Raw genomic sequence first — 60,948 nt, forward strand, 5'->3', positions numbered from 1 at the left:
CATCTCAAAAAGTTAAAAACCAGTAGTTTAACAGTTAGGACTTGGAAAGGACAAAAATATTAGAACAAAATGAGAAGAAATCACACACAATTAAGGACTTAGTGATAGTGATTTCACTTAAAATGAGGAGCATTTGTGGATCTTGGCTGCAAACAGGCGCCTCTTCAAATTTTTTGGATTAGATCTAATAATGGCTTCTTTTCGATTTTTCCTCTCTCAATTCTTTCTAGTTTTGAAAATGGAGGATTAATAATTATCAGAAAAAAATGAAAAACGTATTAGTTTATCTAAGCTCTAACACAAAACCTGAGCTAGGATAATGTAGGTGTATAGAGCCATAGGGTTATTTTGGTATTAAATAGAAGTATACAGTTTATGTAATAGTGATCGGGTAGTTTGCAAATTATGGTCGAAATGATGTATATGCACTCTAATTTCTCTTTCTTAAAACTACAAAAATTCCAACCGAAAATATCTAAGTAGAATTTTTGTCTTGTACTTGTACTTGATCCGATCAAGTACTTGCCTATATTTTTAATACTTGCAAATTACTTGGTAATACTTGATACTTATTTATTTAGGTTTAAAACTTTAAAACTAAATGTACCAGAACTGATAAGTACAACTAAACATGGAATAAGTACTTTTATTTTTCCATATGCTTGTTACTTTATTCAATCAATTCAAGTAATTTGATTTAGTGTGTATATACCCATTCAAAATAAGTAATAATATAAAATACCTAAAGAATAATAAATATAATTTTATTACAATTTCAGAAGTAAAAAGTATTTTAATAGGTCATAAATATTTTTAGAACCAATAACAAATAATAAAATAAGTAACGGATCGAGTATTTGAAAAAAATTGTAATACTTGATACTTGACTTGTACTTACAAGTAGTAAAATTTACGGACTTGCCACTTGACTCGACAATGTCAAGTGCTTGCTTTTTCAAGCCGAGTACAAGTCAAGTAGCAAGTATTGACCGAGTAACAAGTATGGATGCCCAGCCCTACAGGCTTAAACTAGCAAACTGTATTTAAATAATTCATTAACCCTTGACTGAATTCTGACCAAACCGGTTCATGATTAATAATGGAGACAATTTATCATGTTCTTTGTGTTAAAAAAGTATATTCATATAAACCAAGTTTTGAACGTTACAAACATGTATTACCATACTCTAACTTTTTGAGCAAAATAACATATTCTTATGAGATCCAACCAGATTATATTCGTCTTTACTAATACTTACATAACCATACTTATAAAATTCAAATAGGTTTAGATATAAAACCATAACGGTACATATGACAATACATATACCCAATATCACATACTAAATGTTTACTTTATGACTAATACACATGACAATATCAACTTATTTGATCTGTATATATCATGAATATTTTATATTCAAGAAACTTACCTACTCGATATATTGTACACATTGTATATATGCATGTCTAAAATGAGAAGTTTATAGAAAATAAAACCAAACCAAACTAATCCAATTAAATGAATAAACCAGATAAATAAAAACATTTAAAATATGGTACTATTAACATATTCAACCAATTCTTACCATGGAAAGAAGATTAACTAATTAAATGAGAGATCGCTATCTTAACATACAATAAATCCTCATTTTGTTGCCATATTTTTAATTTAAAAAACTCCAAAATACAAAATCAATGATGATTTTCCATAAGAATTCCAGAATTTTATCTATTTACTTAATTATAGGAATTGATATAAGATTTACAATATTCTATGAACAAAAAAATTAATTGCAATCATTGAAATGAATATTCTGTGAATAAATCCTACAATTAATCAACCTCCTATAAATATAACCTCATTTAAATGAACATGTGAGTAAAGTCTTCAATTAACCCTACAATTAATCGGCCACTTATTCTGTTACATTTTTAGTCTTGGCTTAAGATAATTGGAAGATTAGAGTTTAACTCACTTGAGTTATAAATTTTAAATATAGTGGCCCATTTATATGATCTATATAATTTTTTTAATAGGTAAGATTTTTTTTTATATTTATGTAAAGCCCAATTCAATAAGATAATATGTTTGATTTAAACTAGGCATGCGGGTTCGGGTAGTACGGAATTAGGATAGTTTGATTCGACCAAAATCTGGCCAAATTAAACTGAAATTTTTTTGGTTTGGTTTGGTATTCAGGTAGTTTGGTTTTTAAAATTTTTACCGAAACTAACCGAAGTTTTTTAGTTTCGATTATATTTCAGTTAAAATTTGGTTAACTTCAGGTAATTTTACTGAAACAAAGCAATTACTGAACCGAGAACCAAATGTTTTTTTAAACCTCTTGAATGGAACCAAGCTTCTCACCAAAATTTCAGTTTGCTTCGGTTCAGCGGGTTTGGTTCGGTTCAACATCTCAGGCCTCATTTAAATAGTAATTAAACTTATGTTTTAATTATATAAATAACTAATACCTTCAAATTAGTGTCATAAAATGCCAATTTACTAAATTTATTATTTTTATTACTTATAATTTTTGATAAGATATTTAAATAATATATGAGTTACATACAAAACAATTTTCAAGTTAATTGATCTTTCAAAATCATCTAATAATTAAACGCAAATCCAAATAAGTACTACTAAATATATAATAAGAACCTACAAATACATATTGTGACATTTTTTGAAGCGATTAATTAAATGACAAAAATCTAAACTATAATATTATCGTGTTTAAAAAGTCATGTAAACATTTTAAGAGATGGTTGATGTACATATATTTGCACTAATGATATAAAAATAAGAATATATATATATGAAAATGAATATCCACGCGGTTGCGCGTGTTAAAATCTAGTTTTAAATTACAAAACAAATTTTACGAACAGTATGTCTATGTATTTTATGGAGTAGTAGTGGGATTATGGGCTTTAATATATCTATCCCTAATTCTAGTATTTAAATATAATAGATTTTAACAGAACAAGAATATGTAATATAATTTTATCCATCACAACCTAAAAGCTTAGATTTGGTTATTTATAATTTTGCATAAGCTTTTTATTAAATATATTTCAAATAATACTATCATAAAATTTATAAAATGTTGTATGACACAACATCTACTAAAATTTAAAATAAAAACCAAAAATACTATAATTTAAAGTATTTTGAAAAATAAATACAAATACATCGAGGAAATTGGACACATATACATAACAGAAAAAATAAGTTTATACACATAATAATAAATATGCTAGAATATTATGTATATTTTATATAAAATTACATTTCTTACTCTTAATCAACTTCAGCTGTTTGATCATCCATGCATCTTTTTTTTTTGGTGTAAAAAAAGTGTTTTTACCTCTTTGCCGGGAACCTAAGCATTGTAAATAGTCTGGCGGAAGTTACAGCCGCAACCCCTTTACCACTAGGCCAACTCAACGTTGGTATCATCCATGCATCTTTCATCTTTTTCTTGCTTTTTTTCTTCTTTTCCCCTTCTCAATTTATTTGATATATATCTTTTGGATCAAATATATGTCAACCAAATATTTATCTCGGTAAAAACAAACAATATTTTTTACATATTTCATAATTTGAAAAAAATTTAATCGGATTTTTTAAAACGTAAATTTCCAGGATGTACATATTGGAAATCAAAATTCACTGAATACCCATGTAACAATACCGAAAAGCGATATGACATTTTGTCATCAGATTTGACCACTTTCACTTTTGTTGCACAATAAATCATAGTTACACTAATATGTGTTATAGTATAGATTCAAAAGTTTCAAATTTAAAATTCTCTCTCTCACGTGGGAAAAGTGTTGTGATTTTGGAGAGACTGTTAGCCACAGTGTATTACGTAAGGTTTTTTTTTTTTTTTTTTTTTTGGTAAAAGTATTACGTAAGGTTTAGAAAAGTTGTTACTAGTAATCACAAAAATAATTCAACAACCATGTCAATGTCACTTATGTTATTTTGTTATTTTGTCTGCAACTCTTTCAATCTAATCTTCTTGTATAAATATATTAGATGATAAACTGCAGTTATGCATGGAGTAATTTATATACTAATGTTTTCATTAAATAGTTTTAACATTTTGCAACATTACAATTTTTATCGATTGTAAAATGACGAATACAAATGTTGGTATCTTAAATACATCATTGTTGTTGAAGAGTTAACGTTAATACAACTCATTTAATTATTTTTAAGACTTCATATGCACTAAACAAAATTAAGTTTTACGGCTGACACAAATCACAAAAACCAGATAGGCAACATCGATTGTAAAATGACGAAAGAGATTAGGTTTTGTACTCTCGATTTGTTTACTATTGATTCTCCATAAGTGATTTAATTTGCTACATTTATAAAATTGTGCTTTCGTATTGTTTCACTAATATGAGTTTTGTTTTTTTCTTAACTTCTTCTTTGAATTCCGTGAATTACATAAGTTTTAATTTAACAAGATGGACATCTGTAAAAATTATTTTTACTCCATATACATATCTAAGAATCAAAAGTGTATTTCTGGGATTGTCATAATCAAATAATTTAAAAAATAATTTATATACATAAAAGTATATACATTAGAATACACACATAAATCAAAACAAATACCTTTTTATTTATTTTCAATCATGTTTTTGGTAAATAAATAAAACAATCATTTTACTTACTTTATATGATATATAATTATTTTTTAGTGATATTGACATAGATATATATAGTATTTTCAATATAAATAATTAACATTGGCACTTCCTACTCATATGATTTTATTAATATTTGTATATTTGTTGTAACAAAAATGAAAACCGTTAATCAAACAAAAATTTATCTGAGATTTATCAATACAAATTTCAAAATTAAAATATTAAGATCTCAATAATTTTTCAATGCAAAATTTTAAATTAACATATTTTTATATAGTATATAATTTAATTTAAATGATATTAATATATATATATATATATATGTATATATATATTAATGAGACTTCATATTCATACGATTTATGATCATTTTTATCTTGCTTGAATAGAAAAAAAATTAAACCATTGATCAAAAAATTTCCAGTGTGATATTTTTACCATTTTTAGTAATTTATAGTCGTTTTATAAAACTTAAAATATAACATATAAGAAAAAAATCTAATTTTTTAATTATATAGTTAATGTGATTGTTTATTTCCTTTTAATAGTATAAAATTAAACAAAAAAATAGAGAAGATACAAAATTGTCATCAAATATGTTTTATTTATAATCATTAATTATCACATATATGTTAATCATATTAAGTAATTCTGTAGCTTTTATTTAAGAAATGAATTAAGAATATTTTTTTGTACACTAACCAATTTGATAATTAGTTTAATAAAAAAATATAATATTTATTTATTTAAACCAACTTATTTTTCTAAAGATTTGAAGAATCAGTGATGACATTTACCCGATTCTTCTCTGATATATTAATAAAAAGTATAGTATATATATATTTACATGAACCAATCTTCCATCAAAATTCTTCTCTGATACAGGATCTCTAGTTTCTAAATTTTGACCCTATACGTGTAGTGTCGTACTCATATCTCTCTAGCTCTCTCTCTTCTACGTTTATGGCAGCGTTAGAGACTGTAGGGCAGTGACAATTCCACCACTTGCGTGTGTAAGCGGAGATAGAATCTTAAAGGGATCTTAAAAGTATCTCCCTTTCTTCTTACCCATCTCTCTCTCTATTAATGTTTGGGACTCTCGCTTCCGGAGAACTCGAAACCGCCAGATTGAGGCGTGATTTAGGGTTTTCATGCGGTGGTATAAGAATGGAAGGCGAGCAGACGCAGAAACTCGTTGTGGGGTATGCTCTGACTCCCAAGAAGAAAAAGAGTTTCTTGCAGCCCAAGCTTGAAGTCCTGGCTAGGTAACCAAACATAACACAAATGTTACATACATAGTTTTCAAAATTGTGTTACAATCTTCGATGTGTTTCTTGTCCCGAGACGAATGTTCGTTTGATTGGCGTATAATACTGAACCGACAATGTGTTTTCCACTTTTAAAAGGATATTTAGGACTTTGACATTTTCACTAGATTTGGTTCTTGTTTCCTTACTCCTGGTATAGCTATATTGTTTGTTTGCATGATTCTATTGTGGAGGACCATAGCCACTAGCAATTGTCTTGTCATGTGCCATGTTTTTGTCTTTAGCTTGCTTAGACTTACACTAGTATACTTGTGGTATCAGGAACCTTGTTTCTATGGGAATATTCCTTCTTTTTATCCTTTTGGATTAGTCTCTGTTGGAGTTTGACTTTACCCTCCTTTAAAAAAATGCATTTGATATTTTTCCTTTTCTATCGCTTGGAAATCTTCTTCACCCACATGGGTTGTTTTAGTTAGAACTTAGAACAATGACTAACTCTTACTTAAAATTATCTCAAACAAGGATTCTATAGTTCAACCACATCCCACATGGGTGTTTTTAGTTAAAACAATGACTGGTTCTACTTAAAAAATATCATGTTACAGAATCTCTCAAACAAGGATTTTATACTTCAGGGATAAATCTTTCTTAGTGAGTCGGTTTGACGTCTGGTCTAGTACTTTTGCTTCTTTCTAATCACCCCATAGCTTTCAGGCTTTTTTCTTTTTACAGCAGAGTGTTTGAACAAGTGTTAACAGTACTACGTTTGTATGTCTATTTTAGGAGAAAAGGCATTTGCTTTGTCCCCATTGATTTGAACCGTCCACTCTCTGAACAAGGGCCATTTGATGTCGTTTTGCATAAGGTTTGTGAGAATTATAAGAATGCTTTCAACTGAACCTTTTTAAATATGTATTTCTGCTAAAAATCTTATGATTTATGATTCTGCATTTGCAGTTGCTAGGAAAAGAGTGGCAAGATGTTATTGAGGTTAGCGGCTGCCTTTTGGTGTGAGAGTATTTTCCATGTAATGAGAGTAGTGTGGCAAACACAATATCTTGTTTGACAATCTCATGTTAGCCTCTCTATGTTTGTAGGATTACCAGCAAAAACACCCGGAAGTGACTGTGCTTGATCCTCCAGGTGCAATACAACGTATACATAATCGACAATCGATGCTTGAGGGTTTGGCAGATTTGAACCTGTCTGATTGCAGTGGTAATAATTCACATTTGTTATTTATACATTAAGATCAACCACTTTTTTAAATTTCTCTATAAGTGATTTTGGTAAATCTTTGTAGGCAGCATTTTTGTTCCAAAGCAAATGGTTGTCTTGAAAGATTCAGCATCTAGTGCTGATAGAGCCGTAGAAGCTGGTCTTAAATTTCCATTAGGTAGAAAAAATTTCAACATATATATTATTTCCAATAAACTTGGTCCAAACTTGATTCTTGTAACTTTGTTCCAGTTGCAAAGCCACTCTGGATCGACGGAACTGCAAAGTCACATCAGTTGTTCTTAGCTTATGACAGGCGCTCGCTTGCAGAACTTGATCCACCTTTGGTCCTGCAAGAGTTTGTTAATCATGGTACTATTGTGTTTTACGTTACACTTTAGTATGCAATTGTCTCAAACTATAGTATGCATCCTAAATTCACTTTTTGGTGTCTCAAGGTGGAGTTATGTTCAAGGTTTTTGTGGTGGGTGATACTATAAAAGTTGTGAGACGATTCTCTCTACCGAATATTAGTAATTGTGAAAAAGGCAAAGTTGATGGCGTCTTCCAGTTCCCAAGGGTTTCATCTGCTGCTGCTTCAGCCGATAACGCTGACTTGGACCCTAGTGTTGCTGAGCTACCTCCAAAGCCTTTCCTAGAGGCCCTTGCAAAAGAGCTACGAATCTTATTGGTATATAAACTTGCTGCTTCTTCACATTTTTTTGCCAATCAAGTCTGTTTTGTTTTAAGTTGTTGATGCTTTGTTTTGAATAGAGACTTCGGCTTTTCAACATAGACATGATCAGGGAACATGGGAGCAAGAACGTGTTTTATGTTATTGACATCAATTATTTTCCTGGTTTGTATTTGAAGCTTTTCTGTACGTAGTGTGAATATGATTTTGTCAGATAGATGAACTTATTGTCTTTGAAATTACATTTACAGGTTATGCAAAGATGCCAGATTATGAGCAAGTTTTTGTAGATTTCTTCCACGATATGGCGCAAGCCAAACAGAAGAAGAGACATTGTAAATGAAGAGCCTCTGAACTCATGCAAGGAGCTGTGAGAAAAGTATAATGACTAAACTAATGATGGATTTGTACAGAATTAGCTCTCATCCCTTTTGGAAGCTTTATGAGATGACAAGTTTTGATTAGTGATTCTGAGTATTTTTTCAACAACTCAAAACGTTTTAGAGAAGTTGCTAAGGATTCGAAAAAAAAAAAAGAAAAAAAAATTGCTATAGGATTCATTTTACCACAAAAAGTCATCATCAATATTAGGCCTTACTCCTTCGCAATTGTCATTGAACCCGAAATCTGAACCAAACACTAGCAAGGAAACTTAAAGATTCAATCTGCAAAATATATATTATGTAAAATGGTATTTTGAATTACGAATATTATCCAAACTGGAAATGAATCCAAAAGATACTCAAAAAATTTGAAAAACCAAAAAAAAAAACTTGATCTAAAAATTGAAATTAGTATCCAAATAAATAGTGAAAACATAAATAAATATTTCAAATATTTAGTTTTATTTTTATTTTGACATGATCGAAATATTATTGACTGGAATCGAATGAGTTCAGATCCAGAATAGATATCTGGCATAGATAAATTTAGTTGAATCCAAATTATTATTAACCAAACATGATTCATACTTGAATGGGATGGGACATGACATACGAGGCAAAATCAGTATGGCCAACAGAATTTCGGTTAGTTACATAAACCAAACCAAACCAAATAAACCGGTTCAATCAAATTTGATTTCGTCAACTCTTTGTTTCTAAAACGCAATCCTTAAACCTTTTCATCTCTTAGCTACTCTTCTCCTCCCAACAATGTCTCTGCTCCTCCGAACTCTCCCTCTCCGACCTTCCCTTTTCCTCTCCGCCACCGCCAACGCCGCCGTTCTCTTCCTCTTACCCAAGCTAAGAAACCCACTTCCCCGAACCCGAAGAACCTTCTCCAATTCCACCGCCGCAGCCACCTCCATCGACTCCGTAGTGAAACCGCCTCCTCCTCCTCTTCCTCCGTCTCTTCTCAGGTGGGTTTCTCGCACAGAGCTTTGCGGTGAGTTATCAGTCGAAGACGTTGGAAAAAGAGTCCACCTTTGCGGGTGGGTCGCCCTCCACCGAGTCCACGGAGGTCTCACTTTCCTTAACCTTAGAGATCATACAGGCATTGTCCAGGTCTTCCATCTCAACTAAAGTCTCCCACTTTGTAATTAGTATTTAGAAAGTTTCTTACCAATGCACTTAAGTTGTGTTCGGTTCAATTCATTTTGGGACTTTATGTTTTGTTAATGTTTCGGGAGTTTTATAATTATTAGGTTAGGACGCTTCCTGATGAGTTTCCTGAGGCGCACGGCTTGATCAATGACATGAGACTTGAGTACGTTGTTTCAGTGGAAGGTACTGTTCGTGCTAGACCAAATGAGTCCATCAACAAGAAAATGAAAACAGGAGTTGTTGAGGTATATGCTTTCTCTTCTTTCATTCAGCTCACTATATGTTTTGGTCTTTCTGAAAGTTAGTAGGTTGTTGCATTAGGTAGTTGCAGAGCATGTTGAAATATTGAATCCTGTGAGGTCAAAGCTTCCCTTCCTCGTTACTACTTCTGACGAGACAAAAGATTCGATTAAAGAAGATATTCGCTTAAGGTGAAATATTAGCTATCTTTCATGGTTGGTCTTTTTTTTTTGCTTTGAAGCTCCAAGTGCTTAAATGATGCTTTTGGATTTTGTTTGTTTATTGGTAGGTTTCGATGTCTTGATCTACGCCGTCAGCAGATGACGAATAATATTGTTCTTCGCCATAATGTGGTAAAACTGATTAGGAGGTATCTAGAAGACTTGCATGGGTTTATTGAGGTACTTCCTTCTCCATTTGAAAGAGGGTCTGCACAGTTCTTTTGGTCTTACCTAGTTTTTGTTTTTCATCTTGGTTTGTTGTTTGTGTTAGATTGAAACTCCAATACTCTCTAGATCAACTCCAGAAGGCGCTCGAGATTATTTGGTTCCCTCAAGAATTCAGGTGCATTTGTACTTCTTTTTATCTTGATTTATTCGCTTTAGAGAATGAAGAAGCTTTAATCATAGTTTATAGACTGATTCTATCAAATGTCTCTTTCGAAGTCAGGAACATTTTATGCTTTGCCCCAAAGTCCTCAGCTCTTCAAACAAATGTTAATGGTCTCTGGGTTTGACAAGTATTACCAGATAGCAAGGTATGTATGAATATGATCTTTGGCTCTAAAGCATGGTCTAGAATAAGACTCCCTAGCATACGTGGCGCATCATGCAAATGATTTTTCTTTGGTACTTATCAGATGTTTTAGAGATGAAGATCTAAGAGCTGATAGGCAACCTGAATTCACTCAGCTTGATATGGAAATGGCTTTCATGCCTATGGAGGACATGCTCAAGCTGAATGAGGATCTTATTCGTAAGGTAAGGGCTCCATTGAGCTATGTTGATGATGTTTTAATCTTGTTACTTCGTAATGTGTTTTACGTCCTGTAATTCTGTTCCTCATTTTCTTCGTGAATCTCTTCACTTTAGTGATATTTTGGTGAACTCCAGCACTTTTTTATTATTTGAAACTTCTTGTGCAGGTCTTTGCAGAGATCAAAGGTATACAGCTACCTGATCCATTCCCAAGACTGACGTATGCTGATGCAATGGATCGATATGGTTCAGATAGACCAGATACAAGATTTGATCTTGAGTTGAAAGACGTAATATTATCTCTGCATCTTGGTTATTTAGCTAACTGTTACAAAGAAGTATATAAATATCTCTTTGCCTGCTTTTGTTTCCTGCAAGGACATAATTGCTTATGCTGGTTTTTAGCTTGACTTAGGTAGTGCGTTAGAGAGCTATTTTCCATATTTTGTACAGAAGCTGTGAAGTCTATTTTAATGTTTAAACTCCCAAGTTTTTGAAATTGCAGGTGTCAAATGCTTTCACAGGATCGTCCTTCAGGGTTTTCACGGAGACCCTTGAAAGCGGTGGAATCATTAAAGTACTATGTGTGCCTTTGGGTGCTAAAAAATATTCAAACTCAGCTCTCAAAAAAGGAGATGTTTACAATGAAGCAATGAAATCTGGAGCAAAGGGTCTACCGTTCTTGAAGGTCCTGGATAATGGTAAATAGATATATCATGCCTACTGCTATATCTCTGTCATTCTTTTATAGTAACATTCAGCGCTGATTAGGTCCAAACTTCTGATGCAGGCGAGGTGGAGGGAATTGCAGCATTAGTGTCTAGTTTAGACTCTGAGGGTAAAGCAAACATTGTGAGACAATGTGGAGCAAAGCCTGGTGATCTTATTTTATTTGGAGTGGGTCCTGTTACTTCTGTTAATAAGACCCTAGACAGGTTAAGACTTTTTGTTGCCCATGACATGGATTTGATTGACCATGTAAGTTCCTCAGTTGGCTAGTCACTTCTTTTTTTTCTTCTTAATGACAGTTTATCAGATTAATGCGTTATCATGTTTATTATATTTTAGTCCAAGCACTCCATTCTGTGGGTAACAGACTTCCCAATGTTCGAGTGGAATGAACCAGAGCAGAGGCTTGAGGTCTGTGAGTTCTTAATCTGATTTCTTCCATGAGATGAGATTAATGGCCAAATATGTTGTTTGCTAATATGAAATTACCTTTTCTCTTCAGGCATTACATCATCCATTCACAGCTCCTAGGCCTGAAGATATAGATGACTTACCTTCTGCAAGAGCTCTCGCTTATGACATGGTCTACAATGGGGTCGAGGTAAACAAAACAGCTTGGCCATTTACTTTTTTATGAAACAATGGTTTGGGAGATTTCTTTGATACGCTGTCTTAATTTATAATAGATTGGTGGAGGAAGTTTAAGGATATATAAGCGGGATGTCCAAGAAAAGGTTTTGGAGATCATTGGCATCTCAGCTGAAGAAGTGAGACTCATTTTCTAAATTGACATCTACAGATTGTAAGCCTTGTCTCATGTTTTCTTTTCCCTGCAAACAGGCTGAAGCGAAGTTTGGCTATCTTCTGGAGGCTCTTGACATGGGTGCTCCTCCTCATGGTATGTAAATTTACACAGGCTTCATTGATTCAACGTGTCCTTTCATGTGTCGGGATATTTAACGTACACCATAATCAACCCGTCGACAACTTTCTGCCTTGGATCTTTAAGGAAAAATGGGATTAAATTTGTCTGACACTTTGTTCAATAACTTGATGGCACTCTTGTGATGATGCTGTTGCTGAAGAAGATTGTTCAAGCATGGTTGATGAAGCATTAGTATTTGATATGTTATTTCAGGTGGAATTGCTTATGGATTGGATAGGATGGTGATGATGCTGGGAGGTGCGAGTTCCATAAGGGATGTAATAGCTTTCCCAAAGACAACCACAGCGCAATGTGCCTTAACCAGAACTCCCTCTGAAGTCGATCCAAAGCAGCTCCAAGATCTCTCCATCCGCACCAAATAATAGCTCTGAGAAGATGATCAAGTAGAGATGTGGTAATAATAGTATATCGGAGGCAAACCTCTTGTCCACATCTTCTATATATCCTTAACACCATTGGTTATTGATTTTACAGAAATTTGTATGGATATTAGTATATTACTTTTTGAAACGATATTTGAAGAGTTCCCACTTGAACATAAAAGATAAAAAAATTACCCACAATAAATTTTTTGAGTTGCTGATTATTGATGTATCTTATCTATACTACAACACGTGGATCTTGTTCAGATATTCATGTCTTCCTACGGGTGGAGAGAGAGGGAAAACAGACTGAGCTTCGATAAATCTACAGAGAGAGTTTATAATAAGGGAACAAAGAGGGCAAACTTTGGAGAAAAGAAAGAGTGCAAAGGACATTGGCAAGGCCCAGACAGAAGAGGGTCAAGTAGGAGTGGGCGTTCGGGTACCCGTTCGGGTTCGGATCGGGTATTTCGGTATAGAGGTGTAGAACCCGTTCGGGTATTTCTGTATTTCGGGTCGGGTTCGGGTATTTTTAGTTCGGATTCGGTTATTTCGGATCGGCTTCGGATATTTAGATTTTGAAAAAAAAATTAAAATTTTTATTTCTCAAGTTTTTTGTATTTAAAAATTTAACTTTCAGTTAACTAAGTTTTTATTTATAATAGATTGAAGGATTAATAGATTTGGACATAACATTTTAAAACTAAAAAGGCATTAATTTAGTTATTTTTTTTTAATTTTGGATGTAATTTTTTGTTAATTTTTGAAATAAAAAACTTGACATGCATTTTTTAAGTGAGTAGCAAATCATTTTTTCCGTAATTGTATGTACATCATATGAACTTAAAGTATGTGTAGTATCAATATAAATATTTTATATAAAATGAGAGATATAAACTAGAAATATAAGGTTAATTATACATGTGTTCGGTTATCTTCGGATATCCATTCGGGTTCGGGTATTACCCGTTCGGATTCGGGTATCCAATCTCTCCTTATTCAATACTCGTTCGGGTATTTTGCTATTTCGGTTCGGATTTCGGTTCGGACTTTTCGGATCGGGTTCAGGTGCCACTTCGGATATCGGGTAAAGTGCCCACCCCTAAGGTCAAGCGAAGACTACTCCCTCATTTTATTATTTATTTATTGGGGAATTAATTTACAATTATTGACAAAATTTTATAAAAATATTTGCTGTGATAATTATGTAATCTTTTGAAATATCCTCAATTATCAGAACTCATTCTAAATTTGTAATCGTGAAACTGAAAATAATTTTGGAAAAAAAAACATGTCATTTTTTTGTTTGGAATGGTGAATCCTCTATGTAGATGTAGTACGTAGATATTGTTCCTGGTTATAATAGCACAACCTTGTATGTCTTGAAAAAGGATTTATAACAAAAATATACATTTCCAAACAAAAAAAATCTTTAGATGACAAAACCTAAAATTAAATAGAACTATAAAGGCATGATCACTGATAAAAGAAATATTTTAATATAATATAATATTAATAAATAATAACGAATAATTATATTAAAATAAGTAGGTTAATTTTAAACTAAAAGAAAATTTGTACAATTACAGAATGGAAGTTTCTAGCAAAATTTTAAAGTATCTAAATTAAAACCCGTTTTTCATATTTCTCTTACTTTTTTTTCAGAAAGTAATTCCACGAAATACAATGAGAAACTTCCGTTATTAGTATCCTTAGATATTCAATTAATCTGATTAAGATGCTTTGTAAGAGAATGATTTCAGCATTGAAAACTTAATATGTGTATGAGTCATTCTTGAAGTGGTCAAAGTGGACTAGACAATGGATCAAGACCACAACAGTCTAAGAAATATATTTGTTGATTGAGCAGGTAGTAGTACACATTTGATATATCGTCTTATTTTTGCTCTTTTTTTTTAGGGTCAACCTGCTCTCTTTTTTTAATAAAACATATGTATTTTCTAATTCCAATTAATGAGACCAAACTTTTATTTTTGGTTCAAAGATAGGAGAATTTTCTATAACTTACACAAAATCAAAACATAGGAAAATTAGTTGATGTCCCACACCATGTGCAGACTAATATATTTATATATCTAATAATTTTTAATTCTAATATTTATTTTTAATAATTTCGATACAAATTTAGATTAATATTAAAATTATAAAACTTCAATATTCATACTGGTAATCAATGTGTTAAATTACCTTCTTTTGTTTCATATTTTTATTTATGGGATGTGGATTTTGGATCAAAAATATTTTCTATAGTAATAATCAAATTAGGAAACTTGGATTTGAAATTAAATACTTATTGTATTTGGACTGAATGTATTATAATTAATTATAACCTATAAAATGTTAACAAAATAACAATAGCCTAGAAGTATTCAATCCGGTAAAACTGAACCATTTAAAACCGAACCAAAATGAAGTAAATAGTTTTGATTTGGTAGTATCAAATAAACCAAATGCGTGTTATTTTGAAAACTCTAGTATATGGACATGGTTTAGGATATTAACCCATCCAACCGAATAAACCGATTAATTAAAATATATTAGTATATTTATATATAAATTTATAATAATCTGTATTTTGAACAATATTTTCAATAAAAAACAGAAAATTGGCTATAATAATAGTCATTAAAACCATAAACTAAATATAAGATTAACATAATTATGATACTATATGTAGATATTATTAATATCAATTGTTAATATATATTTAATTAAATGTTTTAAATATCATAATAATTATATATTAGAATTTTAAAAATAATAGTATATATATAGGTAGAATAGGTTAATATTTATTAATTATCTTAAAATATTATGATAAATTTATATATTAAAATAAAAAAATTAAATAATATTATAAGTTAAACTAATGACTTATCCTAAAATCACGGAGAATATGACAACTAAACAAATTCACTAAGATCATGGAAAATATGACAAGGAAGTAAATTCACTTATCAAATAATAGTATAGATTACTCATTGTGTCACGTTTTCAATTGACTATAACTTACACAATTTCAAAACTTCGGAGAATTTTAACTTTATCCTAAGTTAGCTGCCAATTTTCAAATTTACTTTTGTTTGAAAGATAGCTATTTTCATATATACCTTAAATCTGTGATAATATTAAAATAACTTTCCTAAAACATTTATAAATATTAAATAATAATTTATAAAAGTTAATAAACCCAATCACACCTTTAAATACTAAAAATCCTAAACACAAATGTTAGAGTATTTGATTAAAAATTTTTTTTGAGAAGTGGTAATCGGCATATTTTAATCAATTTCTCTCAAAACATTGTGAAATGTACGCACGTTATCTATGCTTTTAGACAGGTCCGGCTCTGGCCCAGTGCTGGAGGTGCATTTGCACAGGGTCCATTTTTTTTTAACTTTTTTCAGCTTAGTTTAGGATCCTGTTAAAAAAAAATTTGTATAAAGAAATAGGTGTCAAAATTTGTGTAGTACATGACCCATTTTATGTTTGAGACGGGCTCGGTTTTAGATGTGCAAAAGGTGATATATATGTTTTTTTTTTTTAACTGAGGTGATATATATGTTCGTAGAGCTGACAGTGATGACTATCTAGGACAGCTAGGGGGGATGGAACAATATTTCTAAAATTATTAGTTTTGGCTGTGGATTATATATTTTAGAGTAAAAAACTTGTATTTTTGGTTCAAAGATCGATTTCTTCCATCAATCGCCTAGTTCTCGATAACCAAGGTGATGAAATAATAGCTAGTTCAGAATTATGTATTTCTAGAAAAAAAAACAGCAAAATGAAAACGGTACATCGATCTATGTTAGAAAACATATTATAGAGAAAATAAAAATTAAGCTAAACGTTTGGAAACTCTTTAAAAAGGATTCAACTAATGGTTTGGAAACGCTTTCATCAAAATGCAGCTAACGATTTTGAAATTCTTGGCATATTATCACAACTGAAAAAAAGGAGACTTGTACATACTACATAGCAAACAAAGCAAGTGCATGCCGTAGCATTGCAGTTTTCTTATTCCATTATAGAAACACACGCATAAATATGGTACAAAAGACGACCGGACCAAACAAACCAATCATTATTAGCTTATATATGAACAGCATAGAAACAAACAATAAACACATAGACTTGGAAACATATTCAAAGGAGGGGGGATCATAGGTTATCTCCTTTTAGTAAGGCCACTGGCCAACAATGTTACCGGGAGGATCATAGTTGCAAGTAATATAGGTTCCACCACTGATGCAGCTCACTTTTGCACATCCCAACTTAACCGAGTTTCTCCAAACAACCTGAGTATAGCTTAAGCACTTTGTTAACGGATCAGCACATGTGTTGGAATTATAATCGTAGTCAGATTTCTGGTTAACCCACGCTTCAACTGCTTCAGCGGCTGACATGCTAGCACTATTCCAAGCGAGATTCTCGCCATAGGGCCCTGGCTCGCCATTGGGCCCCTCCGAGTTTTTCAAAGCGCAGTCGCCTCTACGCTGGTTCGCATAGGTAGTGGCATAAAGAGCCACCCGAACGTCCCACGTTAAAGGACCTACCCCAACCGCAGCTCGTGCATCGTTGTGAGCTGCCAAAAAGTCTTCTGGTCTGTCTTGTGATTTTATGGGAGCAATAAAAACGAGGAAAATGGTCGTGGCCAAGATTAGGTTTCGAGATTGGATAAAGATTTTCATCTTTTTTTGTTTTGAACGTTTAGAGTTTTTAAGTTTTGGTGCTTCTTAAAAGTGAGGATTATAACCAAGTTATATAGTAGGTGGCAGGGAAACTTGTGAAATGTTCTTTTACTTTCCGAAGCTATCACTTGTGAAATTTATATTGTTAAATAGTTAGAAAAACAAAAAAAAAATAGTTAGAACTTAGAAAAGAATGCGTCTTCGGTCATATAGTTGGCCAGTTCATTAAGAATTATATTCCTAGAATTTAAATTTCTCTTAAATTTGTTGTCTTAATTATTTGAAGTACGAGGATGACCTTATGAAACATTTTAATGACTTGTTTGTCGTATAAACAATATGTATGGAACAATATATATGTATATATATGGAACAAGTATAACTTGAGATGATTTTCTTGTGTGTTTGTGATTAATGCTTTTAGAAAGTTTACAATTTTATTTTAGCAAAAAAAAAAAAGTTTACAATTTTACATGTATATAAATGATAGTTTATGGTTTGCGTCAACTTTTCAATTGACTAGAAGTTTTTCCAAACACTATGAACTGATGTACGCAAGATATTTAGGGTTTTAGACAATTTCTAATGTATTCCCTTAATTTTTTTTCTTTTAAAATAGAGTAATTATAAAATAGAGATGTGTTTCTTTTAACGTATTTTTATCTCTTAAAATAAATATTTTTAAAAGTTTTTTTTATTTTATAATAAGTTCCTTTTATTTAGTGAAATTTGAAAATTAACCTTATGTACTTTAACTTTTGCAATTCTTTTATAAAATTTTGATTTTGTTTAAACTAAATTGTAAAGACTATTATATAAACAAAAGTGTGATTTTATTTTACAAAAAAAAAAACTGCATTTCTCTACAAAATATTTGTTTTAGCTAAAACTATGAAAGTTTGAAAGTTGAGGAACAACTGTGAAAATGAAATAGTATGATTCTATAATAAAAGAATGTTATTTTTGTCTTTATATTTATAGAAAATAGCAATTTTAAAACAAAGATGAGTTAAAACATATTATTATAATATATAAAAGTAAAAGTAGCAATGAGTTGAAAATATTTTTAGATGCGCAAAAAAAAAAGAATATTTTATAGAGATGACCCTTAAATTTTAGGGACTATAAAAATTAATTTGGCCACCTTTTAAGAAAAACGCAAAAAAGATTAATCTAAAGTGGACTCATGTGGAAGCACCGTGGCCTAGTGATCAAGGTTTAAAGGCTTCTACACCCAGGTCTGAGGTTCAAATCCCAGGCAACGTAATTTCTACAGAAAGAGTTCTGGGTTTCAATTCCCGGAGAAGGCGAATTATGCAGAAAATTAGAGAAATTGCTTACAAGAGATTTTCAGCATGGTGCAAGGAGTACCGTCAGGAATGGATCTCATAGGGCTACTCAGGGTAATGCAGTCAGGCGTGAATCCTCATAAGGCAGGTAAAATTGTCGACTGTAATATCGTCTATGTAATATTTCTCATAATTTGTAATAGTATAATTAACCAGACAAAAAAAAAAGTGGACTCATGAAGAATCGAAACTGAACAAGGGTTTAAAAGACAATTTTAGGTTTCGAATGGTAATTGCGGTTTGAGCGGTGCGGGATAAGCAGTTTAACTGCGGTGCGGTTTTAATAGGTATAAAAATATATAAATATATGGTATATGTAAAGATTTTTGTTATTATTAACTGCGGTGCGAAGCGGGACGGTTCGTAGCATTCGAAGTATTAGTACTGTGCGAACAAAAACTAAACTTATTAGAGTGCCAGACATGTGCTTCCTTGGTTTGGTCAAAAGGCCGGCTTCGTGTAGAGCTGATAGTGAGGACTATATCGGACAGCTAAAGGTGATGGAACACAATCTATAAAATTATTAGTTTCAACTGTGGATTACATATTTTAAGAAAAAAGACTGACTTGTATTTTTGGTTCAACGACCATTTCTTTCATTAATCGCCTAATTTTCTGATAGCTAAGGTGTGATGAAATAATATTCGAACAAATTTCATTAACAACACTAAAAAGGTTTTATGACAAAATATCACATAATGAAAAATAATAGCAATCATTTAACAATAAAAGATTAAATTGCCCTAAACTTTAAATCAATACTCTTAAGTTCTTAACCCTTACTCCCTAAACACTAAATCCTTTTTTTTTTATAAACAAACACTAAATCCTAAATCATAACCACTAAACCATAAACTCAAATATATATATTATAATTTATTATTTATATATGCCAAGGGTTTCTAAACCTTTAGCCTAAACCTCAAGACAAGTGATTCAAAGATGGAATCATCTAATATACGCACCTTTCAATCCCATTCGAACCGGATTGGGAGGAGTATGTCGGTTTATTTTGGTTTGGTAGAGAGAATTGTTGGAGTAAACCGGTTGGTGCTTTCCCTTCGGACCAAACCGAAGAAAGCCCTAGTTTTTATTTGTCTGAACCCAAAACACGTTCCTTTTAGCCTCATCTCCTCTTGCAAATTTGTTCCTCTACTGTACTGAGCCAAGTGTGAAAGATGTCGTCGACTCATCAACTAACTTCCTCGATGATCTCTTCGTCCTCCTCCACTTTCTTAGCCCCTTCACTTCTCAATCTCAGGTGCGTCAACTTGTGTTTCTTTCCTCTCTGTTTACCGCTTATGAACTCTCAGGACGATAAAGATGAGTTTTTTTTTATTTGTGCGTGTGCGCTTTGTGGTGTAATGAATGAAGATGAGTTTGAACTAAATCTTATAGAAACCAATTGTTGGATTGTTTGGGCATTGAACAGTGTATAACATTGTGATCATTTCTCTCGTGTTTTTCTCTAGTTTTCTGTTTTTTTTTAATGTTTTGTGATCTCTTTTTCTTGTTGCTTTTTTGCTTCAGAGCTCGAAATGCTTGCTTACCAATGTCAAAACGGGTCAATACGTGCAAATGCGTTGCTACCCCACAAGATAAGATTGGTAACTCTTCTTGTTCTTGCTCTTTTGAAAACATAACTCCATTTTCTTTCCTCTAGTTATTTATATAATGGTTTATTGACTCTTTATCTGTTGCTTCAAAATACTGTGTCTTACTTGATTTTGTTTTGATTTTTGGTAGAGTATAAGACAAATGTGTCACGGAATCAAAACATGTCAAAACTTCAGGCTGGATACTTATTCCCGGAGGTTTGTATCTGTTTCTGTCTTTGTTTACTTAAGATCTTCTGATACTTGTTTTATTAAATGAATGTTTTTCATTCAGTATAACTTTTTCTTCATCTAAAACAAGCATTGCTAGCTCTTGTGACAAATAAAATGTTGATACCAAGTAGGCAAGTACACATAAGTTTGCAGTGATCTAAAAAAAATATCAATGTCATATTCATTGGGTTACATGTGCAATAAGTTAAACTATCTTCTCTGTTCTTTCTTTATTTCTTTCTTTCTTTGTATATGACGCTCTTTTCTTTTGGAAAATGCAAACAGATTGCAAGAAGAAGGTCCGCACACTTGCTAAAATACCCAGATGCGCAAATTATAAGTCTTGGAATAGGCGACACAACTGAGCCTATTCCAGAAGTCATCACTTCTGCTATGGCAAAGGTACAGTACCTTTAACTGATTTTACTAATACTGCCCTAGTATATGCATTGTGTAGTTCATCTTTTGACAAAAGATAACACATTTTCTATATTTTTGTTTGATGGAGAACTTTTCTGCCATCTAACAATGAAAACTTAATATTACTATCCTAGAGATTGATTCTGTCTTTTTCCTCTGTGACAGAAAGCTCATGAGTTGTCCACAATAGAGGGATACAGCGGTTATGGTGCTGAACAAGGTGCAAAGGTCAGTGCGCACCCTTAATTGCCACCTTATGCATTGTTTTATTATCATGTCATTTGCAACTTCAGTTTCACTATGTATATCTTTTACTTCTTTTAAATGCAAGATAAAATTAATTTAGACCTCTTATAGCTTCATTTGTTAATTTTTTTTATTCAAACTAAACCTTAATCTCACACATTTGAACAGCCACTGAGAGCTGCTCTTGCGAAAACTTACTACAGTGGCCTTGGCATAGGGGAAGATGACATTTTCGTTTCTGATGGTGCCAAATGTGACATCTCACGTCTTCAGGTTTGCTTAACTCATAACTGTTCATTCTTACCTAAGATACAAGATCAGGAGAACTGAGCATCTGTTTCCTTATCCCACTTGTTGCAGGTTATGTTTGGTTCCAATGTTACAGTTGCTGTTCAGGATCCTTCTTATCCGGTAATTGCGCAGATCTGAAACCAAACTGCAGTTGTAGTCTTGTCTATTTTTTGCTTCAGTATATAACATTTTAACTTTTGCTTTTCTCATCTTCTCTAGGCTTATGTAGACTCCAGTGTTATTATGGGTCAGACAGGACAATATAACACAGATGTGCAAAAGTATGGGAACATAGAGTACATGAGATGCACTCCAGAGAATGGCTTCTTCCCAGACCTTTCCACTGTTGGCAGGACGGACATAATATTCTTCTGTTCCCCAAATAACCCTACCGGTGCAGCTGCCACTAGGGAGCAGCTGACTCAGTTAGTACAGTTTGCAAAGAAGAACGGATCAATCATTGTGTATGATTCAGCTTATGCAATGTACATGTCTGATGATAACCCACGCTCCATTTTCGAAATCCCTGGAGCAGAGGAGGTAAACAGAATGATTGATTACAACTTTCAAAAGGTCCATTTTCTTAACAACCTTCTTCATTGTCCTTTACAGGTGGCTATGGAGACAGCTTCCTTCAGTAAGTATGCTGGTTTCACTGGAGTTAGACTTGGTTGGACCGTGATCCCGAAACAGCTTCTCTATTCAGACGGCTTCCCTGTCGCAAAAGACTTCAATCGAATCGTCTGCACTTGTTTCAATGGTGCATCTAACATCTCTCAAGCTGGTGCTCTCGCTTGCCTCACACCAGAAGGACTTGAGGTTAGCTTTTAGCTAAAGATAGACTTCAAAACTTAACCATTTTCCCACAAGTAATATAGTTTTTCTTGTCTTTCTTAAACATTGCAGGCAATGCAGAAGGTGGTTGGGTTCTACAAAGAAAACACAAACATAATCATCGACACGTTTACTTCTCTTGGCTATGATGTATATGGAGGGAAGAACGCGCCTTATGTCTGGGTCCACTTCCCGAACCAAAGCTCATGGGATGTGTTTGCTGAGATTCTGGAGAAGACTCATGTGGTTACAACTCCAGGGAGTGGGTTTGGACCAGGAGGTGAAGGGTTTGTTCGTGTTAGCGCCTTTGGTCACAGAGAGAACATCTTGGAGGCGTGTCGAAGATTCAAGCAGCTTTACAAATGAAGATTCTTGTAATCATTCATCAGCGTTATCCTCCTTAATGAACCAGGATTGAAATAATAATATCGTCTCCTTTGTTTTCTTGAATTGTAGCAACTAAAAACAAGTGTTTCAATCATTTGAAGAACAAATCTAGTTAAGTTTGGTCTGAAAAGCGTATTTTCGTAAATATCGTTAGTTGAGAAACGAATGTGTCTGAACTAAAGCAGTTGTCTTCTTGCATTCTTAGAAGCTTCGTTGACTCTAACAATGGAGCTTCGGCCTCTCGGGAATACAGGGCTTAAGGTAAGCGCAGTTGGCTTTGGCGCATCTCCGCTCGGAAGTCATTACAGTCCAGTCGCTCAAGTTGATGCCATCGCCGCCGTGCGTGAGACTTTCCGACACGGTGTCAACTTCTTCGACACCTCCCCGTAATCACTTCTTCTATTCTTTCACCTCTTCAAGACATTTATAATCATCTTTCCATACAGTTTGCTTCTTCTGTTTGATGATGAGAGAACGTTCAGATGAGATTACATCAAAGTATTTAAGGAAACTTTCAACTGAGTGATTCTCCATGTATGTCTGAAGGTATTATGGAGGAACAGTTTCTGAGAAAGTGCTTGGTAAGGCACTCAAGGCTCTACAAGTTCCTAGAAGTGACTACATTGTGGCGACCAAGTGTGGACGATATAAAGAAGGTTTTGACTTCAGCGCTGAGAGAGTAATAAAGAGCGTCGAGGAGAGCTTGAAGAATCTTCAGCTAGATTATGTTGACATACTTCGTTGCCATGACATTGAGTTCTGGTCTCTTGATCAGGTTTACTTCTTTCTCTCTTGGTTTATTACTGTCTGTGTCAACATTTGATAATTGTTGTTTCATGGCTGACAGATTGTGAGTGAAACGATCCCCACCCTCCAGAAACTGAAAGAGGAAGGGGAGATACGGTTTATTGGTATCACCGGTCTTCCGTTTAATATATTCACTTATGTTCTTGATAGAGTGCCTCCACGGACGATCGATGTGATATTATCATACTGCCATTACAGTATAAATGATTCGACGTTGCTTGATATGTTACCTTACTTTAAGAGCAAAGGAGTGGGTGTGATAACTGCCTCTCCATTGTCAATGGGTCTCTTTACGGAACAAGGTCCTCCTGAATGGCACCCTGCCTCTCCTGAGATCAAGGTTTGACATTTTTTGAAAAGAATGCAATTCTTGTTAACATTTTTTGTAGCATTTGTATTGAAACATACCGTATAAGAAAGAGTTCAGTGATAGTGTTCGAACACTGTTATGCAGCATGTATAGAAAGGTTATTTTTATGTAGAGTGAACGCATGATGGTTAGGCTGACAATTCCTCAGTTTCTTAATTGGAACTAACACTGTGATATAGAGAGAACAGTGATTGCCTAGGAAACCTTCAGCTTAGCTAACGGTACAATCAACATATCGATTGGTCTTTGATGAGTACTAAGTAGAGGCTTGAACAGATTCTAGAATCCTTGCTTGATTTGAGGTTTGGTAGAGTAGGGGATGCTCTTGAGTTAATCTCTAGGTGTTCGTTTTGTTCTTCTAATTTTTACTTTGGTTTTTTTCCTTTGCAAATTGTTCTTACATATGATACTCAAAAAAACCTTTTGTTGCTTTTAATGTCTCTTGTAGTCTGCGTGCAAATTCGCAGTTGCTCACTGTAAATCAAAGGGTAAGAAGATCACAAAGTTAGCATTGCAATACAGCTTAGCAAACAAGGCGATTTCATCTGTTCTGGTTGGGATGGGCTCTGTCTCAGAGGTACATAACTTTCCTATCAAAGTCCCAAAAATGTTCCATATATCATGCAGGAATTAGATTTAAGAAAATAAACAATGTGTGTGTGTTTTTTTTTTTAAATCAGGTAGAAGAAAATGTTACAGCATTTACAGAACTTGAAGGTTTGGGTATGGATCAGGAAACTCTATCCGAGGTTGAAGCTATTCTCGAGCCTATAAAGAATCTGACATGGCCAAGCGGAGTCGATCACAAGTAAAAGCTCTTGCTTTTGTTTTTTTGTTCACACTAAACTCTGTTTTTGCTTCTTGGAATGCTTAATGTGTCGGTAACAATGTAAGTTCTGGTTGATATGTTTTAAACAAATCACAGCATAATCGCATTCATTATTGATGTGTTCAATTCTTCTGAACCAAAGAGTAAGCAAATCGGCTATCGGTTGTTACCCAACGTATATGATTTCTACCGTCTGAAACAAATACAAACTGTATCCACCCTTTGTCCACTCCCTTTCACAACTCTAAACACCAAAATGTATACCAATTTTCTATAAAAAATTATTCATTTTGCCAACACATAGTTTAATAATACCAAAACATAGAGAGCCATTAAATGAATAAAATGCGTTCATCAGTTATCACGAGTCAAGATATAATTATATTTGGATCATGTTAGAAACCGTATCCGTTTTGGTGTTGATCTACTGCTCTTCTAGATCTTCTTCCTGTACCCGGAGATGCAGTGTATGAACTACTGCTCGTGGTATACTTCGAAGAAGAAGTTGGCAAGTCCAGATATTTTGACACACCTGTTTTATCCGTACCATGATTGTGCACGGACTCTGCTTCTAAAGGCAACTCGTCTAGTGTCTGTTTAACACACAAACCCAAACCCATATGGTTATATAAATATATGATTTTTCTTTTGCTGAACGGAACCAGATACACAATAAAGTCTGGCTGAGAACATACCCTGTAAGCTTGCTGAAGAACGTGGAGAGTCGCTTGAGTGCGTTTCCTCTTAACTGCTATCTCATCTGTCTCTTGAAGCATTTCCTCAAACAAGTTCTCCCTGCACCAGATGATATTAACTACCCAGTAATAAGAGTCTACTATCCAAACACAGATGTGAAGCATTTTAAACAAAAACGCAGGCAGCACCTGTAAAGCTTCCTGATGAAGACATTGTGCAGCTCACGTTTCGTGTGGTTTACCTGAGTATGATATAGAAATGGTATCAGTATCTTCAGAGTTCGGTCTAAATATTCTATATCAATAGGATTTTGTTGCACAAGATGGCCTAAACTGTTTTTCATTTGCAACTCTTCAAAAAGAGAACTAAAAAAAAAGATCAAATATCAAAGTGCTGATATATTGTATGAGTTTTGAGTTACTGCAAGAAATTTTGGGGATGTATAAAGTACTTGCCAGGAAATGCATGATTGCTTTTGGTACCGAGTCCTCAATGTTCTTCCTCACAATGTCATAGTATGACTTGAGTAAGAGCTTTGTTATCTGAATCTCGACTGCTTGCTGTTCCGAATGGGTCTCAGATGGCCTCAAAACAGTTGGGGGCTTCAGAGAAGTAAAGCAAACAGTATAAGTTGAATAGGTAAAACTTTTTTTGGGCAATATGTACAAAGACCGCACAGAAGACGCACCTCCTTAAGATAGATCATGGATAGGTTCTGAGACATATCCTCAACGGCTTCACTGAATGGTTTGTTTAAGAAGTTTTCTTTGGTAACTGCCCGACTATCACTACCTCGAAAAATTGAAGGGAGACCCCACCTTGAATCACTCCCATTTGCTATATCAAGTATCAGTTGTTCGATAAAACCACAATTAAACTCTTAACACACAGATTTATCACACAGCCAAAACTCCTCCGAAACATGCAAAATTATCTACTTGCATGCAACAGAAGGCCAAAAATGACAGTAATTAGAACGTTACCAGATGGTGCAGCTTTTTCAGAATCTGCAGACACAACTCCCTGAGAACAAGTCATGGTAAAAGTGTCAATTAACAATCTTTGCCTAAAATTTATAATTTGCTCTTGGGCGTTTAGTGCTAACAAACAGTGCATAAAGATATATAGATAAAACTGTATTACATAAGAAATAATAGCATACCTGATCAGCAACAATTCCATTAGCTTGTCTGCCGAGGAAAGATCGAGATTTCACCTGACTTGCGGAAGAAGAAGATGTTCTATCAGGCTCCGCTGTATCCTGCTACATTAAATTAAATTTATAAGAAACACTGCAGAGCATATAAGAAACACTGCAAAGCATATAAGAAACACTAATTATTTTTGTCTTGTTGCTCAAAGTACTTCATACCTTTGGTCGTGACACAGAATGGGGAATCCTAGAAGACTTCACGTGTTGCATGGCTTCCTCCACGGCCTTGGTTCCACCAATAAAATTTGGATGTGACGTGTTTATGTAATCCATCTGCAAACAATACTCAAGAGATTAATATCACCATTGAAACAATTATGACAACCAACACTAATAGTAAGTTCAAATTTGGAAGCAACTAAACAATCAAAACGAGTCCTAAACAACCAACATGGCAACATCAGAAACGATCAATCTCTCCTCCCTAAACACAAACAGGGTCTCAACTGATAAATTCAAGTGCAACTGGCGTAAATGATCATATGGATTCCAATTTATTATACAAACCTCCATATCAATGATATCCCCGATCATTGCTTCCGAGGGTTCAAGACCATTTCGCAGGAAATCCCCAATAACCTCATCCATGCGCTTTCTCAGGACAGGGAAGCGCTGTAACTCATTCATCATACATTTATGGCTAATCTGTAGAGAATTTCAAAGTTATGATCAAAATTAAATTATTAAAGATTATTTATTATTTATCAATAATCACAAGAAGACCTCACCTTTACGAGTTCGTCAAAAATGAACCTAGCACACTGAAGGCTAGGATCTAACAAACGAGATATCTGCCTCTTAACAAGAACTTGAAATGGAACCTATGCAGAAAAGATTGGATCAAGAGACTGTAATTAGATACCCCGGGAAGTAAAAAGGTAAGGAAACATATGTATGCTTGGAAGCCCTGACAACCAATATCACATACAAACATGCTAAGAAACGTCTTAGGAAACCTACGTCTGGAACAAATAATGCGGATCTTGGACCGGTTGCGTTCTGGATTGCAGTCCGAATATCATCATCTGTCAAGTCTTCGCATGGATCAACCTCCTGAAGAAGCAACGTGAAGGAAGTCCATCAGTCTAGAGAAATTTACCCCAGGTAGCTCCCAAAAACATAAACAGATTAAGAAAGAACTAATTGGAAGCAAAAAAAATATGTAAGCTAAGCGAACCTCCAAACTCTTAACAAAGATAGACTGGAAAATATAGTGAATTCTTGCTCCTCCAGAGAGCTCGGATGTTGACATTTCTTCACCTTTCCCTTCCAGCAATGAAGAGTAAGCTGTTTCAAAAGTTAACCATGAGACTCACTATGAACCAAAGAAAACATAAAGTAAATTATCTATCGTTCCAACCAAAATATCATCTTCGAATATTACCTTCACAGTATTTTGAAAGAAAGTTGAGGAGAACAGCTCCTTGACCACCCTAAAGATTTTAAGGAAAGTAAAGACCCGCAGAATATGATCAGTTTGACAATTTAAAGATCTATTTAAAATCATAAAAAAGAATCAAGTCATTACGAAATTCGATTCAAAAATGTAAATACTTAGGTTAACTACACTTTGGCCAACGTTTTATCCCTGCAAATAAGGTCACTTTCAGATGCTAATTTTACCAGCTAAAGGTTTTGTTTTGCTAGTCTACTAACAAAAAGCAGTCCAGAATGTTATGAACACGGGCACATGCATGAGAAAATAGTCTGGAAGAGCAAAATTGTACGAAAAGGGAAAGACAAGGCAAAAGACATTACAAAGAGGAAAAACGGTGAGTTACCAAAGTCAATAACAGTGTCACTATGAACAAAGAATTTGGTAAATGAGCCGTAAACTGGAAAATAAATACACACCTTGGATTCTGTAATTTCACCATAGCTCTGATGCTCCTTAGCTGTAGCAACCAGAGCATTACTTATCCGCGACTTCAAATCAGGAAGTAGAACCTTGATATGTTGAACAAGAATCTAGAAAAATACAACAAAAAGGCTAGCTTCAGCTAGTCATGTTCTAATATAACAATTACCTATGCAAGATATTAAACCTATTGAAAGGAAAAAACTAGTCTTGAACAAAAAATAAATATGTACATGAATCAACTTTCGCAATTAACTTGTCTACAAAGATGCCTCTAAACTCTAACATCATCCAATAATAAATATTATCCAGAAATATATCCTTTATGCCGTACACAACAAATTAACAATGACTTAATATAAGGAAGAAGAAGAAGAAAACTCTCAAAACTGCACGAAATACCTGATTTAACTTCTTCGCTAGCTGAGGGATACCCAGACGGTCAACAAGACCATGATAAGCCTGTGTAGTAGAAAAAAATTATAATGAGGACAAATCGCAAGAGTATCAGGAAGGGGGTCGAAAAATGTTGCAATCATACTGGACGACTCCGGAAGAACTTCTCTTCTGCGCTAAGAGCTTCCTTGACTGAACGGTTTAGCATAATATCCTGTTTACAAAAAAGACCAGACGTTGTATGAATGCAAAGCCACAAAATAAAAGCAGAAAAAAGTATCACCAGCATTGAAATGATGCGGCTGAGACTAAGAAACAGAGTACAAATAAAGGAAGAATAGTAAAGAAAGAGTCGGCGCATACTATATGCCAGCAAGAGAAATATAAGCACAAGACCACAGCTTTACCTCCTGACAACGGTTTACCACTCCCACATATCCAAGTCGTAGAGGAACAATTTTCCCAAGAAGTAGATTACTAGCATCAGTACCTTTGTCCATGATATCCAACTGAAACCAATGAGAAATAAAATATTAAAACAGTTGATAAAAAAAAACAGGGACAACTAGCTTTACGACCACACTAACAATGATAGCAAACAAATGTCTGGACAAGGAATATTCACCTTCGTGATAACACCTATTGTTCTGTGACCTGGAGACAGCATCAATACACAAAAGGTGAAGAAGATGAGCAATGTCAGATACATACTACCCATGAAAGTAATCATTTTTTTTAGCAGAACTTACCATCAGGATCAGCGGCTCTTGCAACTTGAAGTGCATCCGAGTTCGCCAAATCGGAATTCGCGGGAGTAACAGCCAGTATCAAACAGCTAGGCTGCTTGATGTAAGACAAAATCATGGTTCTTATCTGCGCTTCGATATCAGTTGGCTGGTCACCCACAGGCACCTTGGTGATACCAGGGAGATCCACAAGCGTGATATCCAATACATTAGGTGAATGTATCTTTAGACGAATCTGTTTAGCTGATACACCTTTGTTATCTCCTGCTAACCTATTCGTCTCAGCCTACAAAGATAAATTCAATTCAGAGCATTAAAGCCAATTACTAAATAATCAATAAATATATTTTTCTTAATCAATTTGTGGCCTAGGATTGTAATGTGTGCTAATACAATAGAAAAGCTATAACAACCTCGATTTCGCGACGAATCTCCGAGAAGTCATAGATACGACGGTTGTTAGGGAGGTGAAGGAACTCGCCCCACTCGTCATCGGATCCGCCGTTAGACTTGCTTTTGGTCTGGAGGAGCTGGAGGACGAGAGGGCGACGCGTGCAGATATCGTTACCACGAGGGAGGAAGTCTCGGCCGACGAGAGCTTCGAGGACGCTGGACTTGCCGCTGCTCTGGCTTCCGACGACAGCTACCTGAGGAAGCTCGATGGAGGATTGGCTTCCGAGCTGAGCGAATATGTCCTGTAGCTTATTGACGATCGGAATCACGGAGGATCCTAGTGGCGCGGCATTGCTTGAAGCGGCGGTGGTGGCGGCGGTGGAGGAAGGAGGAGGCTGGGGAGTGTCGGCGGTTACTTCTTCGACAGACATTGATGGATCGGGCTAGGGTTTTCGAGAGAGGAGGGTCAATACTCGATTTCGTGCTCTCTCTCTCTCGCGAATGTATGAATGATGGAGCAAATTTTTATTTATTTTATATCTGTTGTTTTTACTTTGTCAACAAGCTCTAAAATTCCCAAAATCAATTTTTTAAAAAAAATCACCGTCGTTAAACTAAAATTCAACGTGTTCTACAAGGTTCAATAATAAACATTTTTTAGTTTTTGATAACATTGAAAGCTTTTTAAATTATATTTTTTTCTTCAGTTTATAGATAAACATGTAAGTGAGATTAGGTCAACCAGTTGATGTGTGTGTGTACATGTAAAAATCAGTTTGAAAGTTTTCGGTACCATAAACTCTCTCTCACAGTATAAGCTTTTCGTAAAGTTTTTGGTACCATAGATACATCTTCTCCAACAGCTTTTCCAAATGAAAAATTTCAACATCATAGCCATGGCTACATAGATAAGACCACAAGCAAGGGAGAAAACATCACTACTTCAATGTAACACATTCATGTAAGTTTAACAACTCTAGAGCTCTCAAAACCAAGGTGTAACCAAATTTCAATTAATACTCAGATGAGAGAAGTACCTCTCATTCTTGTATATCTTATTATATTATTTGAGAACTGAAAGAATATACAAGGAAGTTATATAATAGCAACTCTTATCAAACAAGAAATCTCTGAGAAACATACATTAATTTACACATAATATCTAGAGAGAAAGAGAGACTTCTCCAACCTGACAATCCGGTTTCCTTTCTGACTACACTCTCAGAATCCAACTAGTTTCACTGCATGATCACTCTGATGTGCTCAACCTTGCCGCAAGAAAAGAGGCAGCAGCAACTTGAAGTAATCTCATCACCAGTCCAGAAATATAAGAGCAAGCCTTGAACGTGAACTAATTTTATATAACCGGTCCCATGAATCTGTAGTACACTTACAATGGTAATAGCAGAAGAAAACTACTCCTCGGTTGCAGGAAGAGAAGGTAAAGACAAACGACTAGGATTGAAGCCTCAGGCGGTTGAAGAACATCACAAAGTGATATTCAGGTGCCCAGTATACAAATCCTACGACAGGTCCTCCTTTTACATACTGCATCACAAACCACACAAACACATGTCATAATTTGAGTTTTTTTTTTTATCATGAACAAGTTGGTTTAAGTCTAGTGAGAGATGAAGAGAGGAACCTTGCCATCCAGGATAACAAGCTCGCCATCTACCCATCTTGGATTACGGAATCCAGGATCAGCAAGCCTACCTTGTCCCTTGTATCTAGCAATCTGTATTCAAACCTCCATTATGAACCTACACAAACTAGAAATCTAATGATAAGTTTGGACAGTGTTGTAAGCATACCACTCCAAATTCTTCAGGGATGAGACCTCTATGTGGAAGCTCATAACGTCTACCAATCTTTGCGCGAAATGCTACCTGTCATGAGATACCACTGTGATAAGGCCACAAGTTACGTAATAGCAATAAAAGAGTTTTTCTCATCAGATTAGTACCACAATTTAAATTGCATGTTTTCATATTTGTGTTAGTACCTCATACTAGAGCAAACAAAGAAACTAACCTTCCCAGCAGGCACATAAGGATCTCCAGTTAACTTCACGGCTTCTACATATTCATAGAATTCAATATCTGTTGGCTTCTTAGACTCCTTTCCACCTTTCCACTGGCCAAATTTGCGTTTCAAATGAATTACTTCTGATGTATACAGTCCATGTGCGCCAATATATAACCCTGGATAGAGATGAACATACATTTTCAGAATCCATTCCATAATTGTTACTTATAGAATATGGTTCCAATATTAACTTCTAACCGCTAAGTGTGCCATACTGGAAAAATTGTAGAGATTTTCTTTAAAGAAAACTTTCATGTTCAATCAATTTACTAACTCACCATCTAGAGGATCTGGTGATGGAGTCACATCAATGCGCCGGAACTTCGTCAAACCCGACAACTGTTGACGGTTTTGAGCCTGGCTGAGAGTGAGGCTTAGTAGCTCCCCAACATCCTTAAGCATCTGCAAAGCGAGTTTTCTAGAATGAGCTTGGGGTCTCATTTTGCAATGAAAACAAGAAGGAACAATCTATAGCCAAAACACACAGTAAAACAAACCTTGAGAGAAATCTTCTTATCTTTTTCAATGGACTTGGCCAGATCAACCATAATGTTATCAATCCTGCGTCTACTTTGCCTGCTACCTTTTCCATCAAGTAAAGTACTCTCCACACCCTTGGACTCTTGTTGCACGTTCAAATCTTTCTCTAACCGGAGATAAAACGAAGACTTCTCCACAGATTCCAGATTTGCAGGTGACCGTAGTGACTCTTTAAGAGGCTGGTTTCCAGAAAGCCTATCAACAATATCGCCTATCACAAACTTAACCGCGATTTCTCTCCCTCCGTTGTTGTCAATGATCTCATCAGTCACAGATTCCAATTCAATGTCAGCGTTTTTATCCTCACTTTCCGCCTTAGTTCCCTCTTCCACTTCTATCTCTTCTATATCAAAGTCCTTCTCTTCATCTTCTTCGTCTTCTTCATCATCCGCTATCTGCTCAATAACTTTTGAGATGAAATCCTTGTCCACCTTTCCAGGCGCAGTAACTTTCATAACCTTGACTTTGACCCCAGGGATCATATCTCGCAGGAACGTCTGGAAGCCAGAAGAATCCTCGAGGAGATCAGAATCGTCGTCTGAGTTATCACTCTCTTCATCTTCACTACTCTCCACCGCGAGATTACCTGCGTCTTCCTTCCTACCCGGTGGTGGAGTTAAGAACCTGGGAGAGTTCAGAGTTCTGGATGGCATTGTTGGAACGTCTGGAAAAATCTCCTTCCATTTTAAGTACACAGCCTGAAGATGCACACATCCCAAAAAGAAAGTCGTGAGATAATTGAGAGGAGCAGTTTACGGTTTGCTATCTACTTAAAAAGGTCAGCTTCCAATAAAGAGCATTAACTACATACCAAGTTCATAGCATTCAACTACATAGCAATAAAGAACCAAGTTCAGAGCAGTTTACAGTTTGCTATCGACGAAATGATTCTCCAACGAATATAACAACTACTAAAACCGGGCAGTAACTAGATAGGATTAAGGAGGGAAACAAAACCTGTTTTTTGTAGTTCCCTTTTCCATCGAGTGTAAGAAAGATTTCAAAAAGAGGAGCACCCGCAGCAGATGTACTAAGCTGCCTGAGAGAGAAAGAGTTTTCATATATAGCAATTTTCACAACAACAAAGGACCTAAAAAATCTTTGCTTCTTGATGAACTAAGAAGATAGATAGAACAAGTTATTACCTAGGATTATAGCTTCTTGCCACATATCTTCCATGCTCTGCGGTAATTTGAACGATAAGACCAAAAGGATCTTTGACATCTTCCGAAATACCCGACCACCACCCTACCTGCGAATCCATATAGAAAAGACGATGTAATACAACAAAAATAGAAGCTTTCTACACCTATAAGGACGAAACCACAGTTAAAAACTTATTAAATAAACAAGAAAACAAAAAACGAGCTCACCAACCCAGCACCAGCTTTGTCTCGTAAGTATACTGCATCCTTGTACCGCTCTTCAAGAACAGCTCTCTATCACACAAACACAAAGAACATCTTTAAGAATCAAATGAAATGAAAAAGAGACTACAATCGTTTTACACAGTAAAGCTTATACATTGAAGCTGGACATGACTCTGCCAACAGCATCATTAGTAGCAGCAGCAGCAATTGCCACCTTGAGCCTCGCAGCATCTTCATACTCTTCTCGTTTAACAGCTCCATTCAATTGCGACTGTACACAAATTACAAAGTCACCACATTAGAGACACTTTCAATTATTACAGGACCCTAATCATCGTTATGGATAAAAAAAGTAGGAACCTTTAGGACGGAGATGAGACGGTCTTGGTCATCAATCAGTTCGAAATGCTTCTTCCATCGCTCCCAATCCCAATCACTTTCCTCACCTTGCTCCCCCAAAACGACGTCGTCGTCGTCGTCTCCAGCATCCTTATCCTGACCCGTGGTGCTGTACCAGCTCAGGACCGAATCGAAGCGTTTGATGGCGCTCTTTAGGACATCCTGAATCGCGGCGTCCCATCTAGGAGGGTTCTCATCATCGGAGGAGGAGGAGGCAGAGGACGAATTTCCACCGGAGGAGGAGGAGCAGCGGCAGAGTGCGGCAGGATCCGAGAGACGATGAGGGTAAAACGGTCTTTTGGTGGGAGCGAGTCTGGATGAGGTGGCGGAAGCCGCTACGGCGGGGGAGAAGGCGAGAGTTTGCGACGGAGGCGTAGATAAGGAAGGCATCGCCGGAGAGAGAGAGAGAGAGAATAATTTGTGTTGTGTGGATGAGATGGGCTTTTTTGTGTTTCGTCCAACGGAGTGTTGTTTTATTACTAACCAACCAAAACGCAAACGTTTTTTTGTCGGATGTCTGATTTACTTCAGGATAGATATTAGAGCAACGAACGCACGTGCGTACTTATCCTAGATTTTTATTTTTTGCTATGCAGTGTGTCTACTTTATATTCATTGTGATTATCCTTCTAATTCTGTTGAATACTTATCCGTATAATTTGTGTTTTATTTTTGTGGAGTAAGCTAAATAAATAGTTAACAAGTGCAAAAAAATAATAATGTAAAAATAGTTAAGCTGTAATCCCAAAAAGGAATGTATCCTTGTTGTTTGCAGGTGCTTCAGCTTCGTTACATCTCTCATCGCCAGTCGGCAGAAGTCTCCGAGTTGTTGTTAATGTGCTCGCTGCCGTTAGCTCCTTCAGGGACAATCTCTTACTCTTTCTCTCTTGTCTCTCTTACCAAAGTCGGTTGGTCATAAACATTTTTTAGTTAATTTTAGTATAAAACTATTTTGACAATTTAAAGACTATTCGAAACTATGTACAACATCTACTTACAATTTACTGGCTAAAGCGCATCAACTGTGTCCAGAACCGGTTCTCATTCTTGATCTTCGTCGTCTGAAGCCTTATGATCATTTTCTGGCGGCTATCTGATGGGATATTCCGGTGTTATGCTATCTTTTTTTTTTGGTGTTATGCTATCTTGATTGCTTATTTTGTGGTTCTTGCCGAGACATATTGGGGAATATTCATCCTCGAAATTTCAAAGCGTGCATATCTTCTTACAGTTATATCTACCCTTTTGTTCTGTCTTTAAAATCATCTACGTAAAATATATCAACTTTTTGGCCTCTTGACTTGACCATCACTTTTTTTTTTGTGCACCTTGATCATCACATTAGAACTTCAAATGAAGAAGTTTCCTCTGTCTTTAAAATCATCGCTTGAGACTTAGCTTCCCTCGTCGTCATCAGAGAAGGATGTTATTATAGCAAGAACGAGCCGCAAAATCTCTACTAGTTCTAAAGCCTTATAGGTGACCAACTTGTGTTAGTTCTTTGATACACCTGTGCATATTCTTTTAGTCATGTGTTTAGGATTTTGATTGTTGAACTAACTTAAATTAAAGTTATGGAATTGTCAATATAGTCTAAAATAACAAATTAAGTTGAACTAACAAGGCTCAAACCAAACATAAAATACACCTACCAAAACCATAAAATATTTTATCTGTGATAAGCTTTTTTTTGTAATCCATAGACTCTTGCCACTATATATACTGACAACATATCATTAACACAAAGCAATAAACCGAAGAAGCAATAAGAGAGTGGCTTAACCAGAATCTAAAACTCATCACACATTAAAGATGGCGTCGTACAAGCTTTTTCTCATTGCTTGCTTAGTGACTCTTTCTTCCACTATTATGATCAAGACTTGTTCGGCCTCATCACGACATCTTCTTCAGCAACAACCTCTTCCTCAAATTCCAAACATGCCTATCCCAACAACGGGACTACCTCCATTGCCGTCAACTTTGCCACAGCCAACTCTTCCCACCATTCCCACTTCAATTCCTCCATTGCCATCAACATTGCCACAACCAACTCTTCCAACCATTCCCACTTCAATTCCTCCATTGCCATCAACATTTCCAAAACCAACTCTTCCCACCATTCCCACTTCAATTCCTCCATTGCCATCAACATTACCACAACCAACTCTTCCAACTTCCACCGCTCCATTTTCAATGCCAACTTTGCCTTCATTTCCAACAACAATCCCTTCTCTCCCCACTAGTTTCCCATCCATTCCCTTTTTCTCTCCTCCGCCTACTACAACTGCATCGAGTCCTTGAATGATTAGCTACTTCATGAGTTTTCTGTATTTCTTAAACTATAGTGAGTTGTTTCATTGTGGTGTCTTGTGTTTGGTTGATTACACATATATCTCCGTATGATTGTACCTTTAATTTCCCTTTTGATGATCGTTATGTTGTATTTTATATATGATGTATGCTTATTTGGTTTCTTTACTCTTAATAATATAAAATTTGTTTTTGTTTGTAAGATTTAAGTTTAAGCTGTTCTGTGTGTATATTTATTCTCTTACATTTGCAGTAAAACACTAATTGAAATCTTTAATTCTGTTTATACGCACACTTTTCTAGTTTGTAAATTATAAAAATGTATACGGCTCTCCCTCTCTCGTTCTCTATTTATGAACATGTATTAATATTATACTAGTTTTTTTTTTGTTAAGAATAATAATATATAATTTTACAAAAAAATAATATATATGTATATATATTAATATATACTCTCTCCATTTCATAAAGAGTGTCACTTTGACATTTTTCATACAAATTAAAAAAACGATTGAAATGCATTAAATTTTTTATTAATTACACATATTCAACCAATAATATTTGAGATAAATAAAATTATTTATAAAATTAATGCACTTGTAATTAATTTTAAACTGAAAATTCATTGAAATTCTAAAATGACACTTTTTTGTAACAAGAAAAAAATGCTAAAGTGACAATTAATATGAAACAGAGGGAATAGTTTTCAGTGTACAAGTTCATATTTTACATTAGTACTAGTTTTTTTTTCCCGTGCACGGGCACATGCATTGTTTTAAGATTTACCATGGAAAGATATTATTTTAAAGTTTATATGATTTACAATGAAAATAAAGTTATTTCGAAGATTATATTTATTGGTAAATTTTAAAAGAAAATTAAAAGCTTGTTGTTAATATATCCCTTATCAACGGACACATGAACGTTACATATTAATCTCTTCCTAAACCACAACAAAATCATTACATATGAAAGTTTAAATAAAAAAAAATCATCTCTTACATAAAACACAATTAATATGTCATAATTTTGTAGATTTAGAAAGCAGACCGGAATCTTTCTCGTATTTTCTATCACCCGAGTTTCTTAAACTCCATTGTTATCTCGTGAACAAATATACTGCGAATCTTTTTTATTATTATGCTAAGAATCTTGAATAGCAAAAGAAAAGAAAAGAAGAAAAGGTTATAAAGAGGTTGGAAGAGAATTATGTTCATGAAAAAAAAAATTCTGAGCATGGAGATTATAGTCATTTTTAGTTTCACTAACCTGGACTTTAACCTTTATCTTCCAATTTTGAAGTACCATCATGCCATCGTTTCTCCATAACTATTTCGGTATGGTTCTAGAATCGTGGTTATGTGGATACAGTCAATAGAAGTTGAAAATTTATCTGGTTAGAAGTTGAAAGAGAATAAGCGGAGCTGTTGCAGAGATTTTTAAAATTTACAACTTCTTATTGCAAGAAGAAATGAATTTAGACACAGAGCATCATGAGTAAATTTTATCTTGAGAAAAAAATATATTTTCAAAGATAGTGGGATCATGGGTGTAGTAGTAGTGTGAGAAATAGTTGTATTTTTATTTTACGTAGAAAATAAATAAATAGAAATCAGTTACTAAAGAAAACTGTTTTTTCTTTTAAGCATTTACGTTTTTCTTTTCTTTTTGTTGCATTTTTCTTTAAATTTTTAAATATATTCCATGTGTCATAATTTTATTGGCAAGGTGACTTGTGCTTTAGTATATAAGGGATTTCACCATGTCATAAGCAAAATTGATATCCTTTTTACAAAGTATCTAGTATACTATGATCTGCAATCTAAAAATATCTTCAAGAGCTGAACGACTAATTTATACAAATTATACTCTACTACGAACTTTGTGAACAAACTCAGAAATGCCTTTTTAATTTTGTAGAAAATAAAACAAGAACAACTTTGTGAACAAACTCAGAAATGCCTTTTTAATTTTGTAGAAAATAAAACAAGAAGCATGTGTTGGCTGATGCTAAAAACTGCCAAAATGTGGCCACATCGTTGATAACGTTCTTTTTCCAACATGCAATTTATCAACCTCTTTGGTTAAAAAAAGTTCGCTAACTTTTCCTCTCACGAGTTTCATTTTCACATCAATCATCAAATAGAACCATTCTCTTTCATGACATTCATTCACTCTCCCTCATAACATGACTAGACGCAGCGTTTCATGGAGACTAGTCACTTGCTTATCCTCCTCTCCTAAGTTATCCTTGAATGTCTTGTGCCTCGTCGTCACAGTCTTTGTTCTTCTCCAAATATGGTCATTTCACATTACCTTACAACCCATTTTACTCCCTCCATCACTACTCACATATCTAAACAACCACCACCAACAACAACAACCTGAAGTATCCCACAACGATTGCTTGATGGAGAAACTACGCGAGTCGGTAACATTCCTTCCCCTTAAAGACCTTCGTTATTCAAACAAACCACTCGAAGGTCATACATGGTTCATGAGCTCTCTCTATGATAACCAAACCAAAGGGGAGGTTCAATATCAAGAGTTTCCTTCAGAATCTTCCAAAGGAAAGCTCCTGTGCTTGAAAGGGTTTGATAAACATGATGGGTCATGGAACTACTATGCACTGGCTTGGCCTCAAGCTCTTCCGGTCAACGCCAGTCTCAAGAAGGGACTGACATTTGTTTCCTATAATCATTACGATTACGGTAACATGTGGCATGGACTATCTGCCATGGTTCCGTTTGTTGCTTGGAGCTTAAGAAACCAATGTGAAAGGCCTCAAAGATGGGTTTTATACCACTGGGGAGAACTCAGGTTCAACATGGGGAACTGGTTGAACGAGATCATCACAGCTACTTACAGTCAAGAACCAGAATTTGTACGGTTTGGTGATGAGAACACACCGGTTTGCTTTGAGAAAGCAGTTGTTATGAGACACAACGAAGGTGGAATGTCAAGGGAAAGAAGAATAGAAGTCTTTGATCTCATCAGATGCAAAGCAAGACACTATTGTAACATCAGCTCATCCGAGACCTCAAGACCGCGAATAGGTATGACATTGCTTATGAGAACCGGACCAAGATCGTTCAAAAATGTTTCAGCCGTGACAAATGTTTTTAAGAGAGAGTGTAAGAGAGTAGAAGGGTGTGAACTAAAGGTTGCTTATTCAAACAATCTAACATTTTGTGAGCAAGTGGAGCTAATGAGAAACACAGATGTGTTAGTGTCACCACACGGTGCACAACTCACTAACTTGGTTCTAATGGATAGGAACAGTAGTGTGATGGAGTTTTACCCTAAAGGATGGCTTAAGCTTGCAGGTGTTGGTCAGTTTGTGTACCAATGGGGAGCTAATTGGTCAGGAATGAAACATGAAGGAGCGTGGCGTGATCCATTTGGAGAAACATGTCAATTTCCTGATACTGATAGACGATGCATGTCGGTCTACAAGAACGGTAAGATCGGATACAATGAGACTTATTTTGGCGATTGGGCAAGAAGCGTTTTGGGTAAGTTTAGAGTAAGAAATATGGAAGAGGTTGTTGAACGCAACCATGATGGATGTCGGTGTTAATGGTTAAGAACTTAAGATATACGACCAAAGATAGTACTCTATACTTTTGAGTTTTGATAAAATGATGATATTAATGTATTAGAGTATTTTTAACATAGAACATAGTATATAGTATATATAGTCAAACGCATCTTTTCAAATAACAACCAAAAATACTCTATACTTTTGAGTTTTGTAATACTTTTAACATGGAACATGGTCTATAGTCAACTGCATTTTAACATATAGGAAAAGTTGAAGGTAAGGTATACATAACATATAATATTTCTGTTAAGTTTCATATTTCGAACTCCAGATCCAACAAAATCGGCATTAAATGACCTAGACTATCTTTTCAACTAATATAGATCTAGCTAATATTATCAATGCCTGTTAACATATGAAACTAAACAAAGACCAGAGGCTTATCTATATGAATAAATATTCGAGTAGAAAATTGTATACAACTAAAGTCTTAGTAATTGACATATCTTTGGGATTAGAATAACTTATCGTAGAATGCAAAGTGGGCAATTAAAATTTGAAAAACTAAGAGATAAAAACGGAAAGCATATGCATGTGTTGGTTGATCCAAAATCAATCACGAATATTAATGGTGCTGTGCAGGTCACGTTGCGTTGACCATATATTGCTCACACAAGTTTAGAACTTAAACCGATTATGCTTCCCTCTATGTGATTCAGTACTAACAATGGCGACTATAGCCAGTGTTTGGCGAAGGCTAGTTACTTGCCTATCCTCCCTTAAGTTCTATTTGATACTCTTGTGCCTTGTGGCCACTGTTTTTGTTCTTCTCCAAATCTTTTCATTTCAAACCACTCAGCACTCCCTTTCACTCCCACCTGGTCTCTTAACGTATCTCAAACACCAACCTGAACAAACATCTGGGAACAAGACAGCTTACTTGGTGGAAAAGCTACGTGAATCAGTGACATTCCTTCCACTCAAGGACATTCGCTTTTCAAACAAGCCACTCGAAGGTCACACCTGGTTCATGAGCTCTCTCTTAGATAACCAGACCAAAGGCGAGGCTCAGTATCAAGAGTTTCCTTCAGATTCTTCCAACGGAAGGCTTTTATGCTTGAAAGGTATCGATGAACATGATGGATCATGGAACTACTACGCGTTGGCTTGGCCTGAAGCTCTTCCGACCAATGCCATGCTTCAGGAGGGTTTGACTTTTGTTTCTTATAATCAATACGATTACGGTAACTTGTGGCATGGACTAAGCGCAGCATTCCCATTTGTTTCTTGGAGCTTAAGAAACCAATGTGAAAAGCCTCAAAAATGGGTTTTATACCACAAGGGAGAACTAAGGTACTGGATGGGGAATTGGTTGAGCGAAATACTCACAGCCACTTATGGTCAAGAGCCAGAGATTATACATTTTGTTGATGAGAACAAGCCGGTTTGCTTTGAGAAGGCAGTTGTAATGAGACACAATGAAGGTGGAATGTCAAGGGAGAAAAGACTAGAGGTTTTGGACCACCTTAGATGCAAAGTGAGAAACTACTGTAACATCGCTTCATCCGAGACATCAAAACCGCGAATCGGTATGACATTGCTACTGAGAACTGGAGCCAGATCATTCAAAAACGTGTCAGCCGTCATCAATGTCTTCAAAAGGGAGTGTGAGAGAGTAGATGGGTGTGTGTTAAGTGTTTCTTATTCGAATAATCTAACATTTTGCGAGCAAGTGGAGCTGATGAAGAGGACCGATGTGTTGGTATCACCACACGGTGCACAGCTGACTAACTTGTTTCTAATGGATAGAAATAGTAGTGTGATGGAGTTTTTCCCTAAAGGATGGCTTAAGCTAGCTGGAGTTGGTCAACTTGTGTACAAATGGGGAGCTAATTGGTCAGGGATGAGACATGAAGGAGCGTGGCATGACCCCTTTGGAGAAACATGTAAGTTTCCTGATACTGATAAGCGATGTATGTCGTTGGTTTATAAAAACGCTATGATTGGATACAATGAGACATATTTTGGTGAGTGGGCGAGACTTGTTTTGGGCAAGGTTAACATTAGAAAGAAGGAAGAGATTCCTGAACACAACCATGTTTCTCTTGATGTATGTTCTCAATGTTGATGAATAATAATGTAATATGATTAGGCATGGTCAATTCTACATCTTATCGATATGTTTTTGTTGTTACAACTAAAGTCCACGAGGAGGGTCTGATCTGAGATCTAAAGAGTCACAAACATTGTTAGGTTAACTTTTAATATATTTTTTTTGACAAGTTAGAGACCATATGATATATGTATTAATAATAACACTTTAAAATTTGATGATTAAGTCAAATGTTTCATCCGGTTGTGTTTATGAAAACATGCCATGTCTACAAGTAACATATTTTCAAACGCATAGCAACAAAATGGTAACAATATTACCCGTTTTCTATTCTTAATAATAATGAAACTATTAGCTAGGTAAATCTATAAAAGGAAAAAAGAGTCAAATGAAATAAAATTGTACTTTAAGTTTTATCCTCTTTGAGTTGCTCCTATATCGGAGGAGAGGGAAGATCTCCGACGGTAAGAGTGATGATGCATGCGAGGCTTTAGGAGGCTGCGGTGAACGGTGGTGGATGAGATCTCGCCACGGCGATCGATTCTCTCCGGTATTAGAGTCCCAAAAGTTGTTTATGGTGAAGATGGACGGAACGCTGGAGTTCCGGTGTGGCCGGAAGATCCGAGGGTTGGATCTCCGGTGAAGATGAGAAGCGGTGGTGATGCGATGATCACGCGACACGTGACCCTCGACGTCAAGGATGTCAACACGTGTCCACTCGACGAAAAGAATGACCTGCGAGGCGGCCGTATTTCGTTTCCGTGAGGTGTCTAGGGTTTCTCAAGGTGAGCCGTAGGAATTGGACCCAATTGGATAACGAGTTTAGCCCGGTTGGTTTTGTGGACGTCTCTTGTAATTTGTTCTGGGCTTGGTCCGTTTGCTTTAAATTAAAAACTATTGACGGAAAAAAAAAAGAGTTGCTCCTATATAAACCCACGTCCACTAGGAGAAGAAACAATCAAATAAAACACACACATCAATTAACATTTTAAGAGCTTTTTCTTTGTTGTTTCAAACACAATGGCCTCGTCTAAAATCTTCCTAGCCTCTTCTATTCTCATGGCTCTCATGTTCTCGGCCTCCATGATCACTTCAAGCTTTGCAAAGCAATTTACCAAGAAACAAATGTTAAGACGTCGATTTTTTAGACCTCATTTCCCCAAACCCGGTTTTCATCTTCCAAAACCCGGTTTCCCAACCAATCCAATGCCATTTCCTCAGTTCCCAAAACCCGGTTTTCCTCAGTTACCTGGTCTTGGTTTCCCAAAATTCCCTTAGTTTCCCAAACCAGTTTTCCCTTCTTTCCCTCCGGCAACACCCTCTGGAAACCTCAAGCCGGTTCCCTCTATCCCTGCAACTCCCACCATCAGCCCTTGAGTGTCTCATCCAGACTATTGTTATTACTCTATCGTATATGTGAAGATTAATCAACCTAAGCTAAATGAATATATGTATTGGTGGCTGTAGGAGTGATGAGTATTGACTCTTTTTCTAACTATATAATACATGAATGACAAATGTATTGCGTATTGACTGTAAGCATCTTATATAAATATGATTATATAAGAAACTCAAAAGAAGAAACATGAATTCACAAACCATAATAAAGGCAAAACAAACGTAAGCCCCCGAAGGGATCTCCCAAAGTTTAAACCTCAATGAGACGTAGGATTAGAAAATGATATTTTCAACACACAACTGCAACAAAGTAAACACGTAAGCTGATCACATTCCAAGAAATTGAGTCTCTCTGATGTTTCTCAAAATTATGAAAGACAATCCCATGAAAGATGGAGATGGTCATAAGTCATCACCAAACAGACCGGTTTTTCACAGCAATCCCACTGCCTTCTTTCTTGCCTCTGCTTTCTCCATAATCTACAGTCCATTTCTCAAATGTGCAGTTTACAAAATCATAGTATCCACCATGGAGAGACAGTGATCCTTTCCGCACTTTCTCTTCTATCCAAGGGTAACCAAGCAGCCTTTCTAATGAATGATTTATCGACGCCTGCACTCTTACACCTTATATATAAGTTCATTGATTATCATAAGATATATATATATATATATATATATTATAAGTTGCATTGATTTACTAAAAAAGACATCACCTTTTCACAATGTTGGCATTGGTGATCAAAATGGAGGTTCGAAGCAACAGCTTTTGTGCTTTCCTTTGCCTTTTTCCCCACTTTCACCCAGTTATGTATGAAACTTCTGTTTACAGGAAAGTGTAATAAGAAAATGATCAGAAACTAAGAAATGTTTATTTTTCTCTGGATAGAGGGATCAAAAGAGGTGATTATAAGAAACCTGGAATCTCCTTCGCCTTGCATGCTCATTAAAGCTTGAATTCCTCCACACCGGCTATGACCAATAATTAAGATGTTCTCCACCTACAATTTTTAATAGATCAATCCCACAACTCCTCAATGAGAAAAAGAATTGCAATGAATGTGTTCATTTGGTGTATATTGCCAATAGATTTGAGTTATTTTCCAGTGGTTCAAGATCTTTACAAGTGAATCAAAAAGTTTAAATCTTTAGAAAGCTAATTTCAAGAAAAGAACAGAACCATGAACAGTATAAACTGTGGACAAATGATATTTGTTCAGATTCTATAGAAAGTTTCTTAAAAACAAATGCTCTACTTATAACAAGTTGAAACACAGATTTATTTTCATACATATGTTTTATTAAAGGGGGTGTATCTATCTTGATATAACTGTAAGAGATAAGATGCTTACATTAAGAGTATTCACAGAGAACTCCAGAGCAGCTTTTGTTTCAGTAGGTCCAGACTGCAACAGACAAATGCAATTAGATCAAACGTGAACCAGCCCGGGAAAAAAAAATATAAACAATGGATATTTGCATTAGAATCTGTACCTCATATGAAGGTACTAAGTTTGCAATGTTACGAACAGTGAATGCATCACCCGGTTGAAATCCAAGGATGGCAGAAGGGCAGACCCTAGAGTCTGCACAAGCAATCACCAGAAACTGTTGCTTCAAGTGTTAGCAACCATTCCCTTCTCCATAACAATATAATCTCAAGCCAACCATCAACAAACAAACAAACAATAATAAAACTTTTACAGCTACCTTTGGAGCTTGAGCATCTGCCAATTTTTTGAAATGTTCCAAGTTATCCCTGCCCAAACCAAATCCTCCATAAACCATATAATATTAAGAAGCAAAAGACTGAAGAAACAAGGTACTCTCTGACACCTACATGTACTTATGCTTCTTAAAGGCGAGGAACCGCTGTTTCATGTCGTCAGACACGTCAGCGTTATCTTCCCTATCAATTGTAACTTCCTGAGTCAGTCCAGGTGTCTTCCCTGATGCCATCATTTGCAAGTTGGCAGCTTTTTTCCTGTAAACACCACAAAAAGAACCAAACACTACTGTGAGGACTTGAATGTAACAGTACACATCTCCACAGAGGTTTTTGCTATTTGGAACCATCACAAAAACAAATCTTCTTCCAGTAACAACCTAAGAAACTAAAAACATAAGATGTAATAACTAAATGCATCACAAAAACAAAATCTTGTTAGATTCATATTATTACTAAACTGAAAACTCAGAGATATACCTGAAAGAAACGGGAATTCTCAAGTGGGTCTTCTCAAAGTCGTTAGAACCTGAGATCTGAATCAAAATGCGACAAACCCACGATCAAATTCCGACGAATAAAGAGAAAAGGGAGAGACTTGACATGACACGTACCGTTCTTTGGGTTTGGAGATTGAGGAGAGAGGTGGAAGAAGAAGGATCAAGGGAGAGAGAGAGGTGAGTGGGAGAGGAAGATGCCATGAAAGGAAAGCTGGGTATTTCGAATATGCGACAACAAGGGACAAAGAGCATTCATCTGAGAGATCGAAGAGGCAAGAAGAGATTTAAATTAAAAAAAATTGAATTTTTATTTGTTTCTGTAAAAGAAGTGGATGTGAATGCATTTCTCCAACAAAGACGGAGAAACCAAAGTGTTTGTGCCGTGTCAGCTTTGGACCCCACTCTCAAATTCCTTTTGTAGTTGTCAAAAGGATTTTAGATCAAGGACTAATAACATGATTAATTTTAGGGAAATTTACTATCTTCAAAGATTTTAAATTTGAATTCAGTAAATGTTAATGCAGATAAGTATCTTTCTATAAGTCCATTTTTTTGAACCAGTTTCCTCTTTTTTTTTCTGATCAAAGAACCAGTTTCCATGTGATAGTGATCTGATGGTTGTACAAGACCACCAGTTTTTTTTTTTGTGTTTCCGGTTTGATTTTTTTTTGGTATATAATGAATATTATCTTTTAACTTAAAATTTTTAAAGGCTGACTTTAGTGTATGGTGGAGATTATGAGTTTAAGATCCCAGAATTTCCACTACTTTTATTTAAAACCTCTTGGCTTAACATTTCCCTGTTAATAAGTTTTGTTGTGTGTCCTTTTTATATGTAAAACAGCGTGAAGTTAATATAAGGAGGAACAAAACATTGTAAGCAGATGCCCAAATAAATCCCAATTTCACATGAGGAGGGGCTGTTTTTAGTTTTTACTAAAAAAAAAATTTAAGTTCAGGGTATTATATGTTTTGAGTAACGGGTGAACGTTTTTATGTTTAGGATAAGTTCAATTTTAGAAGAAAAATATGTATTTTTGTCACCTAACTCCATACATCAACTTAAGTGGATTTAGTTTGGTGAACGCCCTGAAGAGTTGATCAATTCATATTTAACTGGTTTACATGGGAAAACAGCAGTCTCGTGTTAGGACATAGCTGCTGGGTACAAATGTTTATGAAGAGTTTTCGATAAAAGTTCCAGATCAGTTGTTCAAGAACGCTAAAAAGAGTAGCATTCAAAATGAAACCTTGGTATATATATATATTAATACTTATCAACTTACAACCTATTGTATCTAAAGCAAAGTATAAGCTGTAAGAACTCTTTTAACTTGACAAGAGTAGCAGCTTTGATAAACAATATGCAGTAGGATCATCCTCTTTATATCACCTTAAATACATATAATCTACCTTATCTTTCGAGTCTTATTTTGATTTTCTTTCAAGAAAGTATATAGTACATTTGTATATGTCTTCAAGAAACTTGTATAGAGCTTGTCTTACTCACCATTGTAAGAGATAGACCTCTTCAAGAAACTTGACCTCCCAGAAGATCCAACATTGCCTCTCTTCACCTTCTCTTTTCCTCTACCAGCAGCAACAACTTCACTCACCCTTAAACCCGATAACGAGCTCAAAGACACTGACCTTCTCACTCGCTGCAGCGACTTCTCTTCTTCTTCATCACTAACAACAACACTAAAAAACTCGTCAGCTTCTTCCTCACCACCTCTCTCGGCTTCTTCATCGAGTTCTCCACTTTCCTCCTCTGGAATCCTCACAAGGATCTCCTCAACACCTTCACTATCATCACCACTTACCGCAACAACAGGAGCACGACAAACCGGGCAGTTCGTGTGTGATCTAAGCCAAGTATCAATACAAGGAACATGAAAAGCATGTCTACACTTTGGTAACAACCTAAGCGTCTCTTCTTCTTCGAACTCGCTTAAACAAACCGAACAATCTGTTCCTTCCACAACACCATCTTGTTTGCTATACTTACAAACTTTGATCGAGCTTATAACCGTTGGATTCAAACCGATGGTTCTTATATGCCAAACCGGATGATCAACAATAACCGGTGACGGTCCATCAAACTCCCAGTTCCTAGCTTCCTCCATGCTCCATCTTCTTGATAACGCTATTGATCTTCTCCTGTTGTACCACTTGAAACAGAGAACGAGTAGAGTAAGGAGAAAGAGAGTTGTGATGATAGAAGTAGTTGAGATGATCAAGATCCTTTTCACGTTTTCGTCTATGTAGTGGTGAATCACTGGAGGTGGAGAAAGATCTGTAACATCGACGTTCGGGCAGATTGAAGGACACTCTTTATAACAAATGGGTCCACAAACATCTGAAGCTGCGTGCTCTTCTTTGCAACCCTTGGATCCACAGTACGGGGTGTTGGTCATATCCTTCGACAGAAACCTGTGAAGGATGCTCATGATTCTTGCTCCAAGATCATCAATAGGGAGGAAGGTGGGGAAGAGAAGAGGCGATGAGAGTCTTCGTCTTTGTTCTCTCTTTTGCTATCTTTCTTTAAAATCAAGTTTGGTCAATAAAAGTAGGTTGGCTGTATATATCATCTTAATTTCACGAGATAACTAATTTCCTTTTTCCCCACTAGAATTTCTTTCCTTTTTATGAAGTAATTTTTAAAAGTACACGTTTTTGGAATAGAGAAAAACCGAGTAACAAAAAATAATGGTCAAATCTCCCAAAAAATCTAAAAAAGTTTTTTTTTTACTAAAGAGTACATTTAGAAAAAAGAATTATCAGAAAAAGTTCCATAAATGATAATTATACCCTTACTTCATAAATATAAATATAAACAAATATTATATATATATATATATATATCTATTTTGATTTTAAAAAACTTTATCAACTTTTAAACTTTTTCAAAATTTTCAAAAAAAAAAAATTAGAAACCTTTTTTAAATCCAAAAATAAAAATGAACTTTTAGAAAATCAGTGTTTAAAATTTTCTGTGCTAGTTATATATATATATATATATATATATATATATATATTTTTAAATTAAACCCACAACTCTAAATCCCATCCACAAATCTAAACCACAACTTTAGATTAGTTAACCCTATAACCATAATTTTTTTTACATTTTTAACAAAATTTAATTTAATCATTTTAACTTTAATGTGTTATTTTTGTATAATAACTTTTTTAGAACCAATCATAAAATATTATTCAAAAATAATCGAAAAGGAAATCATTTCAAAATAAAGGTCTAATCATGAAATATGGTAAAGAAAAAAACATAAAAAACGAGCATATGCATCCTCACGAAGTCGGTATAATATTAAATTGTATTGATTATGATTTGGCTGTGTTAGGGATAGTTGTTGACTTAGCGTGGTGTGTAGTTTTGGTATAGCGAGGCTTGTCTTTTTATAAAGAACTTGGCAAAATGTTTTTGACTAAAGTGATTGGTGAACAATACTATCTGTGGACATCATTCAAGTGGCATATTCCTCACCTTGTCCCAGTCCCACTGCACAACAAACCGCGTCCACTGATTGATATACTTTTTACGTTTTAATGCATTTTTCATTAGTTACTAAAGATAAAAAAAATTTAAAAAGGGCATTCAAATTAAAGACATAAAAACATACAAAGTATGGCTTTGAAACCATAAAGTTTTAGAGAACAAGATTGATGCAGAGAAGAGCTTAATTATTTAATATTTATTTATTATTTGGATAATTATCATTAATATGTTAAGATTTTTATGTTTTCATATATATAACTGTCTATGCTTAAGTTTGTAATTAGGTTTTGATTGATGATTAATAAAAAAGAGTTTTTCTAAAGAGGTTTCTATAAACCATTGAAAAGAGTATTCTCAAACCCTAAAGAACTTTTGATTAAGCACTGTGAAGAGTATTCACAAACTCAAATTTCAGAGTATTCTTAGAATCAACGGATCTAGTTCTATCCCTAAAAGCTTCGCTACATCAAAGATGAGACAATCCTCATATTCAGCTAAGCATGAACTTAGAAAAGAGAAACTTATAGAACATAAGCTTAGTGAAATAAGAAAATGATAAAAGAAACACTAGGGAGTATGGTACCCTTGGCCTCGCCGACCTCGTTTACCCTCGTATCGTGTTCTAATCCATATGTTGATACTTTTGAAGTGGTTTTATTGACCTTCCACCTCTTGACGTGTTGAGATTTGCCATAGCATCACTCATTAACCCATCTTCATCATCCTGCACATTCGGTTGCTCAGTATGATTGTGAGAGAGGTTGTCATGTGTGGGTGTAAAGGCCAATGAATTGTCTCCTACTTCCAGATTGGTTTTGGAGACAATAATAGGTGATGGAATTTCTTCCATAATAGTAGGTTCAGCTGGAGCAGAAATACCTGCTAATGGTGGTGAAGTGAACTGAGAGTTGGAGCTAATGGCTATTGTTACCTTAGAGTGGATGGGCAAGTTTGATGACATGGAAAGATCTTTCAGCTCAACACCCTTTTGTGATTGCAATTGTTCAATCTCTATCTCATTAATGTGTTCTACAATCTGATCAGTAGAAGCTAGCACTAAACTCGTTTCTGAGTTAGAACAAAGAATCGACAGCATCAGTTTCTTTCTCAGAATCCTCATCAGGTACAGGAACTTTGGCTAGATCGGTGTTATTGATCGGTGGTTGCAGGAGCGCTGGAGAGCTCTCTGTCACAGAAAATGGGATGGAGAGGCTGCTAGTTATTGGAGAGGAGGAGTCCAGCAAGGAGAAGTTAGAGCTCGCCTTAGCTTTCATTTCATCATCGGGAGGCTTGAGATCCATGTCAAAACAGAGCACAAGAGAGAGATGTTTGGTTTGATGAGTTCGTATAGAGGAGACGAGACTGGATCTGGAGCTCGTGATGGGAGACGTGCCGGAGATCGTATGAGAAAGTCGATTGAGCACTTTGGTTTGGTTTACGCAGGCTGTCCCAAGATTTTCTTTCATCACTTGGCTAGCGATAAAGAATCGTCTGTCCACTGCAGATCGTATGAGGGTTTGGGGTTTCCAACAGGAGTGTTTGCTGTGTGGGGAGAAGAATGAAACTAGGGACCATCTCTTTTTCGCTTGTCTTTACAGTTACATGGTTTGGATAAAAGTGACAGGAAGACTTCTTGGCAGCCGTATAACACTAGATTGGCAGGACACTGTTGTGAGGATTCAGTATGATCGTGGCTCTAAACTAGATAAAGTTCTGGTACAAATGGGTTTTCAAATGACGGTTTACTATATCTGGAGGGAGAGAAATACAAGAAGGCATGGGAAACCTTGGATACCTATGGAGAAGCTGGCTTATCAGATTGATATGTCTATGAGGAACATAATCTCATCTCTGAAATATTCGTATGGGAGCAAGCTGGAGGGACTGATGAGGCGATGGTTTGAAGTAACAATCTGAGATAGGTTTCACTTAGTTGCATAGAATTTTTACATTACCTCAATATTGTTTAGAAGTTAGCTAGTTTTTCACATTTTGTAAATGCATATTCTTTGTTGATTATCAATAAATTTGAAATTTCATAAAAAAAAAAGTGATTATGTGTATTGATAGTGATGTTTTATTTTGGAAATATGTAAAATTAAATGTTTTTTAATATGTACGTCAAACTCTCTAAAACTACAATTAAAATGAAACGAAAAGAGAAGTTAACTAAAACTTTTTACAAATTTAATGTATAATTTATTATTGACTATTTTCTTTGTTTCTGACTAAATGTTAATGATTATTTTAAAATTTGTGTGTTTTAAGCAAAACAACTTATAATTTGATACTGAGAGAATAATTTTTATAAAAAAATTAGAGAGTATAAAATTGTTTCCCCTGATGGAAGAGCAATTGTGAGGCCCAAGGATCTGTCCATCAGTTGTACATTCATGTAACATGTGATGCGAAAGTTAAGATTCAAATCGAGATAGAACTTTTTTTTTATTGAGCTTAACGCTCCGGTTTGCTTTCTGTCAAGTGTCCCGATATTAAAACCCAACTTATGTATGCATGTATAGTAAATAGTAGGACGAACTCTAAACCATACTCCCTCCGTTTTTTAATATAAGACGTTTTAAAGCTATGCACATAGATTAAGAAAATCATTAATTTCTTATATTTTCGGAACAAAAACATCACTAATTATTTAGTTAACCACAATTCAACCAATAGAAAAATTGAAGATATATTATCATTAGTCAGACAATATTAATTATTAATAAATGTTACATAGAAAACCGAAAACGACATATAATTTGGAACAAAATTTTTTCTCTAAAACGACTTATATTAAAAAAACGGAGAGAGTATTATTAGTTTTTTGGAGAGTTCTATTTTCGACCGGACTTGAACTTGTAACTTCACAGATTTCTACTAAATAATCTAAAATTTTAACCAATAGTCCAATTCACCGGCAAATTACTTTCAAAACTGATAAAATTTGTTTGAAACTTATGAATGGTTCCAAGTTGAAGCTGTGGTGGGCCTAAAAGTCATATAGAGAAGTACACTGGAATAGGAACATGAATACAAGAATACAATCTATACTAATAAAAGGGACCTTTTGAGGCTCCATAAAGCGTCCACATCAGCAAAAAAAACTTCTCCCTGAAGATGACACGTGGCATAAAATATAGTTTTACATTTTAATATTACTAATTTTCGAAAATTATAAATAATATGTAAACATACAACATAAAAAATGGAAAAACCACATTAAACATATGTAAGATTACCATTTTTCACTTAAAAAAAAAGATGGCTTATCTCCATAATGTAACATTACCGTTTTATAAAACAAAAACAAAAAACATTATATATAATTTCGAAAATAATAAATATATGTAAACATACAACATAAAAAATGGAAATACTACATTAAACATATGTAAGATTACCATTTTACATTTTGATTTTAAGAAAAATAATATGTAAACATACAACATAAAAAATAGAAAAACTACATTAAACATACGTAAGATTACCATTTTTCACTAAAAAAAAGACGGATTATCTCCATAATGTAACATTACTATTTTGTAAAAAAAAACATTATCTATAATTTCGAAAATAATAAATAATATGTAAACATACAACATAAAAAATGGAAATACTACATTAAACATATGTAAGATTATCATTTTCCATTTAAAAATAACAATAATATGTAAACATACAACATAAAAAATGGAAAAACTACATTAAACATATGTAAGATTGTCGTTTTTCACTAAAAAAGGGCTTATTTCTATATTGTAACATTACCATTTTATAAAAAAAGAAAAAAACATAAATATAACTATCTGACTATTTGTCCAAGTTCTTCTATTAAACATTGCCGTTTTACATTAAAAATGGAAAAATACATTAAGATTTAAACATCTATCTTAAAATATAAAATATAGATATTAACTAAATATAGATATTCACTATAATATAGTTTGTCTTCACAATACTTCCACAAATACATTTAGTTAATATAAAATATAGATATTAACTAAAGTATAAGAAAGAGAAATACTCAATATATAGAAAAATAAATAATAAGTAAATATTATATATATATATAAAAATATACGAATTATATATACAATAATAAGTAAATACACAATTTTTAAAAAATAGAAAGAGTACATTAAATATTAAACATCTATCTTAAAATGTAAAATATAGATATTAAGTAAATAGAAAGTATAAGAAAAAGAAATACACAACTTAGAAACAATGGAAAAAGTATATTAAGATTTAAACATCTATCTTAAAATTTAAAATATAGATATTACGCAAATAGAAAATATAAGAAAAGGAAATACACAATTTAAAAAAATAGAAAAAGTACATTAGTATTTAAACATCTATCTTAAAATGTAAATCTATCTTAAAATATAAAACTATTAGTAAATAGAAAGTATAAGAAATAGAAATACACAATATAAAGAAAAATAAATAATAAGTAAATATATAATATAGGTAAATACCCAATAAAAAATGGAAAATTACATTAAGATTTGAAAATATATCTTAAAATTTAAAATATAGATATTATGTAAATAGAAAGTATAACAAATTGAAATATACAATTTAAAAAAAAATGGAAAACGTACATTAAGATTTAAACATCTATCTTAAAATGTAAAATAGAGATATTAAATAAATAAAAAGTACAAGAAATGGAAATACATATACAGGAAAATAAATAATAAGTAAATAATTTAAATATATAATATATGAATTATATATATAATAATAAGTAAATACACAATTTTTTTTTTAAATGGAAAAAGTTCATTAAGCATGAAACATCTATCTTAAAATGTAAAATATATAATATAAGTAAATACACAATTTAAAAAAATGGAAAAAGTACATTAAGATTTAAATATCTATTTTAAAATAAAAAATATAGATATTACGTAAATAAAAAAATAAGAAATGGAAATAAACATTTAAAGAAATGGAAAAAGTACATTAAGATTTAAACATCTATCTTAAAATGTACATATATCTTAAAATGGTAGTAAATTATATAAAAATAGAAATACCACATTAAACAAAAAAAATGTATAGTTTTACATCAAGAAAGTCCCTATAAAACTCATTATTCCATCAACATCAACCTCACACTATTAAGGAAAATTTCAAAGCATTCGAGCAAAAAAATGGTTCCACCATCAACTCTTGCCGTCCCAAAAACCTTTAATGACCTTGAAGGAGATTTTTTATAACAACGAACTTTTTGTTAGGTAGATTCATTGTTGGGAAACCCACAACTTCTAAAAGCCAAACTTATTCATGGGAATTGAATTGCTTTTCATAGATTCAAAGGTATTCTTACAAATTTAAATTAATCTAATCCATAATTTTATTGTTAATATTCATACTAACTCTTTCATGATCAAACCATTACAGTTAATAACCATTCAAGCGTTTATCCCGAAACACTTCCTTCCCCGCCGAATCAGGTATTAGTTCATATTGGTTTAGTATTGTTTTTGGTTTACTAACCGGTTTAGGATGGTCCTATTGTAAATATAATTTAAGTTGGTTTAGTATATATTATGCTTAAAATAATTTAAATTAAATAATAGTAATATTATGCTTAAAATATAATTTTGGAGAGTTTTCAAATATAGTTTACAGAACATTATAGGTGATGAATTTAATTTATTAAATTCATTTATTACTTAAAAATAAGTTTTTTTTTAAAACATACTGAGTTATAAATATAAATGATGGATTGGTGAGTATAACATGAAGACAAAAATATAAATATTTGATTTTCAAGATAAGAAATTCAGCTTTTATTCAGTTACTTAATACATAATATCTTAAATTTTTTTTTTTAAATATACATAATTTATATATATTGATTAATCTTCCAAACTTAAACTATTATATTATATATGAATAATATTTTTAAATAAAAATAATTTCTGATTTAAAAAAGCAACAAATGGTTATTTTCAAATAATGGATGTAATTTACATTATACTATCATTTAACAAGTATTAGATACGTTTTGATATATCATTATTTTCTATTTCCAGAAAACAATAAATTGTTAAACATCAAAGTCATCTAGGTTAAGTATACGAACAACACAAATTCAAACATCACAAAAAATATTTACATAAACATTATAATACAATAATTTAATCAAAAAATACAAATAAAAAAAACAATATTCAAAAGAATAGTTATATACTTAATATTTGAAAATCAAAAATATTTTTACTACAATTGTACTTACCTGGCCAAGGAGATCGACCATCTTTTTACGGATCGATCGATTGTTGAGCATGTGGTCGATCCGAAAATACTCTGCAGTTTAATTAAATATCTAAAATATTTATTCCAACACTCAACAGATAGTTTTGCTAAATATGATAACTTGATAGCCAACAAAATTAAAAAAAAAATATTTAAATAGTAAAAAATATGTTAATTTAACGTGTTAAAATTAAAAAATAAATTTTAATTATGACATGCATCTTAACATTTATATAAATATATATCATAACCTAAATATAAATAATGTAACAATTTAAACTAGAAAAAAAAATAAAAAACCCGGGCGTAGCCCGGGTTAATCCCTAGTCAACACAATAATGGAGTAAGGTTCTCTCCAGCAGTTGACACATAAGCTTTTAAAATTATTGTGGGATTGCCATGTCAATTAATGAAAAAAGTTGTACTACCAATCAAAACATTTCATTATTTACACATCATCTAAATTTACACGTTAACTTGCTAGCTATTCTCAAAAAATTTATTTCTTAATTCGATTACAAATCTTACGTCTCGGTCAGGTTCCTTCATCTTCAAAAAAAATTGTTCCATATTTATGTAACACGGTGGCTCAAGACAAGTGGTAGTGATAAGAGATCCATTAAAAATGTGAAGGAAAATGCTTGGGGCGCAAGTCTCTTGCTAGGATCTCGACGTTGGTGGCTTCGTACGGCTTGGATGGTAACTGTGTAAATCTCTGGTGGGTTGTGAAGATTCGAGCATCGAGTGATGTTGAAGAGAGGCAGCTCCGACATCGCTCGTCTATCCTCCATGTCTCGGTTCTGTTACACAACACCAACAAGAGCAAAGATGATTCTATGGACAGCAGATACGATGGATCCTGTGGTGATCAGTTCGTCAAGAGGCAGTGGTGATGACGATCTAAGACGAATGCAAAGTCTTTTCCAATAACGGATAGGAAGATATAGAGGAAGAACCAAGAACAATACGAGAACTGGAGGAGGAGAGAAGAGAAGATAAGACAAGGAAGGTGGTGAGAAACAAGGAATATGACGGCTTGGCTTAATTTAGGTACAAGGAGATATATATACTTATATATGTTACACACGGGTTAGGTTAAAGTGAACACGAAAAATTGAGTTTTGGTTAATAAAAAAAATAATTAGACAAACCAAAGCGATTAGATTATCTCAAATCGGTTATGAGTGATAATTGTAATAATACCAGAAGACGAGAACCTGTTTTTCTAATTGGAAGGAACCTGTTTATATATATGATTTGTTTTTGGATACAAAAAGAAAAATTAATTTGGGAAACAGATATTGATAGATTTCATCATTGTGCATCCTAAATATGCTTGATAGTGTTGTTAGATGAACTTTTCTCTTCTCTTGTACATCCGAATATCAAGTTTGGTGGAAAATAACAATGACACCAGTGAGTTGTTAGATTTTATCATTTCAACAAGTGTGGGAATAATGATCACAATGTTGAGAAAAAGCTGGAAAGTTTTTGATACCAGAATTTGTTAACTGAGATCCATCCAATTAGATTTCACTCAGAGATTTGTTAACTGAGATCACAATTATTTTGCACTTTCACCGAGAAACTGTTTTTTTTTTTTGTTTCTTTGGGGTATCATAGACTAAGTTTGAGAAAATGTCTATTGAGAACCTGTATCTTTTTTTTTTTTTGTCACGATGAGAAGCTGTGTCTAGGAGAAGGAAAATATGTGCTATTCTCTAGAATCTACAAAGAAAAGACGCAGTGACACATCAAGGAGTTCTCTATTCTCCAATGGGTAATTACATTTTGAGCTCACTTTCTCTTTACCGTGTAACATGTGAAATGAATCTTGGCCTTTCAAGCACTGTGACATTTTTGTATAACAAAGAAATATATATATTCTCATACATGTTCATTGCTTGATGCACGAATATGTCTTCTCTGTTGCAGAACATTCTGAGCCAGCTAAGGCAACTACAATATGAACGATTATTTGGTCACATGAACAATTGCATAGAACCAAGAGGTGTGCGATTATCCAAGTAGAAAGACAACTCTGTATATTTATTTATGGTTTTTGGAGTCATATATCCTTGGTGTCCCGTAACCAACAAAAACATCACTTATTTGAAATTCGTTGCCAGACCTGTCCTAAAGGACGAATGACAGAGCGGATAATTAACTACAGAAAATCGTAAGAAGAAAACATTAATTAGTAATTAAGTTTGATAAGCCAAACCATGTGGAGAAGAATGATCTTTCCGAATCGTGAGATGATATAACTCGGGGGAAAAAAGGATATAGCTAAGCTCTCATTGTTTGGGCGATTTTCAAATAAAGGCCATTATGTGGTTATTGAGACCGATCACCGATGAGTGAAGTTGACGTACTCATTTGAAAATATATTAGTAGATTAATAGAAGGTTCATAAAAGTTACAACGGTCAAGAACCTAAGACAAAGCCGAAATATTCAAATGACTAAAAATATCACCAAATATATTACTAAAATACAGTATGGCTCATCATAATCTTCTTAAATTTATATAGAAAAACAGTCAAGTTTAAGAACCTAAAATATAAAAAGAAAATATAAACATTAGCTTGGAAAGAGTGGACATGTTTCTAAAACCCGTTCTTATGTGCTTACATAAGGTTTGATAAATTTTATCGACCTTTTATTTATTAAAGATAATTATAGTTTAATTATTATTATATTGTATATTGAAAAATGTGAAATTCAGTAATATATTGTATTAATATGACAAATATAGTACTAACAAAAGTTATACTTCTAACCACATTTGTAAAGTTGAGGACAAACCAATTTTTTTATAAATTTCCAATCAACTATCTCACGGTAAATAGGAAAAATAGTACGGATAATACATAAAATTTATTTTGTGTTATGATAGTCCGCGGCGTAGCGCGGGTTTTGACCTAGTAGGAGATTTAAAATCTCTAAAATCTAACGGTGGTGGGACCAAAGCAGCTAAGCCCCATAGCTTTCTCAAAGGACTTGGTCATGTGCTGTTTGGATCTGATAATATCAGCCGACGAAGAAGAAGTTGCGGGAGGAGGAGGAGAAGGAGAGGAGCGAGATGGGATAATGATGGTACGGACATGAGCCATGGCGTTTTTGTGGAGTAAACGGAGAGGGTAGTTCCAGCGAGCAACGCCTTGGTCCTTGAGCACTTCCACCACTGCGATCACAGTCGCCACCGTCCACGAAGCTTGCTTTCCGGCGTTCATCTTTTTATGTATCTCTTTTTAATAACAGTGTATATTATCTTTAGCTCTGAAAAATTAATGTGCTTGGAGAGTTTCGTGGAGCGTTGCGCTTATAAAGGTGAGAATCGAGAAAGTGGTACATAACGTAAACCAGTGGCTGCAGAAGCCGCAAGTATTATAAGTTACAAAAAGGAAGCCGCAAGTATTGTTATAATCGGGGAGCTCGTGGTTTTGTTACTACTTTATGTCCAACGAAAAATGTTACCTGTGGGCTTGGTTGTTTAGTTTACTATTTAACTCTCTTTTTTATCTGTCATAGAGTAATTAAGTAATTCATGATATGTACTATAATGTTCAATCATTTTCACCGCTTTCTTCCTCAAATCTTTCAGATCTTTATAAATCGGGTCAACAATTTATTTCCCACGAAAACTATTGTATAGCATCAAATGTTTCCCCGACTATTGCCTCATTCTATATATCCACAAATAAAAGTTTCCGACTTATTTTCCCATAAAATAAAAGTTGAATACTTATTTCTCCATAAAATCAAAGTACGAAACCTCTAAACCCAAAAATTGGATTACTATGGTTTAATGTATATAAATTAAACCGTAACTTAATAAATCTGAATGTAAACCAATAGAAGACCAAATTAAGACCCGAGTAACTCAATTAAACCATCAGTAGAAAAACCCAGACCCAATAAAAATCCTAATCGAAAGATAAAAAATCCTAACTCAGAGTCTGCAAAAATATTCACACTTTACTTCATACAATATTAGGCATGGGCGTTTGGGTCTTCCGGTCGGGTTCGGGCCGGTTCTTTTCGGGTCCGGATCTTTTGGGTACTAAATATTTAGACCCAATAGATACTTAAAAAATTTTGGTTCGGGTTCGGGTCGGTTCTTCTCGGGTCTATAGTTAAAATATCCATAAAATACATGTAATTTTTCGGATCCATATCGGGTCCGGGTCGGGTATTTAGGATGTGAAAAGGATATGACATACCCAATTTCATAAAATTTAGTTGATATTTGTCATATATATCTAAATTTTTACAAAATAATTTAAATGAAATTATTAATAACTAAAATAAAATATTTATAAACTCTAAATTTTACATTTTAAAACTTCATATTACCTAAAAAATGTTACAAAATAATAACAAATATTGTTAACAATATATATTTCAACTAAATTATAAAATAATATATATAAAATAGAACACAAAAACATCATAGTTTAAGATATGCATGTTTTTAAGTCGGGTACAAATCGGTTTTTATCGGAGCGGGTCTATTCAAATCGGTTTTTTAGGTCCGGGTCTATTTGGGTAAGTTCATTTCGGTTCCAGTTTTTTCGGGTAAAAAAAATTTAGACCCAAAAGGTACTTGTAAATTTTCGGTCCGGTTCCGGGTCGGATATTTTTGGATCGTTCCGGTTCGGGTTTTTGGATCCAGGTTAAAATGCCCAGGCCTATACAATATCATGTATGTTTTGAACGTAAAGAAATCCTCACGGTTTACTAGTTTTAATCAAAGTGTAATAATTAAAGAGAAGAAAAACTTTGAGTCTGAGTGTATGAACCTACCTCTTGTCTTTGAACGACAAATCTTGTTGGAGACACATTCTTTCCACATCTTAACTTGATCTCCACTAGAAGCTCTAGCTAGCTTCCAAAAGTTTTCACCAAACTCACATGTCTGTTTCTTGCCGTCTCGTGCACACACTTTGGGCCTGTTTGTTTCTCCATTTGGATGGATCATCTGGATGAAGATGAGAGTTTTGTTTGTTTAGGCACTAAAAGTGCAATTCATTCAAATGGATCATCCGGATGACTTTTGGAAATTTAGGCTTAATTTTAAAGTCCATTCAGCTGAACCAATTTGGATCATTTGAATGGAGATGGTTCATTCAAA

General features: G+C 34.2%; 13 protein-coding genes across 14 annotated transcripts; 6 read left to right on the top strand and 7 right to left on the bottom strand.

Moving 5' to 3' along the window:
- The first annotated feature begins 5,569 nt into the window (after positions 1-5,569).
- On the top strand, positions 5,570-8,325 carry LOC106404797 (inositol-tetrakisphosphate 1-kinase 2-like). Its single transcript, XM_013845469.3, has 9 exons — positions 5,570-5,942; positions 6,729-6,810; positions 6,903-6,935; positions 7,043-7,163; positions 7,249-7,341; positions 7,416-7,535; positions 7,622-7,854; positions 7,938-8,022; positions 8,109-8,325. Exons 1-9 carry the CDS (start codon positions 5,764-5,766, stop codon positions 8,198-8,200), a joined length of 1,038 nt encoding a protein of 345 aa, XP_013700923.2. The 5' UTR covers positions 5,570-5,763; the 3' UTR covers positions 8,201-8,325.
- A 654-nt stretch (positions 8,326-8,979) lies between these two features.
- On the top strand, positions 8,980-12,879 carry LOC106406806 (aspartate--tRNA ligase, chloroplastic/mitochondrial). The gene is made up of 15 exons (XM_013847542.3): positions 8,980-9,362; positions 9,503-9,646; positions 9,723-9,832; positions 9,931-10,042; positions 10,134-10,205; positions 10,307-10,398; positions 10,501-10,621; positions 10,786-10,908; positions 11,124-11,319; positions 11,409-11,596; positions 11,687-11,758; positions 11,850-11,948; positions 12,034-12,114; positions 12,188-12,245; positions 12,486-12,879. The coding sequence occupies exons 1-15, from the start codon at positions 9,012-9,014 to the stop codon at positions 12,653-12,655; spliced, it is 1,989 nt and encodes a 662-aa protein (XP_013702996.2). The 5' UTR covers positions 8,980-9,011; the 3' UTR covers positions 12,656-12,879.
- Positions 12,880-13,644: 765 nt separating this feature from the next.
- LOC106405368 (pathogenesis-related protein 1-like) lies at positions 13,645-18,126 on the bottom strand. The gene has a single exon (XM_048738871.1). It carries the CDS (start codon positions 17,368-17,370, stop codon positions 16,858-16,860), a length of 513 nt encoding a protein of 170 aa, XP_048594828.1. The 5' UTR covers positions 17,371-18,126; the 3' UTR covers positions 13,645-16,857.
- A 1,655-nt stretch (positions 18,127-19,781) lies between these two features.
- Positions 19,782-22,856, top strand: LOC106405750 (LL-diaminopimelate aminotransferase, chloroplastic). The gene is made up of 10 exons (XM_013846290.3): positions 19,782-19,980; positions 20,250-20,326; positions 20,466-20,533; positions 20,834-20,950; positions 21,134-21,196; positions 21,383-21,487; positions 21,575-21,625; positions 21,725-22,045; positions 22,118-22,324; positions 22,412-22,856. Exons 1-10 carry the CDS (start codon positions 19,898-19,900, stop codon positions 22,703-22,705), a joined length of 1,386 nt encoding a protein of 461 aa, XP_013701744.2. The 5' UTR covers positions 19,782-19,897; the 3' UTR covers positions 22,706-22,856.
- Positions 22,857-22,871: 15 nt separating this feature from the next.
- Positions 22,872-24,845, top strand: LOC106405751 (L-galactose dehydrogenase-like). The gene is made up of 5 exons (XM_013846291.3): positions 22,872-23,112; positions 23,273-23,501; positions 23,574-23,873; positions 24,352-24,480; positions 24,584-24,845. The coding sequence occupies exons 1-5, from the start codon at positions 22,952-22,954 to the stop codon at positions 24,713-24,715; spliced, it is 951 nt and encodes a 316-aa protein (XP_013701745.2). The 5' UTR covers positions 22,872-22,951; the 3' UTR covers positions 24,716-24,845.
- A 132-nt stretch (positions 24,846-24,977) lies between these two features.
- Positions 24,978-30,553, bottom strand: LOC106405749 (dynamin-related protein 3A-like). 2 transcript variants are annotated; one of them, XM_013846289.3, is made up of 20 exons: positions 30,055-30,553; positions 29,645-29,927; positions 29,521-29,549; positions 29,303-29,404; positions 29,041-29,109; positions 28,902-28,961; positions 28,496-28,609; positions 28,026-28,074; positions 27,819-27,928; positions 27,602-27,694; positions 27,370-27,462; positions 27,149-27,286; positions 26,801-26,914; positions 26,591-26,689; positions 26,412-26,451; positions 26,117-26,265; positions 25,884-26,030; positions 25,617-25,669; positions 25,428-25,527; positions 24,978-25,325 (listed from the first exon to the last, which is right to left on the bottom strand). In XM_013846289.3, the coding sequence occupies exons 1-20, from the start codon at positions 30,463-30,465 to the stop codon at positions 25,128-25,130; spliced, it is 2,451 nt and encodes an 816-aa protein (XP_013701743.2). In that variant the 5' UTR covers positions 30,466-30,553; the 3' UTR covers positions 24,978-25,127. The 2 variants fall into 2 exon arrangements, with proteins under 2 accessions (XP_013701743.2, XP_013701742.2); XM_013846288.3 differs by having other exon boundaries at positions 26,591-26,692.
- A 476-nt stretch (positions 30,554-31,029) lies between these two features.
- On the bottom strand, positions 31,030-34,933 carry LOC106405956 (protein EXECUTER 1, chloroplastic). The gene is made up of 11 exons (XM_013846524.3): positions 34,393-34,933; positions 34,187-34,303; positions 34,036-34,101; positions 33,808-33,914; positions 33,620-33,701; positions 32,620-33,360; positions 32,401-32,524; positions 32,069-32,238; positions 31,849-31,923; positions 31,680-31,772; positions 31,030-31,582 (listed from the first exon to the last, which is right to left on the bottom strand). The coding sequence occupies exons 1-11, from the start codon at positions 34,819-34,821 to the stop codon at positions 31,490-31,492; spliced, it is 2,097 nt and encodes a 698-aa protein (XP_013701978.2). The 5' UTR covers positions 34,822-34,933; the 3' UTR covers positions 31,030-31,489.
- Positions 34,934-35,856: 923 nt separating this feature from the next.
- LOC106405073 (PE-PGRS family protein PE_PGRS30) lies at positions 35,857-38,049 on the bottom strand. Its single transcript, XM_048737485.1, has 2 exons — positions 38,011-38,049; positions 35,857-36,740 (listed from the first exon to the last, which is right to left on the bottom strand). The coding sequence occupies exons 1-2, from the start codon at positions 38,047-38,049 to the stop codon at positions 36,357-36,359; spliced, it is 423 nt and encodes a 140-aa protein (XP_048593442.1). The 3' UTR covers positions 35,857-36,356.
- A 673-nt stretch (positions 38,050-38,722) lies between these two features.
- On the top strand, positions 38,723-40,439 carry LOC106403564. The gene has a single exon (XM_013844378.3). It carries the CDS (start codon positions 38,930-38,932, stop codon positions 40,319-40,321), a length of 1,392 nt encoding a protein of 463 aa, XP_013699832.2. The 5' UTR covers positions 38,723-38,929; the 3' UTR covers positions 40,322-40,439.
- Positions 40,440-40,556: 117 nt separating this feature from the next.
- On the top strand, positions 40,557-42,816 carry LOC106361107. Its single transcript, XM_048738873.1, has one exon. It carries the CDS (start codon positions 41,013-41,015, stop codon positions 42,411-42,413), a length of 1,401 nt encoding a protein of 466 aa, XP_048594830.1. The 5' UTR covers positions 40,557-41,012; the 3' UTR covers positions 42,414-42,816.
- Positions 42,817-43,909: 1,093 nt separating this feature from the next.
- LOC106402362 (beta carbonic anhydrase 5, chloroplastic-like) lies at positions 43,910-46,404 on the bottom strand. The gene is made up of 9 exons (XM_013843075.3): positions 46,137-46,404; positions 46,003-46,058; positions 45,637-45,780; positions 45,507-45,555; positions 45,291-45,404; positions 45,149-45,202; positions 44,715-44,797; positions 44,513-44,618; positions 43,910-44,409 (listed from the first exon to the last, which is right to left on the bottom strand). Exons 1-9 carry the CDS (start codon positions 46,272-46,274, stop codon positions 44,209-44,211), a joined length of 945 nt encoding a protein of 314 aa, XP_013698529.2. The 5' UTR covers positions 46,275-46,404; the 3' UTR covers positions 43,910-44,208.
- An 850-nt stretch (positions 46,405-47,254) lies between these two features.
- LOC106402424 (RING-H2 finger protein ATL54) lies at positions 47,255-48,643 on the bottom strand. Its single transcript, XM_013843158.3, has one exon. It carries the CDS (start codon positions 48,470-48,472, stop codon positions 47,525-47,527), a length of 948 nt encoding a protein of 315 aa, XP_013698612.3. The 5' UTR covers positions 48,473-48,643; the 3' UTR covers positions 47,255-47,524.
- A 3,806-nt stretch (positions 48,644-52,449) lies between these two features.
- On the bottom strand, positions 52,450-59,476 carry LOC106404748. Its single transcript, XM_013845432.3, has 2 exons — positions 58,740-59,476; positions 52,450-52,583 (listed from the first exon to the last, which is right to left on the bottom strand). The coding sequence occupies exon 1, from the start codon at positions 59,045-59,047 to the stop codon at positions 58,757-58,759; it is 291 nt and encodes a 96-aa protein (XP_013700886.2). The 5' UTR covers positions 59,048-59,476; the 3' UTR covers positions 52,450-52,583; positions 58,740-58,756.
- Positions 59,477-60,948: the final 1,472 nt, after the last annotated feature.

This window comes from Brassica napus, chromosome A8, assembly GCF_020379485.1.
Source record: "Brassica napus cultivar Da-Ae chromosome A8, Da-Ae, whole genome shotgun sequence".
In the NCBI taxonomy this organism is placed as follows: Eukaryota; Viridiplantae; Streptophyta; class Magnoliopsida; order Brassicales; family Brassicaceae; genus Brassica; species Brassica napus.

Excerpts from the sequence above, each read along its gene's own strand:
- LOC106405956 (XM_013846524.3), bottom strand. The coding sequence starts at position 34,821 with ATGCCTTCCTTATCTACGCCTCCGTCGCAAACTCTCGCCTTCTCCCCC. Across the intron at positions 33,915-34,035 it reads ACAAAGCTGGTGCTGGGTTG|GTAGGGTGGTGGTCGGGTAT; the intron begins GTGAGCTCGTTT and ends ATGGATTCGCAG. Across the intron at positions 32,525-32,619 it reads ATAAGAAGATTTCTCTCAAG|ATGCTTAAGGATGTTGGGGA; the intron begins GTTTGTTTTACT and ends CTCGCTTTGCAG.
- LOC106404748 (XM_013845432.3), bottom strand. The coding sequence starts at position 59,047 with ATGAACGCCGGAAAGCAAGCTTCGTGGACGGTGGCGACTGTGATCGCA.
- LOC106406806 (XM_013847542.3), top strand. The coding sequence starts at position 9,012 with ATGTCTCTGCTCCTCCGAACTCTCCCTCTCCGACCTTCCCTTTTCCTC. Across the intron at positions 10,622-10,785 it reads ATGAGGATCTTATTCGTAAG|GTCTTTGCAGAGATCAAAGG; the intron begins GTAAGGGCTCCA and ends CTTCTTGTGCAG. Across the intron at positions 11,759-11,849 it reads AACCAGAGCAGAGGCTTGAG|GCATTACATCATCCATTCAC; the intron begins GTCTGTGAGTTC and ends TTTTCTCTTCAG.
- LOC106403564 (XM_013844378.3), top strand. The coding sequence starts at position 38,930 with ATGACTAGACGCAGCGTTTCATGGAGACTAGTCACTTGCTTATCCTCC.
- LOC106405368 (XM_048738871.1), bottom strand. The coding sequence starts at position 17,370 with ATGAAAATCTTTATCCAATCTCGAAACCTAATCTTGGCCACGACCATT.
- LOC106405073 (XM_048737485.1), bottom strand. The coding sequence starts at position 38,049 with ATGGTACTTCAAAATTGGAAGATAAAGGTTAAAGTCCAG. Across the intron at positions 36,741-38,010 it reads AGATAAAGGTTAAAGTCCAG|CTAATCATTCAAGGACTCGA; the intron begins GTTAGTGAAACT and ends CTCATGAAGTAG.
- LOC106405751 (XM_013846291.3), top strand. The coding sequence starts at position 22,952 with ATGGAGCTTCGGCCTCTCGGGAATACAGGGCTTAAGGTAAGCGCAGTT. Across the intron at positions 23,502-23,573 it reads AGTTCTGGTCTCTTGATCAG|ATTGTGAGTGAAACGATCCC; the intron begins GTTTACTTCTTT and ends CATGGCTGACAG. Across the intron at positions 23,874-24,351 it reads CTGCCTCTCCTGAGATCAAG|TCTGCGTGCAAATTCGCAGT; the intron begins GTTTGACATTTT and ends TGTCTCTTGTAG.
- LOC106405750 (XM_013846290.3), top strand. The coding sequence starts at position 19,898 with ATGTCGTCGACTCATCAACTAACTTCCTCGATGATCTCTTCGTCCTCC. Across the intron at positions 19,981-20,249 it reads CCTTCACTTCTCAATCTCAG|AGCTCGAAATGCTTGCTTAC; the intron begins GTGCGTCAACTT and ends TTTTTGCTTCAG. Across the intron at positions 22,325-22,411 it reads TCACACCAGAAGGACTTGAG|GCAATGCAGAAGGTGGTTGG; the intron begins GTTAGCTTTTAG and ends TAAACATTGCAG.
- LOC106405749 (XM_013846288.3), bottom strand. The coding sequence starts at position 30,465 with ATGTCTGTCGAAGAAGTAACCGCCGACACTCCCCAGCCTCCTCCTTCC. Across the intron at positions 27,287-27,369 it reads TTTTTGACGAACTCGTAAAG|ATTAGCCATAAATGTATGAT; the intron begins GTGAGGTCTTCT and ends AATTCTCTACAG. Across the intron at positions 26,693-26,800 it reads ATTCTGTGTCACGACCAAAG|CAGGATACAGCGGAGCCTGA; the intron begins GTATGAAGTACT and ends AATTTAATGTAG.
- LOC106404797 (XM_013845469.3), top strand. The coding sequence starts at position 5,764 with ATGTTTGGGACTCTCGCTTCCGGAGAACTCGAAACCGCCAGATTGAGG. Across the intron at positions 6,811-6,902 it reads TTGATGTCGTTTTGCATAAG|TTGCTAGGAAAAGAGTGGCA; the intron begins GTTTGTGAGAAT and ends CTGCATTTGCAG. Across the intron at positions 8,023-8,108 it reads TGACATCAATTATTTTCCTG|GTTATGCAAAGATGCCAGAT; the intron begins GTTTGTATTTGA and ends TTACATTTACAG.
- LOC106361107 (XM_048738873.1), top strand. The coding sequence starts at position 41,013 with ATGGCGACTATAGCCAGTGTTTGGCGAAGGCTAGTTACTTGCCTATCC.
- LOC106402424 (XM_013843158.3), bottom strand. The coding sequence starts at position 48,472 with ATGAGCATCCTTCACAGGTTTCTGTCGAAGGATATGACCAACACCCCG.
- LOC106402362 (XM_013843075.3), bottom strand. The coding sequence starts at position 46,274 with ATGCTCTTTGTCCCTTGTTGTCGCATATTCGAAATACCCAGCTTTCCT. Across the intron at positions 44,619-44,714 it reads CAAGGCGAAGGAGATTCCAG|AAGTTTCATACATAACTGGG; the intron begins GTTTCTTATAAT and ends TCCTGTAAACAG. Across the intron at positions 44,410-44,512 it reads AATGCCAACATTGTGAAAAG|GCGTCGATAAATCATTCATT; the intron begins GTGATGTCTTTT and ends GTAAGAGTGCAG.